Source organism: Aythya fuligula, chromosome 25 (genome assembly GCF_009819795.1).
Source record: "Aythya fuligula isolate bAytFul2 chromosome 25, bAytFul2.pri, whole genome shotgun sequence".
Taxonomy (NCBI): Eukaryota; Metazoa; Chordata; class Aves; order Anseriformes; family Anatidae; genus Aythya; species Aythya fuligula.
The window spans coordinates 3,697,304-3,763,198 of NC_045583.1; the positions used below are offsets into that span (position 1 = coordinate 3,697,304).

The following is a 65,895-nucleotide window of genomic DNA, read 5'->3' on the forward strand; positions in this document are numbered from 1 at the left end:
CATGCAATCAGTCACTGGAGCCCAGGCATAACCCAGGAATTCAGCAGCCACCAGGTTATGTGTAAGGAGATCTGTGACTGCCCTTCCACGCTAAGGGTGGTTTGAGTTTGTTTGCTTATCTGCTAAAGCTGACTGGTTTTCCAACTCTCTCTCTTCTTTTCCGTGTGTTTCTATAAAATATCTCAAGACCAATGAAGGTGAGAAGAAATAGCTGTGAAGGGCTGTGGCTTTTCTTTCAAAACTGTGGCTCTGACCCCTTTATGTCTGCTATTCTTACCTGTGGCTCTGGGAAGAAATGCTGTTCTCTTACTCCCATCATAAAGCATATCCTGCTCTGTCATTTGCTTTCAAGGAGTAAGCAAGGTTTTTAAAATGTTTTTTTAAAGAACATTTTCAGCAGGGGAAGCACAGAAGTTCTTGATCAGCAGAACTCAAATCTCTTCTCTAAAAAGATGGCAATTTATATGAAACTTTTATTGAGAAGAAGAATCATTTTGTGATTCAGGCCTTAAGCTGCTGCAATGGGCATGAAGTTCCTTGTGCCTCTGACCATACAGTGCACTTTTGGGGCTCAAGGACACATCAGGACTCTGTGGGAGCTGCTACGTGCCCATTCCTGCAGCAGGAGGGGAATTGCTGCAGCCGTCTCAAGGCCAGAGCAATAGGGCTGGGGGACCTCTGAAGGCCGGCTCCTTTGCAGGGTGACTTTTCCAGGAGGAGAATGCTTTTTCCTAGACAGCAGCAAAGGCTTTGCACAAGGGCTCTTGGTGAGGCAGGCTCCTGGCTGTGTTACTGCCACTTTTCTTTGGGTGCTCCCTCGTGGCACAGCCTGTCCTGCCCTGCCCTCTCTTTCTGCTTTCTTCCCCTCTGACTGACTGCCCCACTGGGGAGGCAAGAAAGCCCTGGGAAATGCCTGCCTAGGGCTCTTCAAATGGTGCTTGGGGATTCAGGCCCTTCCCTGATCATGGATTTATGTATCGGGAGACAGTCAGGGAGCATCAAAATATGAAGAGCAAAATGAGTCAGTACAACATAGATGGTTTCTTTTGCAGAACATTTTATTTAATCATTGTTATTCCACAGAACTAGACCCAAGGGGTCTGTTTGCTGTGATCGACCTGGAGTCTTCATGCCCAGTTGCAGCAGGAGCAGCTGGGATCAAAGACCAGCCCGGCCTGGCAGCTCTGCTCGTAGGTTTCACCGTTGTTGCAGTTGTAGAACTTGCTCTTGTTGGTCGGATCTGCATAGATGCCGTTGGCCTTGCCAGCACAGAATCCGCTCCCACCAGTGCCACCAGTATTGCCACCCGAGCTCCCGCTGCCGCTGCCACTTCCACTTCCAGTGTTAGGAGCTGAAGTGATGGGAGGATTGGGCTGAGCTGGGGGCACACAGCCTGAAATAAAAGCAGGACAGGGCTTATCTTTATGTTGCGTGTCTCTCAGCACTGCCCTTCCACCACAGTCCCTTTCGGGGTGGTATCAGCAGAAAAACAATTAACCTTTTTTCCCCCCAGTTCCCTGGAAATAAAGGTTCTCGGGCCACTAAAGACCTGCACCAGCTGTGAGCTAATGGAGACCCCTTCCAGAAGGCCACACTTCCCTAGTTACTCACTGCTGCCCTGCTGACCAAGAGCGTTCTTCAGGGTGGTGATCAGGGGATATTTGCCCTGCTTGCAGAATGTGCCGGTGAAGTCATCCATATCAAGAGACCAAACCATAGCACCTCCAAAGTTGTTCTTCTTCAGCCAGTCAATCTGTGTAGTGCATGGACAGAAATCCCAGTTAGTCCAAGAGCTGCTGTTGCAGAAGGGCTCCTGGAGTTTGATTAGTACAGCCACATCCCCACTGTACCTTGATGTTGAAGCTCTTGATGTTGTCGTAGCCAACCCATTCGTTGCCCTTGTAGGCATAGGGCACGTCCTGGGGGGCATCCCAAGCCTGGGTGGCTCCAGAGTCCAGGAACGTGCAGATCTAGGAAAAAAAGGGCAGAGAGTGGGAATGTATCGGATGTCCTACAAAAAATGGCAGTTGAAATATTCCATGGATCCACAGGATATAATTCCTTGCCAGGTAGTTTGAAGGGTGTTTGTGTTCTGGTCTGCCTAGGTGTGAGGGAACACACATACCTCGTAGTAAGCCAAGAACCCAGCCTGCCTTGTGTACGGTCCAGCAGGCCCAGGTCCCGATGCTGGTGCCCCAACAGCAGTGTCAGATGGGTTCTGCAGGACGAAGTTATGTCCGTAGGTGGGGAATCCAACAAGGAGCTTCTCAGCAGGGGCACCGTTGCTCTTCCAGTAGTTCATAGCGTAATCCTATAAAAAAAGCATCAGAGTTCAAGCCTGTGCCAGGTTTTGTAGGTTGGAGGGTCGATTCTTAAAATTCTTATCAGTGATCTGTGGGAAAGGGTCACAAAGAGTACTTACAACGTTGAAGTAGATGAGGTCACCAGTGTCAACAGGGCTTTTGTACAGCGGGCTGTTCTCCCCAGTCTTTCCATCCCAGGAACCGTGGAAGTCATAAGTCATCACATGGAAGTAGTCCAAGTACCTGACAGTTAATGACAAAGTTTCCCTTAATCGCTGGAAGGAACAGCACTTAAGTCACAGAAGGTGGACCTGGGGGCTTGCTACTCACTTGCCGAGCTCAGCGATCTCGTAGCCAGACTGGATGTTGGAAAGTCCTGCAGCAACAGCAGCCGTGATCATCAGACGGGGCTTGCCAACCTGCTTGGCTTCCTGCTTGAAGGCAGCCAGCATTTCCTGGGGGATGCCAAGGAACAGGGCTCAGCGTGGGCTCTTGGAGCCCCCCAGGGCTCCTCTGGACCAAGCTGTGTGGAGCACTGAGGAGTTTGCTCTTGAGTTTTCTCAAGAGCCTTGAGCAGCCCCTTTGTGTCCCCCTACCTTCACCAGGACGGTGAAGAGACCCTTGTCCTGAGCCGGGCTGCCCCTGGAGCCAGGGTACTCCCAGTCGAGGTCCAGCCCATCAAACTGGTACTGGCGCAGGAATTTGATGACAGAATTGATGAAGGTCTGGCGGTTCTGCGGAGTGGAAACCATTGTGGAGAACCTAGGGAGCAGAGGAGGGCAGGGTTAGGGATGGTCGGGGCCTCTTTCCCCTTCTCCCTCACTTTACAGTTTGCCATTGTGGGATGGAGGTGGTTTGAACTTACTTGGCTGTCCCAAAATTCCATCCTCCAATTGCCAGGAGGGTCTTCAGATTTTCATTCCTGCAAAGATAAGGACACAAACATGTTTTGGTACAAAACAACCTTGTTGAATTGCTATTTCTGACTCTGCCTCTTCACGTCGGCACCCTTCACCCCGCAGGTTGCACTTCCATCACAGAGGGATTGTCACGTACTGGTTTTTCAGGCCATTGAAGGATTTGTAGAGGGTCTCATCGTTCCATTCATAGGTTGTGATCTCATTGTTGGACATCCCAGCGAAGGCATAGATCAGATGGTCACACAGGCATGGGTCGATGTTGTCTGGCATATACTTTCCCAGGCCGGGCCTGTACTGGGCCCAGTTGGTGAAGTAGCATGACAGCACATAGGCAGTGCCTGCAGACACAGAGGAGATGGGGCAGGGATCGAGGAGAGCAGAGGGAACGTGTGTGGGCAATGCAGGTGGCCTCCTGTGCCTGCTGGCCAGGTAGCTAGCTGCACGAGGCTGCATTATCCCCTGTAACCATCCCTCAGTGCACACTTTAAAGACAACAGTTCCCTGGGCTGCTCTTAGGTGTAAATTACGACCTAAGAACCACTGCGTGCTGGCCAGCTGCTGCCTCCTTCTTCCCTCTTGTAGAAGAGTTGGCTGGTAAGCCTGCTCCACGCACCCATACATGCACATGGTGGAAAGGGTTTGGTAGGGTTGTTTTGGGGTAGGGAGCACATACCTATCTGGGCGTTCAGCAGGAGGGCCAGACCTTGGAAGAAAGAAGTGTGGGATTAGTCTTTGAGAAGCAAGGTAATGCCAAGCTCTTGATCAGGTCTGCGCTGAACTTTATGTAATTTGTACCCCAGATTGTAATCATTGTGTTTCTTTAGGCACATTTATCTGAGTGTTCATATGGAAGTGGATGCAATTTGGGAACAATTTCAGGTAGAAGCATCAAAAACAACCTGAAGAAGTCAGAGTGCAGAGTTTTGATCACTTGTACTTTTTTGTTTTGTTTTGTTTAAAAAATGTTTTTCATTTTCAAACAACAACGAAATACATTCATTTCTAATGCATAAATTGTCCTCCCAAACAGTACTGAAAAATATAACAATCCCTTCTGAAAGTTGCTGCTATGTCTTTTTCTTTGAAAGGAGAGTAAAGAGACTGGAATTCCAAAGAACTTCTCAAACTCCCCAGTGTAACAGCGAGAGCCACAAATACTTGTCACGAAGGTAAAGAAGTAAGCTGGGAAGCAGGACTTACCGGTAAGCAGAGTGAGCTTGGCCATCTTTGACCAGAACTGATCTGGGGCAGGCTGCTTCCCTCTTTTATACCCTTCTTTATTTTTCGTGCTAGTCTTCTGTCAACAAAGATGCCCAACCATTACCCGAGTAGATAAAAATATCACAAAAATGATACCAACATGATAAACCTTAAGGGTCCATCAGGAGGCACAAGGATTATCAGGGAGGATTATCAGGCTGTGCCATTTTGTGGTGCTGCCAAAGCAGTTGAAGAACAAGATTAGATGGCTTTTCTTCTTCAAAATCGTGTTTGCAACGAGAGGCTTTGAGTCAATATTGGCGACTAGGCAGGAATAGATGTCTGAAGTGTTCAACCTTGCGTTGTCATTGGTGGCAGGCGGTGCCAAACCAAAGGGTTTGCAAGGGTTTTGTCTCCTTGGCTGGGGAGGCAGGCAGAGCAGGGCTTGAGCTCACAGCCGTGGGCTTTTTGGGGAACACAGGGACGGGGCTCACTTGGCGGAGCAAGGTGTTGGTTGGGATGCCAGGGGCTTTGTGGTCTGTGTTGTCTCTTGCCCATGCCACTTAAACTTGCTGTCAATGCAGGGAAGTGGGGTGGGCTTCGTGGTGTCCCAGCAGTAAGGCAAACCAAGTCAGCCTCTGCTGAGCACTTCTCCCACTTGCTGCTGGGCGTGTTGGTGTGGGCAGGTGAGTAAGGGCAGGTGAGAAGCCTTGCCTTGGCTTTCTGTGGAGCTCCTTAAGGTGAAATTGCCAGAATCTCTTACATTCTGCATGAGCTTGTCAGCAGTCATTGGCTGTTTGCTCTGCCCCGAGACATTCCATAATTCCCGTTAAGATGATGTGAAGGTGAATTTCCAGGCAGTCGTCCAGACTTGGTGGAACGGGAGCCTGGAAAACACCCACAGGCTTGTCCTTATCACATGCTGGTGCTGAAGCCACTGAGCTGCCCTTTTATTCATTCGACTTCAGATTTTGTGTATGCAGGCATGAGATGAGAGGTGGTGGATTATTCAAAGGGTTTGTTAGGGTCAGGGGCAGTGCTTACAGAGTCTTGTGCCCCTCTCAGCAAACTCTCTAACGCCTGCTGTATCCCAGGAAGATCTTAACCATCCTGGCCTTCTGCACATGAGGCACTGCTTTAGAGATCTGGATTTGTTCTACCTGCCCTTGCCAGGGAGATTAGGCAGGTCAGTGGGGAAGGCTTAAGTGGGGAGAGAAAAGTAAAGGTCAGTGGAATGGCACCGTGGATTTAGAGAAATATGCCCTGTCCTAACTCTTATCTGGATCCACATGCACTGGCCACAGAGACAACCTGTTGCCAGTGTGGTCCTCCTTAGTGTGTGGTGATTTTCTCAGAAAGTCCTTGGGAACTTTCTGATGGGAATTTACCCTGAATATGTCTATGTATCCATCAGCAAAAGCTCTGCAGCTTATGTCTATGCTGCCAGAGCTCATGCAATCAGTCATTGGAGTCCAGGCATAGCCCAGGAATTCAGCAGCCACTAGGTTATGTGTAAGGAGATCTGTGACTGCCCTTCCACACTAAGGGTGGTTTGAGTTTGTTTGCTTATCTGCTAAAGCTGACTGGTTTTCCATCTCTCTCTCTTCTTTTCCGTGTGTTTCTATAAAATATCTCAAGACCAATGAAGGTGAGAAGAAATAGCTGTGAAGGGCTGTGGCTTTTCTTTCAAAACTGTGGCTCTGACCCCTTTATGTCTGCTATTCTTACCTGTGGCTCTGGGAAGAAATGCTGTTCTCTTACTCCCATCATAAAGCATATCCTGCTCTGTCATTTGCTTTCAAGGAGTAAGCAAGGTTTTTAAAATGTTTGTTAAAGAACATTTTCAGCAGGGGAAGCACAGAAGTTCTTGATCAGCAGAACTCAAATCTCTTCTCTAAAAAGATGGCAATTTATATGAAACTTTTATTGAGAAGAAGAATCATTTTGTGATTCAGGCCTTAAGCTGCTGCAATGGGCATGAAGCTCCTTGTGCCTCTGACCATACAGTGCGCTTTTGGGGCTCAAGGACACATCAGGACTCTGTGGGAGCTGCTACGTGCCCATTCCTGCAGTAGGAGGGGAATTGCTGCAGCCGTCTCAAGGCCAGAGCAATAGGGCTGGGGGACCTCTGAAGGCCGGCTCCTTTGCAGGGTGACTTTTCCAGGAGGAGAATGCTTTTTCCTAGACAGCAGCAAAGGCTTTGCACAAGGGCTCTTGGTGAGGCAGGCTCCTGGCTGTGTTACTGCCACTTTTCTTTGGGTGCTCCCTCGTGGCACAGCCTGTCCTGCCCTGCCCTCTCTTTCTGCTTGCTTCCCCTCTGACTGACTGCCCCACTGGGGAGGCAAGAAAGCCCTGGGAAATGCCTGCCTAGGGCTCTTCAAATGGTGCTTGGGGATTCAGGCCCTTCCCTGATCATGGATTTATGTATCGGGAGACAGTCAGGGAGCATCAAAATATGAAGAGCAAAATGAGTCAGTACAACATAGATGGTTTCTTTTGCAGAACATTTTATTTAATCATTGTTATTCCACAGAACTAGACCCAAGGGGTCTGTTTGCTGTGATCGACCTGGAGTCTTCATGCCCAGTTGCAGCAGGAGCAGCTGGGATCAAAGACCAGCCCGGCCTGGCAGCTCTGCTCGTAGGTTTCACCGTTGTTGCAGTTGTAGAACTTGCTCTTGTTGGTCGGATCTGCATAGATGCCGTTGGCCTTGCCAGCACAGAATCCGCTCCCACCAGTGCCACCAGTATTGCCACCCGAGCTCCCGCTGCCGCTGCCACTTCCACTTCCAGTGTTAGGAGCTGAAGTGATGGGAGGATTGGGCTGAGCTGGGGGCACGCAGCCTGAAATAAAAGCAGGACAGGGCTTATCTTTGTGTTGTGGGTCTCTCAGCACTCCCCTTCCACCACAGTCCCTTTCGGGGTGGTATCAGCAGAACAACAATTAACCTTTTTTCCCCCCAATTCCCTGGAAATAAAGGTTCTTGGGCTGCTAAAGACCTGCACCAGCTGTGAGCTAATGGAGACCCCTTCCAGAAGGCCACACTTCTCCAGTTACTCACTGCTGCCCTGCTGACCAAGAGCGTTCTTCAGGGTGGTGATCAGGGGATATTTGCCCTGCTTGCAGAATGTGCCAGTGAAGTCATCCATATCAAGAGACCAAACCATAGCACCTCCAAAGTTGTTCTTCTTCAGCCAGTCAATCTGTGTAGTGCATGGACAGAAATCCCAGTTAGTCCAAGAGCTGCTGTTGCAGAAGGGCTCCTGGAGTGTGATTAGTACAGCCACATCCCCACCGTACCTTGATGTTGAAGCTCTTGATGTTGTCGTAGCCAACCCATTCGTTGCCCTTGTAGGCATAGGGCACGTCCTGGGGGGCATCCCAAGCCTGGGTGGCTCCAGAGTCCAGGAACGTGCAGATCTAGGAAAAAAAGGGCAGAGAGTGGGAATGTATCGGATGTCCTACAAAAAGTGGCAGTTGAAATATTCCATGGATCCACAGGATAGAATTCCCTGCCAGGTAGTTTGAAGGGTGTTTGTGTTCTGGTCTGCCTAGGTGTGAGGGAGCACACATACCTCGTAGTAAGCCAAGAACCCAGCCTGCCTTGTGTACGGTCCAGCAGGCCCAGGTCCCGATGCTGGTGCCCCAACAGCAGTGTCAGATGGGTTCTGCAGGACGAAGTTATGTCCGTAGGTGGGGAATCCAACAAGGAGCTTCTCAGCTGGGGCACCGTTGCTCTTCCAGTAGTTCATAGCGTAATCCTATAAAAAAAGCATCACAGTTCAAGCCTGTGCCAGGTTTTGTAGGTTGGAGGGTCGATTCTTAAAATTCTTATCAGTGATCTGTGGGAAAGGGTAACAAAGAGTACTTACAACGTTGAAGTAGATGAGGTCACCAGTGTCAACAGGGCTTTTGTACAGCGGGCTGTTCTCCCCAGTCTTTCCATCCCAGGAACCGTGGAAGTCATAAGTCATCACATGGAAGTAGTCCAAGTACCTGACAGTTAATGACACAGTTTCCCTTAATCGCTGGAAGGAACAGCACTTAAGTCACAGAAGGTGGACCTGGGGGCTTGCCACTCACTTGCCGAGCTCAGCGATCTCGTAGCCAGACTGGATGTTGGAAAGTCCTGCAGCAACAGCAGCCGTGATCATCAGACGGGGCTTGCCAACCTGCTTGGCTTCCTGCTCGAAGGCAGCCAGCATTTCCTGGGGGATGCCAAGGAACAGGGCTCAGCGTGGGCTCTTGGAGCCCCCCAGGGCTCCTCTGGACCAAGCTGTGTGGAGCACTGAGGAGTTTGCTCTTGAGTTTGCTCAAGAGCCTTGAGCAGCCCCTTTGTGTCCCCCTACCTTCACCAGGACGGTGAAGAGACCCTTGTCCTGAGCCGGGCTGCCCCTGGAGCCAGGGTACTCCCAGTCGAGGTCCAGCCCATCAAACTGGTACTGGCGCAGGAATTTGATGACGGAATTGATGAAAGTCTGGCGGTTCTCCGGAGTGGAAACCATTGTGGAGAACCTAGGGAGCAGAGGAGGGCAGGGTTGGGGATGGTCGGGGCCTCTTTCCCCTTCTCCCTCACTTTACAGTTTGCCATAGTGGGATGGTGGTGGTTTGAACTTACTTGGCTGTCCCAAAATTCCATCCTCCAATTGCCAGGAGGGTCTTCAGATTTTCATTCCTGCAAAGATAAGGACACAAACATGTTTTGGTACAAAACAACCTTGTTGAATTGCTATTTCTGACTCTGCCTCTTCACGTCGGCACCCTTCACCCCGCAGGTTGCACTTCCATCACAGAGGGAACGTCACGTACTGGTTTTTCAGGCCATTGAAGGATTTGTAGAGGGTCTCATCGTTCCATTCATAGGTTGTGATCTCATTGTTGGACATCCCAGCGAAGGCATAGATCAGATGGTCACACAGGCATGGGTCGATGTTGTCTGGCATATACTTTCCCAGGCCGGGCCTGTACTGGGCCCAGTTGGTGAAGTAGCATGACAGCACATAGGCAGTGCCTGCAGACACAGAGGAGATGGGGCAGGGATCGAGGAGAGCAGAGGGAACGTGTGTGGGCAATGCAGGTGGCCTCCTGTGCCTGCTGGCCAGGTAGCTAGCTGCACGAGGCTGCATTATCCCCTGTAACCATCCCTCAGTGCACACTTTAAAGACAACAGTTCCCTGGGCTGCTCTTAGGTGTAAATTACGACCTAAGAACCACTGCGTGCTGGCCAGCTGCTGCCTCCTTCTTCCCTCTTGTAGAAGAGTTGGCTGGTAAGCCTGCTCCACGCACCCATACATGCACATGGTGGAAAGGGTTTGGTAGGGTTGTTTTGGGGTAGGGAGCACATACCTATCTGGGCGTTCAGCAGGAGGGCCAGACCTTGGAAGAAAGAAGTGTGGGATTAGTCTTTGAGAAGCAAGGTAATGCCAAGCTCTTGATCAGGTCTGCGCTGAACTTTATGTAATTTGTACCCCAGATTGTAATCATTGTGTTTCTTTAGGCACATTTATCTGAGTGTTCATATGGAAGTGGATGCAATTTGGGAACAATTTCAGGTAGAAGCATCAAAAACAACCTGAAGAAGTCAGAGTGCAGAGTTTTGATCACTTGTACTTTTTTGTTTTGTTTTGTTTAAAAAATGTTTTTCATTTTCAAACAACAACGAAATACATTCATTTCTAATGCATAAATTGTCCTCCCAAACAGTACTGAAAAATATAACAATCCCTTCTGAAAGTTGCTGCTACGTCTTTTTCTTTGAAAGGAGAGTAAAGAGACTGGAATTCCAAAGAACTTCTCAAACTCCCCAGTGTAACAGCGAGAGCCACAAATACTTGTCACGAAGGTAAAGAAGTAAGCTGGGAAGCAGGACTTACCGGTAAGCAGAGTGAGCTTGGCCATCTTTGACCAGAACTGATCTGGGGCAGGCTGCTTCCCTCTTTTATACCCTTCTTTATTTTTCGTGCTAGTCTTCTGTCAACAAAGATGCCCAACCATTACCCGAGTAGATAAAAATATCACAAAAATGATACCAACATGATAAACCTTAAGGGTCCATCAGGAGGCACAAGGATTATCAGGGAGGATTATCAGGCTGTGCCATTTTGTGGTGCTGCCAAAGCAGTTGAAGAACAAGATTAGATGGCTTTTCTTCTTCAAAATCGTGTTTGCAACGAGAGGCTTTGAGTCAATATTGGCGACTAGGCAGGAATAGATGTCTGAAGTGTTCAACCTTGCGTTGTCATTGGTGGCAGGCGGTGCCAAACCAAAGGGTTTGCAAGGGTTTTGTCTCCTTGGCTGGGGAGGCAGGCAGAGCAGGGCTTGAGCTCACAGCCGTGGGCTTTTTGGGGAACACAGGGACGGGGCTCACTTGGCGGAGCAAGGTGTTGGTTGGGATGCCAGGGGCTTTGTGGTCTGTGTTGTCTCTTGCCCATGCCACTTAAACTTGCTGTCAATGCAGGGAAGTGGGGTGGGCTTCGTGGTGTCCCAGCAGTAAGGCAAACCAAGTCAGCCTCTGCTGAGCACTTCTCCCACTTGCTGCTGGGCGTGTTGGTGTGGGCAGGTGAGCAAGGGCAGGTGAGAAGCCTTGCCTTGGCTTTCTGTGGAGCTCCTTAAGGTGAAATTGCCAGAATCTCTTACATTCTGCATGAGCTTGTCAGCAGTCATTGGCTGTTTGCTCTGCCCCGAGACATTCCATAATTCCCGTTAAGATGATGTGAAGGTGAATTTCCAGGCAGTCGTCCAGACTTGGTGGAACGGGAGCCTGGAAAACACCCACAGGCTTGTCCTTATCACATGCTGGTGCTGAAGCCACTGAGCTGCCCTTTTATTCATTCGACTTCAGATTTTGTGTATGCAGGCATGAGATGAGAGGTGGTGGATTATTCAAAGGGTTTGTTAGGGTCAGGGGCAGTGCTTACAGAGTCTTGTGCCCCTCTCAGCAAACTCTCTAACGCCTGCTGTATCCCAGGAAGATCTTAACCATCCTGGCCTTCTGCACATGAGGCACTGCTTTAGAGATCTGGATTTGTTCTACCTGCCCTTGCCAGGGAGATTAGGCAGGTCAGTGGGGAAGGCTTAAGTGGGGAGAGAAAAGTAAAGGTCAGTGGAATGGCACCGTGGATTTAGAGAAATATGCCCTGTCCTAACTCTTATCTGGATCCACATGCACTGGCCACAGAGACAACCTGTTGCCAGTGTGGTCCTCCTTAGTGTGTGGTGGTTTTCTTAGAAACTCCTTGGGAACTTTCTGATGGGAATTTACCCTGAATATGTCTATGTATCCATCAGCAAAAGCTCTGCAGCTTATGTCTATGCTGCCAGAGCTCATGCAATCAGTCATTGGAGTCCAGGCATAGCCCAGGAATTCAGCAGCCACTAGGTTATGTGTAAGGAGATCTGTGACTGCCCTTCCACACTAAGGGTGGTTTGAGTTTGTTTGCTTATCTGCTAAAGCTGACTGGTTTTCCATCTCTCTCTCTTCTTTTCCGTGTGTTTCTATAAAATATCTCAAGACCAATGAAGGTGAGAAGAAATAGCTGTGAAGGGCTGTGGCTTTTCTTTCAAAACTGTGGCTCTGACCCCTTTATGTCTGCTATTCTTACCTGTGGCTCTGGGAAGAAATGCTGTTCTCTTACTCCCATCATAAAGCATATCCTGCTCTGTCATTTGCTTTCAAGGAGTAAGCAAGGTTTTTAAAATGTTTGTTAAAGAACATTTTCAGCAGGGGAAGCACAGAAGTTCTTGATCAGCAGAACTCAAATCTCTTCTCTAAAAAGATGGCAATTTATATGAAACTTTTATTGAGAAGAAGAATCATTTTGTGATTCGGGCCTTAAGCTGCTGCAATGGGCATGAAGCTCCTTGTGCCTCTGACCATACAGTGCGCTTTTGGGGCTCAAGGACACATCAGGACTCTGTGGGAGCTGCTACGTGCCCGTTCCTGCAGTAGGAGGGGAATTGCTGCAGCCGTCTCAAGGCCAGAGCAATAGGGCTGGGGGACCTCTGAAGGCCGGCTCCTTTGCAGGGTGACTTTTCCAGGAGGAGAATGCTTTTTCCTAGACAGCAGCAAAGGCTTTGCACAAGGGCTCTTGGTGAGGCAGGCTCCTGGCTGTGTTACTGCCACTTTTCTTTGGGTGCTCCCTCGTGGCACAGCCTGTCCTGCCCTGCCCTCTCTTTCTGCTTTCTTCCCCTCTGACTGACTGCCCCACTGGGGAGGCAAGAAAGCCCTGGGAAATGCCTGCCTAGGGCTCTTCAAATGGTGCTTGGGGATTCAGGCCCTTCCCTGATCATGGATTTATGTATCGGGAGACAGTCAGGGAGCATCAAAATATGAAGAGCAAAATGAGTCAGTACAACATAGATGGTTTCTTTTGCAGAACATTTTATTTAATCATTGTTATTCCACAGAACTAGACCCAAGGGGTCTGTTTGCTGTGATCGACCTGGAGTCTTCATGCCCAGTTGCAGCAGGAGCAGCTGGGATCAAAGACCAGCCCGGCCTGGCAGCTCTGCTCGTAGGTTTCACCGTTGTTGCAGTTGTAGAACTTGCTCTTGTTGGTCGGATCTGCATAGATGCCGTTGGCCTTGCCAGCACAGAATCCGCTCCCACCAGTGCCACCAGTATTGCCACCCGAGCTCCCGCTGCCGCTGCCACTTCCACTTCCAGTGTTAGGAGCTGAAGTGATGGGAGGATTGGGCTGAGCTGGGGGCACACAGCCTGAAATAAAAGCAGGACAGGGCTTATCTTTATGTTGCGTGTCTCTCAGCACTGCCCTTCCACCACAGTCCCTTTCGGGGTGGTATCAGCAGAAAAACAATTAACCTTTTTTCCCCCCAGTTCCCTGGAAATAAAGGTTCTCGGGCCACTAAAGACCTGCACCAGCTGTGAGCTAATGGAGACCCCTTCCAGAAGGCCACACTTCCCTAGTTACTCACTGCTGCCCTGCTGACCAAGAGCGTTCTTCAGGGTGGTGATCAGGGGATATTTGCCCTGCTTGCAGAATGTGCCAGTGAAGTCATCCATATCAAGAGACCAAACCATAGCACCTCCAAAGTTGTTCTTCTTCAGCCAGTCAATCTGTGTAGCGCATGGACAGAAATCCCAGTTAGTCCAAGAGCTGCTGTTGCAGAAGGGCTCCTGGAGTGTGATTAGTACAGCCACATCCCCACCGTACCTTGATGTTGAAGCTCTTGATGTTGTCGTAGCCAACCCATTCGTTGCCCTTGTAGGCATAGGGCACGTCCTGGGGGGCATCCCAAGCCTGGGTGGCTCCAGAGTCCAGGAACGTGCAGATCTAGGAAAAAAAGGGCAGAGAGTGGGAATGTATCGGATGTCCTACAAAAAGTGGCAGTTGAAATATTCCATGGATCCACAGGATAGAATTCCCTGCCAGGTAGTTTGAAGGGTGTTTGTGTTCTGGTCTGCCTAGGTGTGAGGGAGCACACATACCTCGTAGTAAGCCAAGAACCCAGCCTGCCTTGTGTACGGTCCAGCAGGCCCAGGTCCCGATGCTGGTGCCCCAACAGCAGTGTCAGATGGGTTCTGCAGGACGAAGTTATGTCCGTAGGTGGGGAATCCAACAAGGAGCTTCTCAGCTGGGGCACCGTTGCTCTTCCAGTAGTTCATAGCGTAATCCTATAAAAAAAGCATCACAGTTCAAGCCTGTGCCAGGTTTTGTAGGTTGGAGGGTCGATTCTTAAAATTCTTATCAGTGATCTGTGGGAAAGGGTAACAAAGAGTACTTACAACGTTGAAGTAGATGAGGTCACCAGTGTCAACAGGGCTTTTGTACAGCGGGCTGTTCTCCCCAGTCTTTCCATCCCAGGAACCGTGGAAGTCATAAGTCATCACATGGAAGTAGTCCAAGTACCTGACAGTTAATGACACAGTTTCCCTTAATCGCTGGAAGGAACAGCACTTAAGTCACAGAAGGTGGACCTGGGGGCTTGCCACTCACTTGCCGAGCTCAGCGATCTCGTAGCCAGACTGGATGTTGGAAAGTCCTGCAGCAACAGCAGCCGTGATCATCAGACGGGGCTTGCCAACCTGCTTGGCTTCCTGCTCGAAGGCAGCCAGCATTTCCTGGGGGATGCCAAGGAACAGGGCTCAGCGTGGGCTCTTGGAGCCCCCCAGGGCTCCTCTGGACCAAGCTGTGTGGAGCACTGAGGAGTTTGCTCTTGAGTTTGCTCAAGAGCCTTGAGCAGCCCCTTTGTGTCCCCCTACCTTCACCAGGACGGTGAAGAGACCCTTGTCCTGAGCCGGGCTGCCCCTGGAGCCAGGGTACTCCCAGTCGAGGTCCAGCCCATCAAACTGGTACTGGCGCAGGAATTTGATGACGGAATTGATGAAAGTCTGGCGGTTCTCCGGAGTGGAAACCATTGTGGAGAACCTAGGGAGCAGAGGAGGGCAGGGTTGGGGATGGTCGGGGCCTCTTTCCCCTTCTCCCTCACTTTACAGTTTGCCATAGTGGGATGGTGGTGGTTTGAACTTACTTGGCTGTCCCAAAATTCCATCCTCCAATTGCCAGGAGGGTCTTCAGATTTTCATTCCTGCAAAGATAAGGACACAAACATGTTTTGGTACAAAACAACCTTGTTGAATTGCTATTTCTGACTCTGCCTCTTCACGTCGGCACCCTTCACCCCGCAGGTTGCACTTCCATCACAGAGGGAACGTCACGTACTGGTTTTTCAGGCCATTGAAGGATTTGTAGAGGGTCTCATCGTTCCATTCATAGGTTGTGATCTCATTGTTGGACATCCCAGCGAAGGCATAGATCAGATGGTCACACAGGCATGGGTCGATGTTGTCTGGCATATACTTTCCCAGGCCGGGCCTGTACTGGGCCCAGTTGGTGAAGTAGCATGACAGCACATAGGCAGTGCCTGCAGACACAGAGGAGATGGGGCAGGGATCGAGGAGAGCAGAGGGAACGTGTGTGGGCAATGCAGGTGGCCTCCTGTGCCTGCTGGCCAGGTAGCTAGCTGCACGAGGCTGCATTATCCCCTGTAACCATCCCTCAGTGCACACTTTAAAGACAACAGTTCCCTGGGCTGCTCTTAGGTGTAAATTACGACCTAAGAACCACTGCGTGCTGGCCAGCTGCTGCCTCCTTCTTCCCTCTTGTAGAAGAGTTGGCTGGTAAGCCTGCTCCACGCACCCATACATGCACATGGTGGAAAGGGTTTGGTAGGGTTGTTTTGGGGTAGGGAGCACATACCTATCTGGGCGTTCAGCAGGAGGGCCAGACCTTGGAAGAAAGAAGTGTGGGATTAGTCTTTGAGAAGCAAGGTAATGCCAAGCTCTTGATCAGGTCTGCGCTGAACTTTATGTAATTTGTACCCCAGATTGTAATCATTGTGTTTCTTTAGGCACATTTATCTGAGTGTTCATATGGAAGTGGATGCAATTTGGGAACAATTTCAGGTAGAAGCATCAAAAACAACCTGAAGAAGTCAGAGTGCAGAGTTTTGATCACTTGTACTTTTTTGTTTTGTTTTGTTTAAAAAATGTTTTTCATTTTCAAACAACAACGAAATACATTCATTTCTAATGCATAAATTGTCCTCCCAAACAGTACTGAAAAATATAACAATCCCTTCTGAAAGTTGCTGCTACGTCTTTTTCTTTGAAAGGAGAGTAAAGAGACTGGAATTCCAAAGAACTTCTCAAACTCCCCAGTGTAACAGCGAGAGCCACAAATACTTGTCACGAAGGTAAAGAAGTAAGCTGGGAAGCAGGACTTACCGGTAAGCAGAGTGAGCTTGGCCATCTTTGACCAGAACTGATCTGGGGCAGGCTGCTTCCCTCTTTTATACCCTTCTTTATTTTTCGTGCTAGTCTTCTGTCAACAAAGATGCCCAACCATTACCCGAGTAGATAAAAATATCACAAAAATGATACCAACATGATAAACCTTAAGGGTCCATCAGGAGGCACAAGGATTATCAGGGAGGATTATCAGGCTGTGCCATTTTGTGGTGCTGCCAAAGCAGTTGAAGAACAAGATTAGATGGCTTTTCTTCTTCAAAATCGTGTTTGCAACGAGAGGCTTTGAGTCAATATTGGCGACTAGGCAGGAATAGATGTCTGAAGTGTTCAACCTTGCGTTGTCATTGGTGGCAGGCGGTGCCAAACCAAAGGGTTTGCAAGGGTTTTGTCTCCTTGGCTGGGGAGGCAGGCAGAGCAGGGCTTGAGCTCACAGCCGTGGGCTTTTTGGGGAACACAGGGACGGGGCTCACTTGGCGGAGCAAGGTGTTGGTTGGGATGCCAGGGGCTTTGTGGTCTGTGTTGTCTCTTGCCCATGCCACTTAAACTTGCTGTCAATGCAGGGAAGTGGGGTGGGCTTCGTGGTGTCCCAGCAGTAAGGCAAACCAAGTCAGCCTCTGCTGAGCACTTCTCCCACTTGCTGCTGGGCGTGTTGGTGTGGGCAGGTGAGCAAGGGCAGGTGAGAAGCCTTGCCTTGGCTTTCTGTGGAGCTCCTTAAGGTGAAATTGCCAGAATCTCTTACATTCTGCATGAGCTTGTCAGCAGTCATTGGCTGTTTGCTCTGCCCCGAGACATTCCATAATTCCCGTTAAGATGATGTGAAGGTGAATTTCCAGGCAGTCGTCCAGACTTGGTGGAACGGGAGCCTGGAAAACACCCACAGGCTTGTCCTTATCACATGCTGGTGCTGAAGCCACTGAGCTGCCCTTTTATTCATTCGACTTCAGATTTTGTGTATGCAGGCATGAGATGAGAGGTGGTGGATTATTCAAAGGGTTTGTTAGGGTCAGGGGCAGTGCTTACAGAGTCTTGTGCCCCTCTCAGCAAACTCTCTAACGCCTGCTGTATCCCAGGAAGATCTTAACCATCCTGGCCTTCTGCACATGAGGCACTGCTTTAGAGATCTGGATTTGTTCTACCTGCCCTTGCCAGGGAGATTAGGCAGGTCAGTGGGGAAGGCTTAAGTGGGGAGAGAAAAGTAAAGGTCAGTGGAATGGCACCGTGGATTTAGAGAAATATGCCCTGTCCTAACTCTTATCTGGATCCACATGCACTGGCCACAGAGACAACCTGTTGCCAGTGTGGTCCTCCTTAGTGTGTGGTGGTTTTCTTAGAAACTCCTTGGGAACTTTCTGATGGGAATTTACCCTGAATATGTCTATGTATCCATCAGCAAAAGCTCTGCAGCTTATGTCTATGCTGCCAGAGCTCATGCAATCAGTCATTGGAGTCCAGGCATAGCCCAGGAATTCAGCAGCCACTAGGTTATGTGTAAGGAGATCTGTGACTGCCCTTCCACACTAAGGGTGGTTTGAGTTTGTTTGCTTATCTGCTAAAGCTGACTGGTTTTCCATCTCTCTCTCTTCTTTTCCGTGTGTTTCTATAAAATATCTCAAGACCAATGAAGGTGAGAAGAAATAGCTGTGAAGGGCTGTGGCTTTTCTTTCAAAACTGTGGCTCTGACCCCTTTATGTCTGCTATTCTTACCTGTGGCTCTGGGAAGAAATGCTGTTCTCTTACTCCCATCATAAAGCATATCCTGCTCTGTCATTTGCTTTCAAGGAGTAAGCAAGGTTTTTAAAATGTTTGTTAAAGAACATTTTCAGCAGGGGAAGCACAGAAGTTCTTGATCAGCAGAACTCAAATCTCTTCTCTAAAAAGATGGCAATTTATATGAAACTTTTATTGAGAAGAAGAATCATTTTGTGATTCGGGCCTTAAGCTGCTGCAATGGGCATGAAGCTCCTTGTGCCTCTGACCATACAGTGCGCTTTTGGGGCTCAAGGACACATCAGGACTCTGTGGGAGCTGCTACGTGCCCGTTCCTGCAGTAGGAGGGGAATTGCTGCAGCCGTCTCAAGGCCAGAGCAATAGGGCTGGGGGACCTCTGAAGGCCGGCTCCTTTGCAGGGTGACTTTTCCAGGAGGAGAATGCTTTTTCCTAGACAGCAGCAAAGGCTTTGCACAAGGGCTCTTGGTGAGGCAGGCTCCTGGCTGTGTTACTGCCACTTTTCTTTGGGTGCTCCCTCGTGGCACAGCCTGTCCTGCCCTGCCCTCTCTTTCTGCTTTCTTCCCCTCTGACTGACTGCCCCACTGGGGAGGCAAGAAAGCCCTGGGAAATGCCTGCCTAGGGCTCTTCAAATGGTGCTTGGGGATTCAGGCCCTTCCCTGATCATGGATTTATGTATCGGGAGACAGTCAGGGAGCATCAAAATATGAAGAGCAAAATGAGTCAGTACAACATAGATGGTTTCTTTTGCAGAACATTTTATTTAATCATTGTTATTCCACAGAACTAGACCCAAGGGGTCTGTTTGCTGTGATCGACCTGGAGTCTTCATGCCCAGTTGCAGCAGGAGCAGCTGGGATCAAAGACCAGCCCGGCCTGGCAGCTCTGCTCGTAGGTTTCACCGTTGTTGCAGTTGTAGAACTTGCTCTTGTTGGTCGGATCTGCATAGATGCCGTTGGCCTTGCCAGCACAGAATCCGCTCCCACCAGTGCCACCAGTATTGCCACCCGAGCTCCCGCTGCCGCTGCCACTTCCACTTCCAGTGTTAGGAGCTGAAGTGATGGGAGGATTGGGCTGAGCTGGGGGCACACAGCCTGAAATAAAAGCAGGACAGGGCTTATCTTTATGTTGCGTGTCTCTCAGCACTGCCCTTCCACCACAGTCCCTTTCGGGGTGGTATCAGCAGAAAAACAATTAACCTTTTTTCCCCCCAGTTCCCTGGAAATAAAGGTTCTCGGGCCACTAAAGACCTGCACCAGCTGTGAGCTAATGGAGACCCCTTCCAGAAGGCCACACTTCCCTAGTTACTCACTGCTGCCCTGCTGACCAAGAGCGTTCTTCAGGGTGGTGATCAGGGGATATTTGCCCTGCTTGCAGAATGTGCCGGTGAAGTCATCCATATCAAGAGACCAAACCATAGCACCTCCAAAGTTGTTCTTCTTCAGCCAGTCAATCTGTGTAGTGCATGGACAGAAATCCCAGTTAGTCCAAGAGCTGCTGTTGCAGAAGGGCTCCTGGAGTGTGATTAGTACAGCCACATCCCCACCGTACCTTGATGTTGAAGCTCTTGATGTTGTCGTAGCCAACCCATTCGTTGCCCTTGTAGGCATAGGGCACGTCCTGGGGGGCATCCCAAGCCTGGGTGGCTCCAGAGTCCAGGAACGTGCAGATCTAGGAAAAAAAGGGCAGAGAGTGGGAATGTATCGGATGTCCTACAAAAAATGGCAGTTGAAATATTCCATGGATCCACAGGATATAATTCCTTGCCAGGTAGTTTGAAGGGTGTTTGTGTTCTGGTCTGCCTAGGTGTGAGGGAACACACATACCTCGTAGTAAGCCAAGAACCCAGCCTGCCTTGTGTACGGTCCAGCAGGCCCAGGTCCCGATGCTGGTGCCCCAACAGCAGTGTCAGATGGGTTCTGCAGGACGAAGTTATGTCCGTAGGTGGGGAATCCAACAAGGAGCTTCTCAGCAGGGGCACCGTTGCTCTTCCAGTAGTTCATAGCGTAATCCTATAAAAAAAGCATCAGAGTTCAAGCCTGTGCCAGGTTTTGTAGGTTGGAGGGTCGATTCTTAAAATTCTTATCAGTGATCTGTGGGAAAGGGTCACAAAGAGTACTTACAACGTTGAAGTAGATGAGGTCACCAGTGTCAACAGGGCTTTTGTACAGCGGGCTGTTCTCCCCAGTCTTTCCATCCCAGGAACCGTGGAAGTCATAAGTCATCACATGGAAGTAGTCCAAGTACCTGACAGTTAATGACACAGTTTCCCTTAATCGCTGGAAGGAACAGCACTTAAGTCACAGAAGGTGGACCTGGGGGCTTGCTACTCACTTGCTGAGCTCAGCGATCTCGTAGCCAGACTGGATGTTGGAAAGTCCTGCAGCAACAGCAGCCGTGATCATCAGACGGGGCTTGCCAACCTGCTTGGCTTCCTGCTCGAAGGCAGCCAGCATTTCCTGGGGGATGCCAAGGAACAGGGCTCAGCGTGGGCTCTTGGAGCCCCCCAGGGCTCCTCTGGACCAAGCTGTGTGGAGCACTGAGGAGTTTGCTCTTGAGTTTGCTCAAGAGCCTTGAGCAGCCCCTTTGTGTCCCCCTACCTTCACCAGGACGGTGAAGAGACCCTTGTCCTGAGCCGGGCTGCCCCTGGAGCCAGGGTACTCCCAGTCGAGGTCCAGCCCATCAAACTGGTACTGGCGCAGGAATTTGATGACGGAATTGATGAAAGTCTGGCGGTTCTCCGGAGTGGAAACCATTGCGGAGAACCTAGGGAGCAGAGGAGGGCAGGGTTGGGGATGGTCGGGGCCTCTTTCCCCTTCTCCCTCACTTTACAGTTTGCCATTGTGGGATGGAGGTGGTTTGAACTTACTTGGCTGTCCCAAAATTCCATCCTCCAATTGCCAGGAGGGTCTTCAGATTTTCATTCCTGCAAAGATAAGGACACAAACATGTTTTGGTACAAAACAACCTTGTTGAATTGCTATTTCTGACTCTGCCTCTTCACGTCGGCACCCTTCACCCCGCAGGTTGCACTTCCATCACAGAGGGATTGTCACGTACTGGTTTTTCAGGCCATTGAAGGATTTGTAGAGGGTCTCATCGTTCCATTCATAGGTTGTGATCTCATTGTTGGACATCCCAGCGAAGGCATAGATCAGATGGTCACACAGGCATGGGTCGATGTTGTCTGGCATATACTTTCCCAGGCCGGGCCTGTACTGGGCCCAGTTGGTGAAGTAGCATGACAGCACATAGGCAGTGCCTGCAGACACAGAGGAGATGGGGCAGGGATCGAGGAGAGCAGAGGGAACGTGTGTGGGCAATGCAGGTGGCCTCCTGTGCCTGCTGGCCAGGTAGCTAGCTGCACGAGGCTGCATTATCCCCTGTAACCATCCCTCAGTGCACACTTTAAAGACAACAGTTCCCTGGGCTGCTCTTAGGTGTAAATTACGACCTAAGAACCACTGCGTGCTGGCCAGCTGCTGCCTCCTTCTTCCCTCTTGTAGAAGAGTTGGCTGGTAAGCCTGCTCCACGCACCCATACATGCACATGGTGGAAAGGGTTTGGTAGGGTTGTTTTGGGGTAGGGAGCACATACCTATCTGGGCGTTCAGCAGGAGGGCCAGACCTTGGAAGAAAGAAGTGTGGGATTAGTCTTTGAGAAGCAAGGTAATGCCAAGCTCTTGATCAGGTCTGCGCTGAACTTTATGTAATTTGTACCCCAGATTGTAATCATTGTGTTTCTTTAGGCACATTTATCTGAGTGTTCATATGGAAGTGGATGCAATTTGGGAACAATTTCAGGTAGAAGCATCAAAAACAACCTGAAGAAGTCAGAGTGCAGAGTTTTGATCACTTGTACTTTTTTGTTTTGTTTTGTTTAAAAAATGTTTTTCATTTTCAAACAACAACGAAATACATTCATTTCTAATGCATAAATTGTCCTCCCAAACAGTACTGAAAAATATAACAATCCCTTCTGAAAGTTGCTGCTATGTCTTTTTCTTTGAAAGGAGAGTAAAGAGACTGGAATTCCAAAGAACTTCTCAAACTCCCCAGTGTAACAGCGAGAGCCACAAATACTTGTCACGAAGGTAAAGAAGTAAGCTGGGAAGCAGGACTTACCGGTAAGCAGAGTGAGCTTGGCCATCTTTGACCAGAACTGATCTGGGGCAGGCTGCTTCCCTCTTTTATACCCTTCTTTATTTTTCGTGCTAGTCTTCTGTCAACAAAGATGCCCAACCATTACCCGAGTAGATAAAAATATCACAAAAATGATACCAACATGATAAACCTTAAGGGTCCATCAGGAGGCACAAGGATTATCAGGGAGGATTATCAGGCTGTGCCATTTTGTGGTGCTGCCAAAGCAGTTGAAGAACAAGATTAGATGGCTTTTCTTCTTCAAAATCGTGTTTGCAACGAGAGGCTTTGAGTCAATATTGGCGACTAGGCAGGAATAGATGTCTGAAGTGTTCAACCTTGCGTTGTCATTGGTGGCAGGCGGTGCCAAACCAAAGGGTTTGCAAGGGTTTTGTCTCCTTGGCTGGGGAGGCAGGCAGAGCAGGGCTTGAGCTCACAGCCGTGGGCTTTTTGGGGAACACAGGGACGGGGCTCACTTGGCGGAGCAAGGTGTTGGTTGGGATGCCAGGGGCTTTGTGGTCTGTGTTGTCTCTTGCCCATGCCACTTAAACTTGCTGTCAATGCAGGGAAGTGGGGTGGGCTTCGTGGTGTCCCAGCAGTAAGGCAAACCAAGTCAGCCTCTGCTGAGCACTTCTCCCACTTGCTGCTGGGCGTGTTGGTGTGGGCAGGTGAGCAAGGGCAGGTGAGAAGCCTTGCCTTGGCTTTCTGTGGAGCTCCTTAAGGTGAAATTGCCAGAATCTCTTACATTCTGCATGAGCTTGTCAGCAGTCATTGGCTGTTTGCTCTGCCCCGAGACATTCCATAATTCCCGTTAAGATGATGTGAAGGTGAATTTCCAGGCAGTCGTCCAGACTTGGTGGAACGGGAGCCTGGAAAACACCCACAGGCTTGTCCTTATCACATGCTGGTGCTGAAGCCACTGAGCTGCCCTTTTATTCATTCGACTTCAGATTTTGTGTATGCAGGCATGAGATGAGAGGTGGTGGATTATTCAAAGGGTTTGTTAGGGTCAGGGGCAGTGCTTACAGAGTCTTGTGCCCCTCTCAGCAAACTCTCTAACGCCTGCTGTATCCCAGGAAGATCTTAACCATCCTGGCCTTCTGCACATGAGGCACTGCTTTAGAGATCTGGATTTGTTCTACCTGCCCTTGCCAGGGAGATTAGGCAGGTCAGTGGGGAAGGCTTAAGTGGGGAGAGAAAAGTAAAGGTCAGTGGAATGGCACCGTGGATTTAGAGAAATATGCCCTGTCCTAACTCTTATCTGGATCCACATGCACTGGCCACAGAGACAACCTGTTGCCAGTGTGGTCCTCCTTAGTGTGTGGTGATTTTCTCAGAAAGTCCTTGGGAACTTTCTGATGGGAATTTACCCTGAATATGTCTATGTATCCATCAGCAAAAGCTCTGCAGCTTATGTCTATGCTGCCAGAGCTCATGCAATCAGTCATTGGAGTCCAGGCATAGCCCAGGAATTCAGCAGCCACCAGGTTATGTGTAAGGAGATCTGTGACTGCCCTTCCACACTAAGGGTGGTTTGAGTTTGTTTGCTTATCTGCTAAAGCTGACTGGTTTTCCATCTCTCTCTCTTCTTTTCCGTGTGTTTCTATAAAATATCTCAAGACCAATGAAGGTGAGAAGAAATAGCTGTGAAGGGCTGTGGCTTTTCTTTCAAAACTGTGGCTCTGACCCCTTTATGTCTGCTATTCTTACCTGTGGCTCTGGGAAGAAATGCTGTTCTCTTACTCCCATCATAAAGCATATCCTGCTCTGTCATTTGCTTTCAAGGAGTAAGCAAGGTTTTTAAAATGTTTTTTAAAGAACATTTTCAGCAGGGGAAGCACAGAAGTTCTTGATCAGCAGAACTCAAATCTCTTCTCTAAAAAGATGGCAATTTATATGAAACTTTTATTGAGAAGAAGAATCATTTTGTGATTCGGGCCTTAAGCTGCTGCAATGGGCATGAAGCTCCTTGTGCCTCTGACCATACAGTGCGCTTTTGGGGCTCAAGGACACATCAGGACTCTGTGGGAGCTGCTACGTGCCCATTCCTGCAGTAGGAGGGGAATTGCTGCAGCCGTCTCAAGGCCAGAGCAATAGGGCTGGGGGACCTCTGAAGGCCGGCTCCTTTGCAGGGTGACTTTTCCAGGAGGAGAATGCTTTTTCCTAGACAGCAGCAAAGGCTTTGCACAAGGGCTCTTGGTGAGGCAGGCTCCTGGCTGTGTTACTGCCACTTTTCTTTGGGTGCTCCCTCGTGGCACAGCCTGTCCTGCCCTGCCCTCTCTTTCTGCTTTCTTCCCCTCTGACTGACTGCCCCACTGGGGAGGCAAGAAAGCCCTGGGAAATGCCTGCCTAGGGCTCTTCAAATGGTGCTTGGGGATTCAGGCCCTTCCCTGATCATGGATTTATGTATCGGGAGACAGTCAGGGAGCATCAAAATATGAAGAGCAAAATGAGTCAGTACAACATAGATGGTTTCTTTTGCAGAACATTTTATTTAATCATTGTTATTCCACAGAACTAGACCCAAGGGGTCTGTTTGCTGTGATCGACCTGGAGTCTTCATGCCCAGTTGCAGCAGGAGCAGCTGGGATCAAAGACCAGCCCGGCCTGGCAGCTCTGCTCGTAGGTTTCACCGTTGTTGCAGTTGTAGAACTTGCTCTTGTTGGTCGGATCTGCATAGATGCCGTTGGCCTTGCCAGCACAGAATCCGCTCCCACCAGTGCCACCAGTATTGCCACCCGAGCTCCCGCTGCCGCTGCCACTTCCACTTCCAGTGTTAGGAGCTGAAGTGATGGGAGGATTGGGCTGAGCTGGGGGCACACAGCCTGAAATAAAAGCAGGACAGGGCTTATCTTTATGTTGCGTGTCTCTCAGCACTGCCCTTCCACCACAGTCCCTTTCGGGGTGGTATCAGCAGAAAAACAATTAACCTTTTTTCCCCCCAGTTCCCTGGAAATAAAGGTTCTCGGGCCACTAAAGACCTGCACCAGCTGTGAGCTAATGGAGACCCCTTCCAGAAGGCCACACTTCCCTAGTTACTCACTGCTGCCCTGCTGACCAAGAGCGTTCTTCAGGGTGGTGATCAGGGGATATTTGCCCTGCTTGCAGAATGTGCCGGTGAAGTCATCCATATCAAGAGACCAAACCATAGCACCTCCAAAGTTGTTCTTCTTCAGCCAGTCAATCTGTGTAGTGCATGGACAGAAATCCCAGTTAGTCCAAGAGCTGCTGTTGCAGAAGGGCTCCTGGAGTTTGATTAGTACAGCCACATCCCCACTGTACCTTGATGTTGAAGCTCTTGATGTTGTCGTAGCCAACCCATTCGTTGCCCTTGTAGGCATAGGGCACGTCCTGGGGGGCATCCCAAGCCTGGGTGGCTCCAGAGTCCAGGAACGTGCAGATCTAGGAAAAAAAGGGCAGAGAGTGGGAATGTATCGGATGTCCTACAAAAAATGGCAGTTGAAATATTCCATGGATCCACAGGATATAATTCCTTGCCAGGTAGTTTGAAGGGTGTTTGTGTTCTGGTCTGCCTAGGTGTGAGGGAGCACACATACCTCGTAGTAAGCCAAGAACCCAGCCTGCCTTGTGTACGGTCCAGCAGGCCCAGGTCCCGATGCTGGTGCCCCAACAGCAGTGTCAGATGGGTTCTGCAGGACGAAGTTATGTCCGTAGGTGGGGAATCCAACAAGGAGCTTCTCAGCAGGGGCACCGTTGCTCTTCCAGTAGTTCATAGCGTAATCCTATAAAAAAAGCATCAGAGTTCAAGCCTGTGCCAGGTTTTGTAGGTTGGAGGGTCGATTCTTAAAATTCTTATCAGTGATCTGTGGGAAAGGGTCACAAAGAGTACTTACAACGTTGAAGTAGATGAGGTCACCAGTGTCAACAGGGCTTTTGTACAGCGGGCTGTTCTCCCCAGTCTTTCCATCCCAGGAACCGTGGAAGTCATAAGTCATCACATGGAAGTAGTCCAAGTACCTGACAGTTAATGACACAGTTTCCCTTAATCGCTGGAAGGAACAGCACTTAAGTCACAGAAGGTGGACCTGGGGGCTTGCTACTCACTTGCCGAGCTCAGCGATCTCGTAGCCAGACTGGATGTTGGAAAGTCCTGCAGCAACAGCAGCCGTGATCATCAGACGGGGCTTGCCAACCTGCTTGGCTTCCTGCTCGAAGGCAGCCAGCATTTCCTGGGGGATGCCAAGGAACAGGGCTCAGCGTGGGCTCTTGGAGCCCCCCAGGGCTCCTCTGGACCAAGCTGTGTGGAGCACTGAGGAGTTTGCTCTTGAGTTTGCTCAAGAGCCTTGAGCAGCCCCTTTGTGTCCCCCTACCTTCACCAGGACGGTGAAGAGACCCTTGTCCTGAGCCGGGCTGCCCCTGGAGCCAGGGTACTCCCAGTCGAGGTCCAGCCCATCAAACTGGTACTGGCGCAGGAATTTGATGACGGAATTGATGAAAGTCTGGCGGTTCTCCGGAGTGGAAACCATTGCGGAGAACCTAGGGAGCAGAGGAGGGCAGGGTTGGGGATGGTCGGGGCCTCTTTCCCCTTCTCCCTCACTTTACAGTTTGCCATTGTGGGATGGAGGTGGTTTGAACTTACTTGGCTGTCCCAAAATTCCATCCTCCAATTGCCAGGAGGGTCTTCAGATTTTCATTCCTGCAAAGATAAGGACACAAACATGTTTTGGTACAAAACAACCTTGTTGAATTGCTATTTCTGACTCTGCCTCTTCACGTCGGCACCCTTCACCCCGCAGGTTGCACTTCCATCACAGAGGGATTGTCACGTACTGGTTTTTCAGGCCATTGAAGGATTTGTAGAGGGTCTCATCGTTCCATTCATAGGTTGTGATCTCATTGTTGGACATCCCAGCGAAGGCATAGATCAGATGGTCACACAGGCATGGGTCGATGTTGTCTGGCATATACTTTCCCAGGCCGGGCCTGTACTGGGCCCAGTTGGTGAAGTAGCATGACAGCACATAGGCAGTGCCTGCAGACACAGAGGAGATGGGGCAGGGATCGAGGAGAGCAGAGGGAACGTGTGTGGGCAATGCAGGTGGCCTCCTGTGCCTGCTGGCCAGGTAGCTAGCTGCACGAGGCTGCATTATCCCCTGTAACCATCCCTCAGTGCACACTTTAAAGACAACAGTTCCCTGGGCTGCTCTTAGGTGTAAATTACGACCTAAGAACCACTGCGTGCTGGCCAGCTGCTGCCTCCTTCTTCCCTCTTGTAGAAGAGTTGGCTGGTAAGCCTGCTCCACGCACCCATACATGCACATGGTGGAAAGGGTTTGGTAGGGTTGTTTTGGGGTAGGGAGCACATACCTATCTGGGCGTTCAGCAGGAGGGCCAGACCTTGGAAGAAAGAAGTGTGGGATTAGTCTTTGAGAAGCAAGGTAATGCCAAGCTCTTGATCAGGTCTGCGCTGAACTTTATGTAATTTGTACCCCAGATTGTAATCATTGTGTTTCTTTAGGCACATTTATCTGAGTGTTCATATGGAAGTGGATGCAATTTGGGAACAATTTCAGGTAGAAGCATCAAAAACAACCTGAAGAAGTCAGAGTGCAGAGTTTTGATCACTTGTACTTTTTTGTTTTGTTTTGTTTAAAAAATGTTTTTCATTTTCAAACAACAACGAAATACATTCATTTCTAATGCATAAATTGTCCTCCCAAACAGTACTGAAAAATATAACAATCCCTTCTGAAAGTTGCTGCTACGTCTTTTTCTTTGAAAGGAGAGTAAAGAGACTGGAATTCCAAAGAACTTCTCAAACTCCCCAGTGTAACAGCGAGAGCCACAAATACTTGTCACGAAGGTAAAGAAGTAAGCTGGGAAGCAGGACTTACCGGTAAGCAGAGTGAGCTTGGCCATCTTTGACCAGAACTGATCTGGGGCAGGCTGCTTCCCTCTTTTATACCCTTCTTTATTTTTCGTGCTAGTCTTCTGTCAACAAAGATGCCCAACCATTACCCGAGTAGATAAAAATATCACAAAAATGATACCAACATGATAAACCTTAAGGGTCCATCAGGAGGCACAAGGATTATCAGGGAGGATTATCAGGCTGTGCCATTTTGTGGTGCTGCCAAAGCAGTTGAAGAACAAGATTAGATGGCTTTTCTTCTTCAAAATCGTGTTTGCAACGAGAGGCTTTGAGTCAATATTGGCGACTAGGCAGGAATAGATGTCTGAAGTGTTCAACCTTGCGTTGTCATTGGTGGCAGGCGGTGCCAAACCAAAGGGTTTGCAAGGGTTTTGTCTCCTTGGCTGGGGAGGCAGGCAGAGCAGGGCTTGAGCTCACAGCCGTGGGCTTTTTGGGGAACACAGGGACGGGGCTCACTTGGCGGAGCAAGGTGTTGGTTGGGATGCCAGGGGCTTTGTGGTCTGTGTTGTCTCTTGCCCATGCCACTTAAACTTGCTGTCAATGCAGGGAAGTGGGGTGGGCTTCGTGGTGTCCCAGCAGTAAGGCAAACCAAGTCAGCCTCTGCTGAGCACTTCTCCCACTTGCTGCTGGGCGTGTTGGTGTGGGCAGGTGAGCAAGGGCAGGTGAGAAGCCTTGCCTTGGCTTTCTGTGGAGCTCCTTAAGGTGAAATTGCCAGAATCTCTTACATTCTGCATGAGCTTGTCAGCAGTCATTGGCTGTTTGCTCTGCCCCGAGACATTCCATAATTCCCGTTAAGATGATGTGAAGGTGAATTTCCAGGCAGTCGTCCAGACTTGGTGGAACGGGAGCCTGGAAAACACCCACAGGCTTGTCCTTATCACATGCTGGTGCTGAAGCCACTGAGCTGCCCTTTTATTCATTCGACTTCAGATTTTGTGTATGCAGGCATGAGATGAGAGGTGGTGGATTATTCAAAGGGTTTGTTAGGGTCAGGGGCAGTGCTTACAGAGTCTTGTGCCCCTCTCAGCAAACTCTCTAACGCCTGCTGTATCCCAGGAAGATCTTAACCATCCTGGCCTTCTGCACATGAGGCACTGCTTTAGAGATCTGGATTTGTTCTACCTGCCCTTGCCAGGGAGATTAGGCAGGTCAGTGGGGAAGGCTTAAGTGGGGAGAGAAAAGTAAAGGTCAGTGGAATGGCACCGTGGATTTAGAGAAATATGCCCTGTCCTAACTCTTATCTGGATCCACATGCACTGGCCACAGAGACAACCTGTTGCCAGTGTGGTCCTCCTTAGTGTGTGGTGATTTTCTCAGAAAGTCCTTGGGAACTTTCTGATGGGAATTTACCCTGAATATGTCTATGTATCCATCAGCAAAAGCTCTGCAGCTTATGTCTATGCTGCCAGAGCTCATGCAATCAGTCATTGGAGTCCAGGCATAGCCCAGGAATTCAGCAGCCACTAGGTTATGTGTAAGGAGATCTGTGACTGCCCTTCCACACTAAGGGTGGTTTGAGTTTGTTTGCTTATCTGCTAAAGCTGACTGGTTTTCCATCTCTCTCTCTTCTTTTCCGTGTGTTTCTATAAAATATCTCAAGACCAATGAAGGTGAGAAGAAATAGCTGTGAAGGGCTGTGGCTTTTCTTTCAAAACTGTGGCTCTGACCCCTTTATGTCTGCTATTCTTACCTGTGGCTCTGGGAAGAAATGCTGTTCTCTTACTCCCATCATAAAGCATATCCTGCTCTGTCATTTGCTTTCAAGGAGTAAGCAAGGTTTTTAAAATGTTTTTTAAAGAACATTTTCAGCAGGGGAAGCACAGAAGTTCTTGATCAGCAGAACTCAAATCTCTTCTCTAAAAAGATGGCAATTTATATGAAACTTTTATTGAGAAGAAGAATCATTTTGTGATTCAGGCCTTAAGCTGCTGCAATGGGCATGAAGCTCCTTGTGCCTCTGACCATACAGTGCGCTTTTGGGGCTCAAGGACACATCAGGACTCTGTGGGAGCTGCTACGTGCCCGTTCCTGCAGTAGGAGGGGAATTGCTGCAGCCGTCTCAAGGCCAGAGCAATAGGGCTGGGGGACCTCTGAAGGCCGGCTCCTTTGCAGGGTGACTTTTCCAGGAGGAGAATGCTTTTTCCTAGACAGCAGCAAAGGCTTTGCACAAGGGCTCTTGGTGAGGCAGGCTCCTGGCTGTGTTACTGCCACTTTTCTTTGGGTGCTCCCTCGTGGCACAGCCTGTCCTGCCCTGCCCTCTCTTTCTGCTTTCTTCCCCTCTGACTGACTGCCCCACTGGGGAGGCAAGAAAGCCCTGGGAAATGCCTGCCTAGGGCTCTTCAAATGGTGCTTGGGGATTCAGGCCCTTCCCTGATCATGGATTTATGTATCGGGAGACAGTCAGGGAGCATCAAAATATGAAGAGCAAAATGAGTCAGTACAACATAGATGGTTTCTTTTGCAGAACATTTTATTTAATCATTGTTATTCCACAGAACTAGACCCAAGGGGTCTGTTTGCTGTGATCGACCTGGAGTCTTCATGCCCAGTTGCAGCAGGAGCAGCTGGGATCAAAGACCAGCCCGGCCTGGCAGCTCTGCTCGTAGGTTTCACCGTTGTTGCAGTTGTAGAACTTGCTCTTGTTGGTCGGATCTGCATAGATGCCGTTGGCCTTGCCAGCACAGAATCCGCTCCCACCAGTGCCACCAGTATTGCCACCCGAGCTCCCGCTGCCGCTGCCACTTCCACTTCCAGTGTTAGGAGCTGAAGTGATGGGAGGATTGGGCTGAGCTGGGGGCACACAGCCTGAAATAAAAGCAGGACAGGGCTTATCTTTATGTTGCGTGTCTCTCAGCACTGCCCTTCCACCACAGTCCCTTTCGGGGTGGTATCAGCAGAAAAACAATTAACCTTTTTTCCCCCCAGTTCCCTGGAAATAAAGGTTCTCGGGCCACTAAAGACCTGCACCAGCTGTGAGCTAATGGAGACCCCTTCCAGAAGGCCACACTTCCCTAGTTACTCACTGCTGCCCTGCTGACCAAGAGCGTTCTTCAGGGTGGTGATCAGGGGATATTTGCCCTGCTTGCAGAATGTGCCGGTGAAGTCATCCATATCAAGAGACCAAACCATAGCACCTCCAAAGTTGTTCTTCTTCAGCCAGTCAATCTGTGTAGTGCATGGACAGAAATCCCAGTTAGTCCAAGAGCTGCTGTTGCAGAAGGGCTCCTGGAGTTTGATTAGTACAGCCACATCCCCACTGTACCTTGATGTTGAAGCTCTTGATGTTGTCGTAGCCAACCCATTCGTTGCCCTTGTAGGCATAGGGCACGTCCTGGGGGGCATCCCAAGCCTGGGTGGCTCCAGAGTCCAGGAACGTGCAGATCTAGGAAAAAAAGGGCAGAGAGTGGGAATGTATCGGATGTCCTACAAAAAATGGCAGTTGAAATATTCCATGGATCCACAGGATATAATTCCTTGCCAGGTAGTTTGAAGGGTGTTTGTGTTCTGGTCTGCCTAGGTGTGAGGGAACACACATACCTCGTAGTAAGCCAAGAACCCAGCCTGCCTTGTGTACGGTCCAGCAGGCCCAGGTCCCGATGCTGGTGCCCCAACAGCAGTGTCAGATGGGTTCTGCAGGACGAAGTTATGTCCGTAGGTGGGGAATCCAACAAGGAGCTTCTCAGCAGGGGCACCGTTGCTCTTCCAGTAGTTCATAGCGTAATCCTATAAAAAAAGCATCAGAGTTCAAGCCTGTGCCAGGTTTTGTAGGTTGGAGGGTCGATTCTTAAAATTCTTATCAGTGATCTGTGGGAAAGGGTCACAAAGAGTACTTACAACGTTGAAGTAGATGAGGTCACCAGTGTCAACAGGGCTTTTGTACAGCGGGCTGTTCTCCCCAGTCTTTCCATCCCAGGAACCGTGGAAGTCATAAGTCATCACATGGAAGTAGTCCAAGTACCTGACAGTTAATGACACAGTTTCCCTTAATCGCTGGAAGGAACAGCACTTAAGTCACAGAAGGTGGACCTGGGGGCTTGCTACTCACTTGCCGAGCTCAGCGATCTCGTAGCCAGACTGGATGTTGGAAAGTCCTGCAGCAACAGCAGCCGTGATCATCAGACGGGGCTTGCCAACCTGCTTGGCTTCCTGCTCGAAGGCAGCCAGCATTTCCTGGGGGATGCCAAGGAACAGGGCTCAGCGTGGGCTCTTGGAGCCCCCCAGGGCTCCTCTGGACCAAACTGTGTGGAGCACTGAGGAGTTTGCTCTTGAGTTTGCTCAAGAGCCTTGAGCAGCCCCTTTGTGTCCCCCTACCTTCACCAGGACGGTGAAGAGACCCTTGTCCTGAGCCGGGCTGCCCCTGGAGCCAGGGTACTCCCAGTCGAGGTCCAGCCCATCAAACTGGTACTGGCGCAGGAATTTGATGACGGAATTGATGAAAGTCTGGCGGTTCTCCGGAGTGGAAACCATTGCGGAGAACCTAGGGAGCAGAGGAGGGCAGGGTTGGGGATGGTCGGGGCCTCTTTCCCCTTCTCCCTCACTTTACAGTTTGCCATTGTGGGATGGAGGTGGTTTGAACTTACTTGGCTGTCCCAAAATTCCATCCTCCGATTGCCAGGAGGGTCTTCAGATTTTCATTCCTGCAAAGATAAGGACACAAACATGTTTTGGTACAAAACAACCTTGTTGAATTGCTATTTTTGACTCTGCCTCTTCATGTTGGCACCCTTCACCCCGCAGGTTGCACTTCCATCACAGAGGGAACGTCACGTACTGGTTTTTCAGGCCATTGAAGGATTTGTAGAGGGTCTCATCGTTCCATTCATAGGTTGTGATCTCATTGTTGGACATCCCAGCGAAGGCATAGATCAGATGGTCACACAGGCATGGGTCGATGTTGTCTGGCATATACTTTCCCAGGCCGGGCCTGTACTGGGCCCAGTTGGTGAAGTAGCATGACAGCACATAGGCAGTGCCTGCAGACACAGAGGAGATGGGGCAGGGATCGAGGAGAGCAGAGGAAACACATGTGGGCAATGCAGGTGGCCTCCTGTGCCTGCTGGCCAGGTAGCTAGCTGCACGAGGCTGCATTATCCCCTGTAACCATCCCTCAGTGCACACTTTAAAGACAACAGTGCCCTGGGGCTGCTCTTATGTGCAAATTATGACTTAAGTGAAATGTGATCAAAAAAGATTGGGCAATGCTCCCTTGTAGGTTGAAGAGTTGAGGGAAGTAGGACGGGGAAGTGGGCCTGGTTGTTTGTTTGGAAACTGGCTCTCCATGGATTGTCATGCGTTTCTTTCCTTCCTCCTTTGTTCCAGTATATGAGCCCTCCTTGGAGCCTCTTGCACCCTGAACCTGATGAACTGGGGTGGTTGTGGCTGCCAAGTCTCCTCCCCAAACTGGATTTTTCCCCTTTAATGCCAGTAAGGCACAGCAGAAGCAGAAGTGGATTCTGGTGAAGTGCCCGGAGGGAGGAAGCCTCGTTGTGTGCCTGCTGCTGCCTGCTCGACCTGCCTCTGAAAACTTCTGTCCAGCCCAAGCTGGTGGCTGTGCCCACGCTTCATTCAACCTGAGCAGGATGGGGCTGCTAAGGGGAAACCTGCATGAAATCAAGCGGCATATTTGCCCTTTAGGCTGAGCGTGCCATGCTTCATTAAGCTTTTGTCCTCAAAGACACCCTCACTGTGTGCTGCCAGCTTCTGCTTCCTCCCCCCCTCTTGTAGAAGAGTTAGCTGGTGAGCCTGCTCCTGGGACACGCACATGCCGATGGTGCAAAGGGTTTGGAAGGATTTTTTTGGGGTAGGGAGTACATACCTATCTGGGCGTTCAGCAGGAGGGCCAGACCTTGGAAGAAAGAAGTGTGAGATTAGTCTTTGAGAAGCAAGGTAATGCCTCACTAGCAGAAACCCTTTGGTAGATAGATACACGGCAATGCAGACATTAAAACTGCTTCTAACTCTGGCCAATTTTTGTTTCTTTTCATAAGGATCTTTGTGAGCCCAACATTTCCTCTGCCACAGGTCGAAATTCATTCTGAGGGAAGCAAACACACTGAAAAGCTTATGATCATTAATGGCTCAGTATGCTGCTGCTTTGATCAGCTGTGATTAGGCAACAGGTGATATAAGGAGTTGTGGTGCCCCTGAGCATGGCTGAAACAGCAGAAACCAACAGGCATACACAGACAGTAATAGCGCGTCTCTTAGCATGACAGAAGATGACAGCAGGGCACTTTTGTTTCTCATACATTTTTTTGGTCCAAAACCATGTTTCAATTAAATAAAGCAATTAAATTTTTAAAAAACGCGTATCTAAGAAAGGAGAAGATATCAAGTTGAAAGTCACGAAGCATTTAAAAATCCCCAAAATATGGTATTGATTTTTCTTTGAGAGAAAAAAAAAAAAAAAAGAATGCAACATCTTTAACTCTAAAGGACCCCTTTTCTAACCCCCACTATAACAGCGAGAGCCACAAATACTTGTCACGAAGGTAAAGAAGTAAGCTAGGAAGCAGGACTTACCGGTAAGCAGAGTGAGCTTGGCCATCTTGGACCAGAACTGATCCAGGGCAGGCTGCTTCCCACTTTTATACACTTCTCTAATTTCGTATGAGTCTTCTGTCAACAATGATGCCCAACCATTACACAAGCTGATAAAGTTAAAAAAGTATCACAGAAAATGATACCAATACAATGGCCTTAACACTCCAGCAGAAAATATCAAGATTGTCAGGCTGTGCCATTTTGTGGTGCTGCCAGAGGAGTTGAAGAACAAGATTAGATGGCTTTTCTTCTTCGAAATCGTGTTTGCAACGAGAGGCTTTGAGTCAATATTGGCGACTAGGCAGGAATAGATGTCTGAAGTGTTCAACCTTGCGTTGTCATTGGTGGCAGGCGGTGCCAAACCAAAGGGTTTGCAAGGGTTTTGTCTCCTTGGCTGCGGCACTCAGCGAGGTGGGGCTGAGCAGGGCTTGGGCTCACAGCCGTGGGCTTTTTGGGGGCACAGGGATGGGGCTCACTTGGTGTAGCAAGCTATCAGTCGGATGCAGCAGGCCTTGTGGTCTGTGTTGTCTCTTGCCCACACCACTTAAGCTTGCTGTCAGTGCAGGGAAGTGTGGTGGGCTTCGTGGTGTCCCAGCAATAAAGCAAACCAAGTCAGCCTCTGCTGAGCACTTCTCCCACTTGCTGCTGGGCGTGTTGGTGTGGGCAGGTGAGCAAGGGCAGGTGAGAAGCCTTGCCTTGGCTTTCTGTGGAGCTCCTTAAGGTGAAATTGCCAGAATCTCTTACATTCTGCATGAGCTTGTCAGCAGTCATTGGCTGTTTTCTCTGCCCCGAGGCATTACATAATTCCCGTTAAGATGATGTGAAGGTGAATTTCCAGGCAGTCGTCCAGACTTGGTGGAACGGGAGCCTGGAAAACACCCACAGGCTTGTCCTTATCACAATGCTGGTGCTGAAGCCACTGACCTGCAGATTAACATGCATTAGAGCAACCCGCCAGTTTTTTTGCTTGCACTGGATGAGATATGGTGGATAATTAAAAAGACGATGATCCTCAAGGATTATTTTTCCAGTTTGTTTCTGAGCCGATAAGGTAGCACAGTACAAACTCAATAGGAATAGAGTTGTAATATTGCACCCTCAGTGACCTTTGGAGCCTTGCAGGTGAAGGTCTCTTATCTGCACAAGTGTGTTCCAGTGTGAAGAGGAAAGCACCTGCCGGTGGATCAAAGAAGGTAATTTGTCTGCATATGGTGGTAACAAACGTCAGGTGGGCAAATCCTGGAATTTTTCTTTAGGAACTTTTCTGCCTTTTCTCCATCATAAGAAATGTAACATGCCAGTGGTTCCCGGTAGCAGGCCTTGAGGAAGGGCAGAATTGGTCCTTGCCAGAGGCACTTTGCAGTCACAGTAAAAGTGTAGAGTATTCAGACAGAGATTTTGCATATTATTCCTGTAGCTGAAGTGTAGGGTTCCAGAAAGATCCAGAAATCTGGATTGTTTCTGCTTTATTTTCAGTTCATACACTAATGACAATTCTCATTATGGTCATTCTGTGACCATGCTAGGATTAAGTTTGTCTGCCCTTCAACTGCCTGGACTCTTTGCTGTTGAATGATGGAAAAGAGAAGGATTTTCATGCTTTCTCCACCTGAACGATGTCCAGGTGTCCCCATCCTGCTCTTCAGCTCCAGGTTCTTTACTCTTTCTTCCCTTTTCAGGCCCAGAGGTTTGCAGGGTTGGGCAAGGCACTTGCAGTCTTGCATCCATCTGCTGTGAGATGCATCTGATAAATGACTCTCAACAAACTCTGTAAAGGCTGCTGTATTCTGGGAAGATCTTATCCATCCTGGCAGTGCCAACCTCAGTGCACATGAGGCACTGCCTTGGAGATGTTGTTTTGTTCCACCTGCCCTTGCCAGGGAGATTAGGCAGGTCAGTGGGGAAGGCTTAAGTGGGGAGAGAAAAGTAAAGGTCAGTGGAATGGCACCGTGGATTTAGAGAAATATGCCCTGTCCTAACCCTTATCTGGACACAGAGGTGTGGGTATCAACCCCCTGATATGGGGAGGTTGGAGCTGACAGCCCATACAGGCATTTGTGCCCATGGAAATGTTTTGCTGGGCACGTGTGGTGTCAGCCTGTGTGGCTTTCCATGCAAACTGGGGGTGCTTTAGGGCACCTTTGCTAGGCAAAGATGCTGTTGAGCTAGTAAAAATGCATTCTGGACTTATTTTTTGGAAGTGGGAGGCTACATGATATTGCCAATGAAGACTTGGGCAGAGTTCTGCCTGCTTTCAGCTACTGCTCTGTATTTCCTCCCTGCAGGCAGACAGCTCAGTTTTTCAGCGGGTTTTCCATCTCTCTCTCTGCTTCTCAGAGTCTGCTTTTAAAAAATACCTCATGACCACTGAAGGTGAGGGCGAAAAGCTGGTGTAGCCGATGTGCACAGGACATGGAAGGGTTTTGAGGTACTTTTCTGCATGTCTGCACATTGGAGGGAGCTGTAATGAAAGCCAAACGTGCCGAAGTGCAGCGGGGGCTGATGTACCCTCGGGCAGAAGGTCCCACAGGGCTGCTGCAGCGTTTCAGTTCTGCTTCTCACAGGGAGCTGAAGTGATGTGGGCAGCTGAAGTGCCATGCACGAGTGAACTGCAACCCTGGCACATGTGAACGAGAGGGGTCTGTGGTGTGAACAGCCTATGAACGCTTGCAGGGCTCTGGCTCTGCTATTTTGAAGCATGTTCTCCTGACCAGTGACCCAGTATGAAACAGCAGGCTGCTCTTGCTTCTGTTGCATAGCCTTTTTTGCTCTTTGGTGTGTTTTCAGGAGTATCTGAGGCTCCTTCCCTGCATCTAAGAGCAGAAACATCTTACTGACATTTTAAAGACACTATTTGCATTGTGGAAGGGCAGTAAGTTCCTCAGCAACAGAAGAGGTTGGTTTTGGGGCATGAAGCTCCTTGTGCCTCTGACCATACAGTGCACTTTCGGGGCTCAAGGACACATCAGGACTCTGTGGGAGCTGCTACGTGCCCATTCCTGCAGTAGGAGGGGAATTGCTGCAGCCATCTCAAGGCCAGAGCAATAGGACTGGGGGACCTCTGAAGGCCGGCTCCTTTGCAGGGTGACTTTTCCAGGAGGAGAAAGCTTTTATCCTAGACAGCAGCAAAGGCTTTGCACAAGGGCTCTTGGAGAGGTGGGCTCCTGGCTGTGTTACTGCCCTCTCTTTCTGTAGGTGCTCCCTCGTGGCACAGCCTGCCCTGCCCTGCCCTCTCTTTCTGCTTGCTTCCCCTCTGACTGACTGCCCTGCTGGGAAGGCAAGAAAGCCCTGGGAAATGCCTGCCTAGGGCTCTTCAAATGGTGCTTGGGGATTCAGGCCCTTCCCTGATCATGGATTTATGTATGGGGAGAGAGTCAGAGAGCATCAAAATATGAAGAGCAAAATGAGTCAATACAGCGTGGATTGTTGCTTTTGCAGAATTCTTTATTTAATCATTGTTATTCCACAGAATTAGATCAGAGGGGTCTGTCTGCTGTGCTGGACCTGGAGTCTCCATGCCCAGTTGCAGCAGGAACAGATGGTACAAGGTCACAAGGTCTGCCCAGAAATTTTGCAAATAACTTTTTTGGTGTTCAAACACTGGTACAAGCTGCTCTTCTTGGGTAAGTCTGGATGGCTTTACTGGCAGAAAAGCCACTCACACCACAGCCACTGGAATTGCTACTGCAGCTGATACTCACACACCTGTTTCAACTTCTAGTGTTAGGAGCTGCAGGGATTGAGGACTGGACTTTTAATAAGCTGTGCAGCCTGAAATGAAAGCAAGAAGGAGGTTTCCTTTTCGAATGGACTATATTTCTATTGGTATTCTCTCCCTTCCTTCCTTTCATTGTCCCACAGTGCTCTGAGCACACCAGCTTTTTGTTGCTTAAAAAATTTCCACAAACCCCACAGTACCCAAGTTACTCACTGCTGCTTTGCAGGCCAAGAGCGTTCTTCAGGGTGGTGATCAGGGGATATTTGCCCTGCTTGCAGAAAGAGCCAGTGAAGTCATCCAGATCAATGGTCCAAACCATAGCACCTGCATAGTTGTTCTTCTTCAGCCAGTCAGCCTGTGTAGTGCCGGGGGAGAAATCCCAGTTAGTCCAAGAGCTGCTGTTGCAGAAGGGCTCCTGGAGTGTGATTAGTACAGCCACATCCCCACCGTACCTTGATGTTGAAGCTCTTGATGTTGTCGTAGCCAACCCATTCGTTGCCCTTGTAGGCATAGGGCACGTCCTGGGGGGCATCCCAAGCCTGGGTGGCTCCAGAGTCCAGGAACGTGCAGATCTAGGAAAAAAGGGCAGAGAGTGGGAATTTATCGGGTGTCCTACAAAAAAGGGCACTTGAAATATTCCATGGATCCACAGGATAATAATTCCCTGCCAGGTAGTTTGAAGGGTGTTTGTGTTCTGGTCTGCCTAGGTGTGAGGGAACACACGTACCTCGTAGTAAGCCAGCAGCCCAGCCTCCTTTGTGTAAGGTCCCGCGGGCCCAGGTCCTGATGTTGGTGCCCCAAGAGCTGTGTTAGATGGGTTCTGCAGGTTGAAGCTATGTCCATAGGTGGGGAATCCAACAAGGAGCTTCTCAGCAGGGGCACCATTGCTCTTCCAGTAGTTCATAGCGTAATCCTATACAAGAATATAACAGTTCAAGCCTGTGCCAGGTTTTGTAGGCAGGACGATGAGTTCTTAAAGTTCTCATCAGTGGTGTGATCACAGTGATCTGTGGGACACACTCCCAAACTGTACTTACAACACTGAGGTAGGCATTGCCATCACTGTACAGCGGGCTGTTCTCCCCAGTCTTTCCATCCCAGGAGCTATAGAAGTCATAAGTCATCACATGGAAGTAGTCCAGGTACCTGTGGAGACCATTGCATGTGTCTGTGCCCTGGCCAGTTCACTTACCCAGACCTGGATGTTCCTTTAGTCCTGGTCACCGATCCCCCAACATCCCTGGCTGTGCCCCCCCTATCTGCAGATCAACATTTCTCCAAAGCCTCTTTGGGACAAGCCTTCTAAAGGTAGGGATGAGTCTCTCCTCCTGCATAAAGCGTGGGGGCTCTGCAGGCAGTGGGCTTGGTTTCTGCCAGCTAATGTCAGAGCATCCCATAACTGCTGGAAGGGAGAGCACTGGAAGCAATGGCCTGAAGGAGGTCACAGAAGGTGGACCTGGGGGCTTGCTACTCACTTGCCGAGCTCAGCGATCTCGTAGCCAGACTGGATGTTGGAAAGTCCTGCAGCAACAGCAGCCGTGATCATCAGACGGGGCTTGCCAACCTGCCTGGCTTCCTGCTCGAAGGCGGCCAGCATTTCCTGGGGGATGCCAAGGAACAGGGCTCAGTGTGGGCTCTCGGAGCCACCCAGGGCTCCTCTGAACCGAGCTGTGCAGAGCAGAGGCCTTGAGCAGCCCCTTTGTGTCCCCCTACCTTCACCAGGACGGTGAAGAGACCCTTGTCCTGAGCCGGGCTGCCCCTGGAGCCAGGGTACTCCCAGTCGAGGTCCAGCCCATCAAACTGGTACTGGCGCAGGAATTTGATGACGGACTTGATGAAGGTCTGGCGGTTCTGTGGAGTGGAAACCATTGTGGAGAACCTAGGGAGCAGAGGAGGGCAGAGTTGGGGCTTGGTCAGGGCCTCTTTCTGCCTTTGCTTTCCAGTTTGCCTTTGTAGGACAGAGGTGGTTTGAACTTACTTGGCTGTTCCAAAATTCCATCCTCCGATTGCCAGGAGGGTCTTCAGATTTCCATTCCTGCAAAGATAATGACACAAACACGTTTTGCTTCAAAACAACACTGTTGAATTGCTCTTTCCGACTCTCTGCCTCTTCTTGGCACTCCTTGCCCCGCAGGTTGCACTGCTATAGCCCAGGGAACGTCACGTACTGGTTTTTCAGCCCGTTGAAGGATCTGTAGAGGGTCTCATCATTCCATTCAATGGTCGTGATCTCATTGTTGGACATCCCAGCGAAGGCGTAGATCAGATGGTCACACAGGCATGGGTCAATGTTGTCAACCGTGAAGCGCCCCGGGCCGGGCCTGTACTGGGCCCAGTTGGTGAAGTAGCACGACAGCACATAGGCAGTGCCTGCAGAGACACGGAGGAGATGGGGCAGGTCTGGGCTGCACTGCAGAAAAACTAGGAACTTAAAACAGATTATTGTAACCAGATTTCGTCAGAAATGGTTGGGCAATGCTTCCTTGCCAGGGTGAGGAGTTTGGAGAAAGTGAGGTAGGGTTGATTATCATTCTGGGAGCTGCCTCCTTAATAATAATTTTTTTTTTTCTTCCTCACTTGTACCCTGAAACTCATGAATCAGGGTGGTTGTAGCCACTGACTCTCTTCCCCAAACTGTGTCTTTCTTCTTTGCTACCAGGTAAGGAAGAGCAGAAGCAGAAGGGATGCTGCCAGAAGGAAGAAAGCTGTTGGCGTTTCTGCTGTGCTGTCTGCTTGACTTCCCTGTGTATGCCCATGCTGAAATGAATTTGGTGAGTTGTTTTGGGGGAAAAAAGCACATACCTATCTGGGCATTCAGCAGCAGGGCCAGACCTTTGAGGAAGAGAAGAAAGAAAAAAAGTGATTAGTGTTTGTTTTCAGAAATACAAAGCTCTTGAGCAGGACTGGACTGTCCTGCAGGTTGCTGCTATGTCTTTTTCTTTGAAAGGAGTGGTCAGAGACTTGAATTCCAAAGAACTTCTTTTCTAACCCCCAGTACACCAAGACAGCCACAAATACTTGTCACGAAGGTAAAGAAGTGAGCTGGGAAGCAGGACTTACCGGTAAGCAGAGTGAGCTTGGCCATCTTGGACCAGAACTGATCTGGGGCTGGCTCCTTCCCTCTTTTATACCCTTCTCTAATTTCGTACAAGTCTTGTGTCAACAAAAATGCCCAACCATTACACAAGCTGATAAAAGTATCACAAAAATGATAGCAATACCTTAAGGCTCCATTAGGAGCCATGTGGATTATCAGGCTGTGCCATTTTGTGGTGCTGCCAGAGGAGTTGAAGAACAAGATTAGATGGCTTTTCTTCTTCGAAATCGTGTTTGCAACGAGAGGCTTTGAGTCAATATTGGCAACTAGGCAGGAATAGATGTCTGAAGTGTTCAACCTTGCGTTGTCATTGGTGGCAGGCGGTGCCAAACCAAAGGGTTTGCAAGGGTTTTGTCTCCTTGGCTGGGGCACTCAGAGAGGTGGGGCTGAGCAGGGCTTGGGCTCACAGCCGTGGGCTTTTTGGGGGCACAGGGATGGGGCTCACTTGGTGTAGCAAGCTATCAGTCGGATGCAGCAGGCTTTGTGGTCTATGTTGTCTCTTGCCCATGCCACTTAAGCTTGCTGTCAGTGCAGGGAAGTGGGGTGGGCTTCGTGGTGTCCCAGCAGTAAAGCAAACCAAGTCAGCCTCTGCTGAGCACTTCTCCCACTTGCTGCTGGGCCCATTGGTGTGGACAAGTGAGCAAGGGGAGGCATGAAGAGTGCTTTAACAAAGTGCCTCCATGTTTTGTGTACTGCTGGCCTGAAAGAGAATGTTTAGCAGTGTGATGGGTAAACATGGCAGTGTCTTGCCAAGATGATTTTCTCCAGGGCAAAGAGCTATTTCTTGGAGGTCAAGCACTAGGAGAGACAGCCCAGGGACAGAACATTTTTCAGGGCATATTAACACAACTTCAGTTGTATCATAGAGGACTTCAGATTAGCATAGAAGCAAGTATAGGCATTGCTAACTTCTGTGTTCAGACTTTTTTCTCTTTCACTCTGGTTAGGTTCCTAGCAGTGGAGTATTTTCTCTCTCATCTCATTTTATAGTTTTTTAATATGAATAATAGGAAGCTTTTCAGAATCACAAATAGCCACTTGAAGCTAGTTTGCTGAAAGTGTCTGATGAAGAAAAGGCCAATGTGAGGAGGGAAGACAGAGCTTAGCTCTTTCAGCCTGCTTGCCATTTTTTTCCCGCATTTCTTAGGAAAGTCATTTAATCCTATTCATAAATTCTCTTTAATGGGCTGGAAACAAAAAAAAAAGGTAGTGTATGAAGGAAATAGTGATGATTAGTTTTTAGTGTGAAGCACTTTGAGGGTGTTAGAAACGATCTGCTGGTATGGTAAAATATAATAAATGTTTTCTTTGAAACCTGTGCTCTCTGCTTGGCTGGTTAGTACTTTCTGATATGCTCTGCAAGGTCTGTATGGGAACCTCATTTCCTTATGAACTAGAAGCTTTGACTCTCCTGAGAAATCATCCCACTCTCCCACTTAGCATATCGCACACTCTTCTCTGATAACAGCAGCGTTACTTATCAGCTCTTTCATTTTTATCAGCTAGCTTCATGAAAAGCTCTCACCGCCAAAGGATCACCTAATTCCATGAACTAAACAAAGGAAGAAATTGAGCTAAAGGAAGAGGTTTCCCTTCATATGCAGATGCTCAGTTTGCAATTAAGTGCACCTTGAAAGCACTGAAGGAGCAATAAAAGCATAAAAGCAAACTAAAAGTATCATCATGTAGTTTTAACTAAGGAGAGCATCTTCTCCTGGAAGAAATCGTAGACAAGAATCGAGTCAATGGTTTGGTACTATCAGCAATTAAAATATCCAACAGTAGGTGTCAATGTTGCTCGCTTTTCCCAGTCAAGTAGATGGAGTGCTTTTCTAGCAGTCTTCTGATAACATTTCAAGAAGAAATGTGCTTGCGGCCAAAAGGTTAGTTGCTGCTCCTCTTTGTTTCATCACGAATAGAGATCTGAAATCAACAATAGAGGTCTGAGATGAACATAAAATTGGAGTGCTTCCTTCTCTGTATAGAAAAGTAACAAGGATAAAGGCAAGTTTTTGTTCAGTTCACTTCTCCAGAACTGTATAACCCGCGTAAGACATGACTGTCTTTTGTGAAAGAGTGAAATATGAACTATTAAACACACCTATCCAAAAACTAGCCTAAGCTTGAGATGTGTCAGGATGCCATTTAAGACATCAGTCATTGTGTTGATATGTCCAGTAATCGTGTCCCCATGGCCTCAGCAGGTTACTGATAAATCTATATTTTTGGCTATCTCACCTGTTTAAATCACCTGCTTATATCTCTAACAAATAATTTAGGCTCATTTTCTGTCTCTTCTGCCTTTCCCCACCAACACAGTAAATATTTACTGCGGGGGAAACTGGGCCTGACCGGTCAGATTAAAGACTGAAATTCTGTTCCCTGATTCCATGTGATGTGTGTGCAGTCTTTACAACATGTCTAGATTTATTCAAGTGGCTTTGGGTGAAACCGGTCTAAATTGCGTGTGGCCTTGGCACATGTCCCTTATTAACTGCTACAATAAGAAGATTTCAAACCATCTTTGATGTGTTTATGGTTCCCAAGCCTTTCCTTTCTATTGGACACTTTTTTTTTTTTTTTTTTTGCTGTGGAGCAACCCCTGGTTTTCACACTGGCAAAACATGAGACAAAGCAGTCGCACTGGATTATTCACTTCGGTGATAAATATTACATCCTGACAGCAGTTCAGCAGGTTCTCCTAACAACCGCCTGGTTTTGCTCAAAGCTCTATAGACTTGATAAGCATTCTATCATGAAGATCAGAGCAATCTTATCTACTTCTTCCTGGCAGACTACATCTAAGTACAGCCATCTCCTTCCTGGACACAGTAAGCAGCTTCAGGCTTCTGCCCGATGCTTGATCCATTTGGTGTTCGTCTCGTGCTTCGGGGCCTGTAAGGAGGAATGTGCTTCCTGATGCCAGCACATGTCAATGGCCTAAACCGTGGCCCTGCCTAAACTGCTCTGTGTCAGATACCAAACCTCTGGGAGCGGCAAAAAGCAAGCAGAATAAAATCAACAACCCTTATGTGCATAAACGTCTGCGGTAAGACGTAACCCTTTGTTTTCATTTTGTTAAATGGTAAGAGAGGCTTTGTGCCACGATCAGGACAGCTTGACCCAATGCAGGTTTTATTTCTTACAGGGTCTTAGCTTTTACCTCGCCATCATGGCAAGAGTCTGTCTCCCTGCTTGATTTGGCTTAAAGTCTCAGGGAGGGGAATGTCAGTGAATCACTGACTACAGCTTTGAGTTGGGTTGCTTCCAATGCCCAGTCCAGGAGGAGTTAGGAGATTCCTGTTCTCCTTCTCTTCCTTTGGTTTCTGCTTTAGATGGAGGAATGGTGGAGTTTCCTCCTTGCAAAAGCAGGGTGAAAAGTATCAGGAGCCTGATCATCTTGGGCCCTAGTCTTACCTCAACTTCTGCACATCCTGAGGTTGGCATAGTGCTGGAGGTAGGGGAAAAGACAGACTCTGCATGCTGAAACACAAATCGAGGTGCATGGACAGTGTTTAAAGAGACCTGTCTATCTTCTCTCAACAGCTTTAGTGATACTTCGTGTCTCTCAATGGCTTAACAGCTTTTTATAGCCGAGCTCTTCTTGCAGGGCACTGACCTCCTTAGAAAAACTATCCCTGTCTCTTCAGGAGTCTGACAGAGAATTAAGAAAATACAGCCGCAATATCAGTGACCAACCGTGTGAAATCTGGCCCCACGTTCAGATAAGTATGCTTACACTTGCTTAAGTTACTGCCACTATAATCCCATGCCTGTAAACGGAGTCACGGAAAGGATCTCTCCTGCCTCCAAGTCACGTAACCCTTGGATGTGTCCTTCACTGTGCAGCCCAGTGAGCTGCTGGTGGCTGGTGCAATGAGATCGCTGGAGCGCCTGTGGCTCTAGAATCTGCTGTTTTGAAAGTGATTTGGGAGCTGCCTTGATCCAAACCTCTTTCTGTTCTTCTAACGAGATTATTTGGTGTAGCTGAAGGACTGATGTTGCTGGTGCCATAGGAATTATTCCGTGGGAAGCCCAGAATGAAGAGCCAGCAACGCTACCTGCAGTGTGACGTGGTCTGTCCAGGAGCACAGGATGCACAAGAAATGTCTGACAGCTGTTCTTCTTCAGATTCACGGCAAGAAATTAGGAGCTTTTATTTCTGAAGATCTTTAGATCCTCAAATTCCCTTCTCCAAAAGATAATCACAGCATGTAGGCCTTGGGCAGAGACTTTGCACAGGCTGGATTTCGGGGCATTTTGCCTATATAGGGCAGCCAGGAGAGTGTCAGAGCTCTTTGATACTTAAGACACCAGTTCATTTGTTTAAAGATCTCTATTTTTAAGCCTGGTTTCCCCAGTACTAACTCCTTGATACGAGGGCTGAGTCTGTTCTGTTTCATGCCATCTTTCTCTGGCGTTTGATTTCCCTTCTCTCTTCAGCTCATTGACTGGAACTAAAGAACTGCTGATTTTCAGATACCAACCATTCCCTGCCTCCCGGGGGAAATTCTTGCCTTCTGCATGTACGTTCCCAGAAATACACCTCTGACTCAGTCTGATTACGAAATGCTGCAGCCATTTCCCCAGCTACTTCTACATAGTGTCATCATTTATTCACATTCAGTCCCCACGTAAATTTTATTAGGACCTTGAGAGGTCCTTTTCATGAGGAATTTGGTGCAGTATTGCAATCGTGCACAGCATATTCTTTCCTTACAGCACATCTTTCATCTTTCCTGATTCTCTGTTGGCACTAAACTGCTATAATTAGGCGCTGTAAACAAATCCTCAGCTTCTCTGATGTTGTGAAACACTCAGACTTGATTTCTGACTATCCTGTTCCTCAAATAAACCTTGGCTCTCTACTAAAGGCATCTCACTAACGTTCTCGGGTGATCAGGACTGAGGCAAGGAGTTCACCAGCTCTCGGTGGGGGCGGTTAACCCCAGCAAACAGGGAGCTGGACCCTGCCACTCACCCTTGTATCCAAGCGTTAGTCCCAACAACAATTTCCTGGTCTGCCAGCAAGTAAGAACAGGCCTTCAAAAGTGGGCATATCTGCATGTGATACAGGTTCACAAATTGCTCACTTGCACATAAATATCTGTGCCCGAATGCAGGTGTGTGCAGGTGAGCAAAACGTTTTGCAAAAAATTATATATCTGCATGAATGAATATGCACATGAGTGTTACTTTAGCTCAGGGAACAGCGCATGAGAATGCTTTGTTGCAGCTACTCTGGATTTTTCTTTCTCTGTTTTTATGCAATTTATGTTACATGCATTTTTTTTAGTGTGATCTTTTAAAACTTGGATTTACTACAGTGTATAATCTTGAAAAATCCACTTAAGTTAGACAATACATATTAGAGTCTAAACTATTGCTGTTTATTATTGTAAAAAGAAAAATAAAAATCACCAGGCTTGCAGATCTTGAACTTCTTATGGTCAGGATTCAATGAGGAAGGTTTAATCAGTAACGTGACCTCTTTTCCCCATCCATCTCACCCAGTCAGTCCCCATTATCAGCAGGGGAAGAGCAGATGCCCTGGACTGTGAGCTGAGACTAGCTGAGAGTACTGGGTGCTAATCCCCCGCCGAACGCTGCAGCCATCATCAAGCAGAGCTCTGAAGTGTGGGCATCATCTTGCATTTGCATCCCGTGTTCACGAGGTCTAGTCCTTACAGGTAATTAATAGGAAGGTTTGAGGAAGATCCTTTGGGGCTCGTCCTTTTTGCTCTGAATCCTTCAGAGGTGGCTTCGCCCCCTCACCAGCATCCCGGCTCATCTAATTACTTACATATTAAGCTCTTTTTCTGGTTAGCTGACATCTGCCCATTTCCAATTAATCCTTGCACACAAGCTCAATAACCTGAGCCATCTGTATAGGTAAGAGAGATAAGCTTCCCATTAAACATTTACAGGACATAACAACAGAGCATTGAAGCAACTGTTGCTGAGACAACCCAGGCAGGCAGGAGGGTGTCTGCGTGCAGGGGAGTAGCTGACCCCGCGCCTCTGACTGCCACGCTGCAGCCAAACAAGAAAAATGTGTGCACGTCTGAGCACAGGGTACGTGTGCTCCATGCACCACCAGCACCCAGGGGTTTGCTCCTCTCCCCTTCCTGGGTGTCCTTGCTCCATTAGCATGACAAAGGCTTTTAAAACAATGCAACAGCATTCGGGGCCCTAGAAATTCTAGCAAGCAAACAGCCTTTAAATAAAACATCCACTACTTACGCAGCAGCTCTAAATGACCTTTAACCTGAAACGCTTAAAATAGCGCAGAAGTCAGTCTGACCCCTTTGTTCAGCTTTCCTGAACAGGGTGAAACGTGTCCTTAATTCTAGACAGTGGCATTATCTTCGTCCCTGCACTTCATCAGATACTGGCCTTGTTTTGAAAGAACAGTTCTGTTTCAAAATACTGCCGGGATGGGGTTTTATCTTGCTCTGAGTCTTCGTTCTTTTTCCCATTCAAGGTTTCCATCTCCGGGGCAGCACAGAGGACATCTTTTGCTGGTATATCTCATTCCCTGAACAGTGAGTAATGCCAAGGGAGGGTAAAGTTTTGCCTAAAAACCTTCATGACCTAAGGGGTCATGAAAGTAAGGGGCTTACCACCATCCCGCCCATTTTCTCAGGAATGAAGCCAAGGTGTTTACAACTTTTTAAGAAATCTCAAGATGTGAGATCTCAAGGGTTGGCAGCTAATTGCTTTTAAGGGTGTGAAGAGTACAAGGGGCCACGAACGGGGAGGCAGTCCCTCCTCTGCTCCCTCAGAGCCAAAACAAAGTACAAGCAACCAAAGCAGAGAGTTTCTGAGCTGTGAGCGAACTTGGCCGGGACATCAGAGCCCCAGACAGGCACGGTGACACGAGTACAGCGTTCAGCAGTTCCCAAGCACACGGACACGCACTCAGCTCCACCAAATGGAAGCGAGCCAAAGGCAGACACAGCCCTGGCGGCGTCTTTACCTCCAGCATGGGAGACAATCCAGAGACCGCCCGAGGTCAGCTCAGAATTTTGTCCTCATAATGTGTTTGGTGCAAGGCGTTACAGGGAGAGGCCGTGCAGCCCCTGACCCCAATCAGACCCATGCTGGAGACGGCTCCAGCTGCTCCCCAGGAGAATGGGCAGGAACAACCCCAGGTATCTTCCCCAAGCAGTGGCCCTGCACCCAGCTGGGTTTGCAGAGCTGAGGCCGAGGGGTGGATACCTGGGTGCTGTGCCATGGGGAGATGCCACAGGGCCTGCCGCAGGTTGTGACGCACCCTGGGGGCACGGGCAGCAGCCAGCATGGCCCTGGGCCGAGCCAAGCTGCAATCGGATCCGCGCTTTGCAAGCTGATCCTTGCTGCCAGCTGGCCTGACGCAAAATCGAGGGCACACAGCACAGCGGGGGCACACAGCGCATCGAGGGCATGCGGCACATCGAGGGCATGTGGCACATCGAGGGCATGTGGCACATCGAGGGCATGTGGCACATCGAGGGCAGGCAGCAGCCAGGACATCGAGGACACACAGTGCCCAGCACTCTGGGGGCATGCACGGCGTGGGTTCAAGCCTGGGTCTGTACTGGTGCCTGCGTGCTGCTGGCTGGCGAGTTGCTGCTTGCATAAAGTTGGTTTGGAGCTAGCTCTGGAGAGAAGGCTGATGATCAGCTCTCTCTGCCTCCTCCGCACAGAGTCCGAGCTGCTGGCGTGCTAAACCCACAGGCACCTCTGCAAGATCACTCATTTCTGATCGCTAATTGCTACGGGAGGCTTCTGCACTGCAGAACCAGTGCAGACCAGTCCAGATCTCTTCCAGCACACATTTGCATCAGTAGCTTTTTCCCACTGATGCTGCAGACTTGTCAGCATGATTATCTCAGCTGCTCTAAGCTGGGGTTTCCACTGCAAGGGAATGTGGCTGAGCTACCAGCCCTGCTGTGCAAAGCTTCCTGCTCTGTGGCTGTGCTGCTGCTCTGCACTTTGGACCGTGGTGCTACGAAGCAGAGGGCTGGCACGGCTCGTGGTGCTGCTGGGTCACTGTCAGCACTTTGTGGGAGAATCCGTGTGGCCTGGGGACAGGAGACTGGGTGCTTCATCATGGTAGGAACCAAAACACCCAGTGCAGCCAGCTGGCTGCCCGATTATATCTAAAGACAGCTTGCATTCACAAGCCCCAGTCTGTGCTAACCAGCGTCACCCTGAGTGTATTCAGCAAATAATTGTGAATATTGCAGACAGGAGAGAAAAACCAGGCAGGCTGAGGACTGTGGCTAACTTGAAAGCAGTAAAAGTGAAATTCATCAAAGAGACTACCAATTACTGACGTTACTCAGGGCCATGCTGCAGGGAAGGAAGCACCAGGTCCCTAGCGTGTGAACACATTTCTGCTCCACGCCTGCATGCTGGCCGGCCTCTGCAGCGGGGCGTGGGAGTGGAAAAAGCTGGGGTAGGGAGGGCACTGGCCTGGGTTTAATCTCCTGTTCCTGCCTTCCAGTACGGGGGCTCTCCTGTGGCTGCTCCACTGCAGAGGGAGCCTTGAAAGGCTGCCAGGATTTTCAGGGGGTGGAGGAGGAAGTGGAAGTCGAAGCATCTGTCTTAAAATACTCTTCAAACAGCAGCCGTTCCTGCTCGCTGATCAAACAGAGGGGTGTGTGGAGGGGCTTCCTTCTCATTTGCTGACCCTTTGTTTTCCCCGCAGGGAAACGAACACACCCTTGTCCCACCCGAAGCAGGGACGCAAGACCCCAGCTGCTTCCTGTGCTGCTTTTTCCCTTCCTTCCTAACCCACGGGCTGGAGGCAGTCACCCCTTCGGGTACCCAGGCACCCTGACCAGGCTTCTCACAGGTACCCCTTTGTTCTCGTGCCCATCTCTAGCAAATCTTCACCACCTGCCAGCACCACCACAGCACCACGAGCCCTGGCAGCGACACGGCCGGCTCGGCAGGCTGCTGCTGTGCCTTTGCTGCCACGGGAAGAGGCGTGCAGGCTCTCCTTCTTTGGAAGCAAGGCTCTGCTCCACATCCCCGCGCTGCTCTGCCCTCCGTGTGGAGGGTTGAAGCGAGCTGCGTGGCCGTGTCCTACGTCACTTGTTTTTAAGAAGCTCTTGCCAGCTTCCTGCTGGGGAGCCGATCCTGCTGACGTGTGCGGCCAGGCCACGTCAGGCGCAGCCGGGAAGGGAAATACAGTCCTTTTTTGGGCTCAGGCTAGAGCGAAATCTATTGGCCCGAGCAGAGAGGAGGGCTGAGATTCGGGAACAGCTGGGCTCTGTCACTAATTTAGCACTAAGAGCTTAAACAATGCCCAGAATAAACACACGCCAGGACTGGCAGATCTCCCTCTTTTTTCTCATCTCGGCACAATATTTTCCTTTCTCTTTTAAAAATGTTATTTCACTGCTGATAATTAATTCGAGTGGAATGCTCTTCCAGGGTTATATTTAGATTTTCTTCCCTGATGGCACTCCCCCGTTCCAGCTTGTGTGATGCAGCTGTATCGCTGTGGGTTTTGAAATGGAAACAATCAGTCCACTTCTACAAAACTTAGCAGTTTCATGTCCCGAGGCAGCACCTGAACTGCAGCACTTTTGGGGATTCAAAAAGGCTGCACATTGCGGGGGAGAACTAGCACAGCAGAACCCAAACACTTATACCTGCAGATTGGTCCGGGGGCTTTCAGGTGCCTGAAAAAGGGGCAAGAAAGCAGCCCTGGATCAGAGCACACTGAAAGCGGTGTGTTATTTGGTGTGGGTTATACATATGTATGCACATTTGGAAATCTGGGCACTTTACAGCAAGTCTGAGGTAGTTTTATGTCAATTCTCTGCCTGACAGCTCCTCGGCTTCGGGGAAAACCCCAAGCCAGGCTCAGAATCCCTAGCAAGGCCCCCAGAAAATGCGTCCTACCTGCCTGGCAAGGCTTTGTTCCAGCTCTGACTGGCACAGCTTTGCTCTCTGCCCTCCCTCCAGCTCTGACACAGCTGTAGGCTGCGTAGTTCCTCCTTTCACGTGGGTGGCTGCGCGATAAAACAGCTCTGCTCCGTGCCTACGTGGTGTAGGTGAAAAAAACATAAATAAATCAGGCTACCAAGGTTACAGAGCTGTGAGGAGGAGAGAGTTAATCTGCAAAAAGCTTTCTACCCCTGCATGAACAGCCCCAAATGAAGGACAATTACAGTGCTGCTGTTGTGGGATCCAGGCTCAGCTGGAAAGTCCCTTTCCAACCCCAGCCTGAGCCCAGGGCCTCCCAGCAGCTCCTGCCCTGCTGCCATAAGGGACGGTCACACCCCGGGCCCTAATCTTATCACAGCCCGGTGGAAACTTGTTCAGCAGGGCCATGGAGCGAGATGCAAAGTGGGTCCGTGAGGAATCCTCCTGCTTTTCTCATGTTGGTCAAGGCTTGGTCAGAATCTTTTCTCTCCCATGTGCGATTCCTTTCTTTGCTTAGTTCAAGCTGCATCGAGTGTAATTAGGCAGCCCCATATAATTAAGACAATTATGTAAGGTAAGCACCCCACAGAGTAATTGTGGGCAATTTTTAGCATACCCAGGGGCGGTTGTAGGGCCCAAGGTGGCCCTTCAAATGATTTACCTGCTCACATGTCTCTAAAGCACTCATCCTAGGTGTGTCCTAGGTGGCCTCTTTGAAGTGGACGTTATTGTTCTGCTCCTGCTGAGAAACAGCTGGCTGGAGAAGTGCTCTTTTTTTTTTTTTTTTTTTTCTTCTGTCTTACAAAAAGGGAGTTTCATATCGTGTTTCTATTCTGACGGACTGAAACTGAGACCCGAGTTGCGAGTGACCCAGATTCAGATGTGACCTGCCAGAAGCAGGGCTTGGAGAGCTCTCCCTCCACAGGTGGAGCGTGGGTTGCTCTAGGCGCAGGCTTGCTTGCTCATTGTTCTCCTTTCTCTTTTTGATGAGAAATTCCACCCAGGGTCTGGAAATCTTCCCAAGAAAATGGTGCTGACACGAACAGACTTCCTTGAAGTGTTTTGTTTGTAGTGGAAGGCACGTCAGTTCTGCTGCAAACACCACGAGGCTCCCCCTTTAGGTCCTGTACTTCTGAGAATAAAGGCAGCCCTCTGCTCCCTGCTAGCCCTCTGCCGTGTTCCTTGAAGCCATTTTATCCCTTCCCTACCTGAAGATTGACCTCTGCTCAATCAGCAAAATGCCTGAGGCACGCCAGATCCTAATCTGCATCTCAGCTCTGAATCTGGAGTCACTCTGTTCTCATCCAGGGAAATGTGAGCCCGGACCTGGCTGTGAACTGAACACCAGCACCAGTCCTGGTACAGCCCAGCTAAGAAGGACGGCATTACAATTCAGGGGCTCTAGGAAGTGGTGGGTTGGAAAAAATTGCCTCATTTCCCACCCCCACTTTGCAGGCAGAGCCCTTCTGTGGCTGCACAGCCACCTCTGCCTGTGCTTTGAGGAGGGGGCGTCATGAGCACGAAGGATTTTTGTCCCCAAGGCAGCAGAGATGCCCACAGAGCACGGGTTTGCTCTTGGGCTTGTCCAGATCCTCCTCTAACTTGCCAGCAGTGTGTACCTGTACATCTGGGGTGCTTTCCAATGCATGTGTTCCAATCTACACAGAGCTGAGACCTTCCCTTTGTGAAAGGAAAGCTGAGAGGGCTCTGAGCTCGTTCTGGGACAGTGCAGGCTGTGGGGGAAGGCTGAGGTACCAGCGTGTGGTGTTACGATGTCTGCTCGCTAGGCCTGGTTTTCTGCAATGCATCTGTCCAAGGGAGCTCCAGGGATGCCAGTGAATGTAATAATTTTGGTTGTTTCCAAGGGGTTTAGGATCACACTGGGTTGTCTCCCCTCTCCCCTCCCCAAGACGCACATCGGCCTCCAGAACTGACGTCTGATTTTATGCTGTATTCTTTTTTCTCTGCCTGTTTTAGCTGACTCCTATGGCTCAGCCCTTACCATGGATGCACCGAGCTAGCTCGTGTTTTCAGTTTTCCTCTTAGCAACAACCTTTTTTTAATTAAAAGCTCACCCCTCGCAGGAGGGGCAGAAAAGCATCCAACCCGAGGAGACTTGTGATGAGATCTCAAGCACTGGCAATTCTGAGCTGGAATTTCTGATGGTGGAATGGAACAGTTTGGGCACAATGTGGCCTTGCTAAAAAGAGGGAAAACAACCATTTATGGCAGACAAATGGGTGCAATCGCCAAGCAAGGGCTCTCCTGGGCTCTGGAGCAGGCAGGGTGAAGGGCGCATGGGTTATTATTAGCTGCTTTGTATCGTAAAGAGGGCCTTCGGTTGCCTGGTCTTTGCGAAAGCTGCTGCACTCAGGAGTACTCTTGAGAAGGAGGGAGTGGAAAGCAGGAATTTCAGCCCCTTTTAAGGTCTGTTTACTCTTCCAGCCTCCGCAGATTTCAAGGGCATTGTATACGAAGCAAATCCGACATGGTTATCGTGGTGAGAGCTGGAGGTGCAGGAGGGACTGGTGATCCCTGGGGCCCTGTCAGCCAGGAGTTATGGGCTACGTGGAGATGTTTTCCTGCTCCACGGGGCCATTTCTGTACCGAGTGGCCATGGCCTGGGTTGAGAACGGCTCCTGGCTCCACAGGGACCATAAAAAAACAGCCCTGTGCCTTGTGCTCAAAGGGCTTGTTGGTGCCAGCAGACTGGAAGGTGACTTTCCCCTCTCTTCCCTCCTGCACAGTGTTTTCTGTGAGGACACCACAGCACTGATCCTCTATAAAAGGTGATGGTCTCGTCGCTGCATTCCCAGCTCCTGCACTAGAGGTACAGCTTTTCAGGCACAGAAGTCTCCAGGTGCTTTCATAACCAGAGGCGAGCCTCCACGTGCATCAGGAAACTGAGGCACCTCGTGAGCAGAGAGTTGCTTTTGCAAACACCCAGCAGGTGGGTGCCAGCAGCAGGACCAGCCCCGCTGTGCTTGTTCAGCTGCTTCTCAGGCCAGCTGGGAGGCACGCCATCCCAAACACACACTGCAGAGCTGGGCAGTAAGGGATCGCAGCCCCACTTCGCTCCTTACAGTGGGTACCAGGGATGTAGTTAGCTCTTGAACTCTGGGAGCCTCCAACAAATGCCTTGGTAGATGTCCAGGGTCCAGCACTGGAGGTGGCAGAAGTGTGAGCTGCAGCTATGAGTGGCCGTCACCTTGTGTGGTGGGACAGGCCATTCCCCCATTTCTGCTGGGGGGCAGAAATGACTTTGTGAGCTGCAACTCCCGTTTTACACTGCCACGACATCCCCAGTGCTGAGATCCAGGTTCCCCAAATGCTGGTGATCAGTTTTGGGGCAGCTCTTACAGCACAAGCATTACATTTCAAATCGTGGGTTACCAAACAAGACTTCACAACCAGACTTGAGTACAGTCAGGGAGAGCAGACGGCTGGAATGGCAGGCAAAAGATCTGAGCTGCAGATGTGCTGTGCCTCCACGAGGCCCTCACATCACACACTGGGCTCATCTTGTCCCAGAGCTGCTGGGGACAGAAAGGGGATGACGGGGGGGCAAAGAACCTGAGCTGTGGGGGGACGTCCCAGCTGAGCTCCTGGCTCCATCACAAACCACTGGCTAGCCCCAAGCGTGACATTTTGCTTCCCCGTGACTCAGTTTACCTTCTGGGAAATAGAGGGGAAGGGAAGAAATAACACCTTACCTTGTCAACTAATTTTGCGGGATACTCTATTAAAGTCACTTTAATGGGGCAGTTGAGGACCCTGTTATAATGAAAATTAATAAATCTGCTGAACTCTGACTGCAGTTCCCAGGTCTGGGCCCCAGCCAGCTGCAGTTCCTCTCCCAGTTTAACGTAGCCAGGTTTTGCTGCACTGATGGTGAGGCTGGGAGTGCATGTGCCTCGCTGCAAGTCCTGGCAGACCTGGCCCTCCTGTCTTGCAGTCCTTGGGGTACCCCGGGAAGGTGGGCACAGTGCTGAGATGAGGGGGTTGCCCAGGCTATGAAGAGAAGCAGCGGGATGCATCCTGCTCTATCAGAGGGGCTCCGATCTCTGCCTGGCCCCTCTGTCCCCCATCCCTGGCCCGTGCTGATGTCTTGGCTGCTGGCAGATTGGATTGCACGTTCCCAGCTGGGAGGGAGGTTTCCTGACAGAGCTCCATGTATAATTCACTCAGCATGGCCTCAGCCAAGACTCGGGACAGGGAGGGGAAAATGGCTTATTGTTTTTCCAAACCTCCTTTTGTTTCCTAAGGAATGTGGCTGCAAAGCCCTGCTGCTGCCAGAGCCTCTCTCGAGAGCCCTGCTCCAAAGGTAGGTCTTCCGTGGGACTGCTGTGCCCAGCGGGGGATGCCAGCAAGTGAACTTGTTGTTTCTTTTGCAACCCAGCAGCTGTTCCCCCCCTAACACAGCTCGCCCCACTCTCCATCCTCCCAGGCACCGTGGCGCTCGGCGTTCCCTCTGCACAGCCTTTTCCTCTGTCACCTCATGGGGACCGGTGGCCATGTGCTGCATTTCCAGCCCTTCTTCTTGGCTTGTCTTAGCCACCTCGTTTGCTTTTTAGTGCCTGCTCAGATTCCAGAGGTGCTGAGAGATCCCGGACAGCTTCGCTGACCTCCCTGTGGGAGACGGGAACATAGCTGCCGAGGGTGGGAGTGGGACCGTCCCTGCCATTACTGCTGGGTGGGGTGGGGCAGGGCTGCGGGGTAACTGGGCTCCCAAAGCATTAATTAGAGTCTGAGCTGGTGATGAGCATGCGGAGGACAATCGTTTCAAGGAGCTCTGGGGAATGCTGGTCAGCACAGGCAGGACTGAAGTGGCCTGGTCCCAGCTCTGGCAGAGTCCCCCAGGCCAGCTCTGTGACCATCACAGCCCTGCCATGCCTCAGGGGCAGCCTCCTGGAGGCCATTTCCAGGACGTCGATGTTATGTTTAGCTTAAGCGGGTTAAAATGTACCAGTTTCATTCCAAACCCAGCTCCTACGTGAAGCTCCCGGGTTTTTGTAAAGGGAGACCGAAGTCCTGTGCGGGAATTGAGCAATAGGGCAAGGCCTTGGACAGGCACCAAGGTCTGACCTGAAAATGGCTCAGGAATCCAGACCCCACCTCCTCTCCTCAAATGTACACAGATAAAATCACGACTGCTTTAATTCCTTTAAATACAAGTGGAAAAATGCCCCCAGAGACTCTGCTGAAGCCTCAGTTCTTGCTGAAATGCAGAAAGGCGAAGAGAGCGCTTATGTGCTGCCTCTGTGAGTAATAGATGTGGCTCTAACCTGAAACCTGGGATCCAAACCCAGATGAACTCTGTGTGCAATCCACAGCCATGCCTAAACCCAGATTTTTGAGTAAATGACCCCTACTTTACTAACTAGCCACCTCCCTCACTGCACACACCCTGGCAGCTCAGGGCGAGTTCCAGCTCCCAGGCCAGCCATCTGGTCGAGCCCAGCCTCTCTGACCTTCCTTGAACAACAAAACTTTCTGTGTGACTTCTGCAGCAGGTCGAATGAAGAAAACCACATCAGCTTCCCCCCTGAAGCCCACGAGGCAGCAGTAAAAGACGTCAGCAAGCCGAAACGAGGGGGGCGTTTACTCCAGTCCGTAGGATTTGGGCTAGGGGGGAGGTTTGGGAAGCACCCGTGGGTGGCTGCATGCGGTACACCCAGCGCAGGTGCAGCACCCACCAAAAAAACAATTAGCTGGCTTTGCTGGGGAGGGCTGGGAATCCTTGGGAAGAGCCTAGAGCAGTCCTGCAGAGTCCACCTGCTGCTCGGGAGGTCTCTCTCCGCGCAGGGATCAGCCTGCCTCTTGGGAAAGGGCACCACCCAGATCTAAGCCCTGCTAGGGTGTTGCCCTGCTTTATCTGGGCCGTCTTTGTGTGCTAATTGATGTTTGCAGGGCTGGGGAGGTTTGCTGGGCTCTGGGAAGCACGGGCTTCTTTCATATTTGTGGGTGTAGCCTGAGAAGAACCCCAAGGACCTTCTCCCAGTGTCCCTTCTCTCCCACGCTGGAGCCTGGACCATCTGTGTGCTTCAGCTCCCGATGGCCGTGAGACAACAGGTCCTTGGGGATTTGCTGTCTGGGCACATAAAGGCCACAGGGAGATGGATGGATTGGGCAGAGCTTTGTCAGCGGAGCAGCTAGAGATAAAACCTGACATAATCCATGTCTTGGAGTCGAGCTGGGAACCAAGACAAGGACTGGTGGGGAGGGAGAGAAGGGCAGCCAGACCCAGAGCTTGTGATGGCTGGGAGATTCTGGAGTTAGCCACGGCCAGGTCAGGTTGCCATAAATGAATTGACTGTGGTCATAACAGTGCTGGTGTAGGCCAAAATCTGGAAGTTTTGGAGCTGCTTGGCTTCTCCTGTTAGCAGCACCAGCCACGCTAACGCTTTGAAGTCTGCATGGGACAGGCTTGAACTCTTCAGCCTTGTGGGAAAACACAGCTCTTCCCCGAAAGATCCCATTTCTTTCTGACACCGTATGTCCTACGGAACCCTTCAGCAAAGGACCGAGTGGGGGTAGCTCAGGTCCCCGATGCTGCAACAGAAATCACTTGAATCCCTAACCATCTCCTCCTCCTCTCTTCTCAAGTGTGGGTAAACCAGCTGCTCTTCGTGGGCTGTCAGAAAACAGCCCCAAGCCCCGCAGAGACTCCCGGCTCCGAGCAGGGGCGGTGAATTCACTCAGCGGCTGCTACAGCAACGCTGCCGCCAGTGCTCCTGCCCTTGTTTTGCTGCCGACGACTGGGGTTGCCATGGTGCCGTGAGGCACGTTACCCCGCATTAATGCTTTATAAGCAATAAACGCCGATTTCGGCAACGTGCTGCTCGGGCAGCTCGTCACAGCGTAGCTCCCTGGCCGAGCCAGAGTTTGGCAGGCGAGCCGCCCTCTCACCACTTGAAAAATCCCGTCTCGTGGTTTCAGCCAGAGGGTTTTTCTGAACTTCTCATTTCTAAGAAAAGAAAAATCCCTTTTTCGTAGCACGGCTACGTTGGAGTGAAGTGTGAAAGCCCTATATATAGCCCTCTGGCCTGCCCGAGAAGGAGGGGTGTGAGGTAGGCCCCAGCAGGGAGCTTTGCCTGGAAAGCTCTGGGGAATGCAGGCGCTGCGGCACCGGGGCCTGCAGCTCGCAGGAGGGGCCCAGTGCCTCGCTTTTGTGGCTTTGAGCAAGGCCCAGCATCTCCTAGGGCTCCATTTCCAACCCTCATGGCTGCCTGCTCCCCCGTAGATCCTAAATCCCAGTTCACATGGTCGTGCTGAGGAGGATTCGGCTCCTGCATCCCGTGGCGTTAGTGGGTTCGCCACCAGTTGATGATGTATTTACCTATGCCCAGCTACGAGGAGGGAAATCATGTTTTGACTGGAGCTGTGTGTGTGTTTGGGGACTTTCTGGGGCACACACACTCCAGGGTGCTGCAATAGGGGCACCGTGCACACCCCTGTGTCTCACACGAGCTGTTCACCTTGGGCACTGCGGGGCTGCTGGGGGGCAGAGGGGTGGAGTGGACGCTGCTGTCCTCCCAGAGCCCCGCTGATCCTCGCTCCATTTCTGAGTGCACGCCAGGGCTCTGAACTCCTTTTTATCTCGGGGACTAACAAGCCCGTTCCAGGCTTTACAGCTGGAGACTTTCTCTGGACCTGCCCGTGCAAAGTCCTCCATCCCCACCCTGCTCTGGGCCTGCCGCCGTGCTGAGCGCCCTGCTGGACCCCTTCCCTCGCCCCCTTCAACCTCCTCCGGCTTTGTTTGACAGGAACAGGGGTAGGCGGAGGCAGTGGCATCCTGCAAAGAGGATGTGGAAAAAAACAATAACCAAATGCAGAGAACAGGAAACCATCTGTGAAATCAGCGTGAGGTCAGCGACGTACCTTCCCCGACATGGCAGCTCCAAGAGGAACTATTGTCTGAGGCTTCTCCTCCGGCCACTAAAGTCGGGCGTTGAGCAAATGTCCCCTTACACAAGGCTCTGTCAATATGGGTTCAGCGAGAAGGTAATGAGGCCAAGGAGAAAGCCTCCAGAGTGCACTTAAGGCAGCCGGAGCCAGCGAGTGCTCAGCACCGTTGGAAAACTAGGCCCAAAGTCCTCAGAAATTCGAAGAAAAAGCAATTACAGTGGTTGCAGCTCCCTCGAGTGCGGCAATGTTTGCTTCCTAAAATACTCCCGAACAGATGTGACATTCGCAGCAGGTCAGATATGTTGTTTGCCATGAGGAAACAACGGCCTGCAATATAGAAGGAGGCTCGGAGGGAGGTTGTTCTGAGGAGGGCGTCTCCTGGGTCGCTGTGGGCAGTGGCAGAAGCCCCGGGCTCGTGCTGCAAAAGCTGCTGTGCTCAAATGCTGGAGGGCATCCAGCCCTCAGCCCGTGTACCCTCTTCAAATGAGGCAGAGGGGAATATTTAGCATCCCGAGAGGCTGCAAACGGAGCTGCCCCAACATGCCTGAAGCGTGCCTCTGCATGTCCCATCCACGCTGCAGATGCTGGTGGAGGGAGGGCGGCTGGTTACAGGCAGCACAGGCAGGCCCAGCACAGGACCCAGCTGCCAAAACGCATTCAGGCCCCAAAATAGGGGGCAGGGGGCACGGCACAGCACATGCTGTGGGGGCACGAGGGCTGGTGAGCATCCAGGAGCTCAGCCTGGTGAGAAGATGCTCAGCGCTTCTCCTGGCTGGGCACCCGTGCGTGCTGCAAAACCAAGGGCTAGTCGAGGGAGCTAACAGGTTAAAGAGGCTTCGTTGTCTGTCCCCATCTCCTTCCCCCTCTCCGATGTGTTTCACACGGTTCGCTCAGTCTTATTTCACAACCTCGTGTTTTGAAAGGACTTATTAGCTCTAAGTGTAGGCTGGGCATCAGACTCTTGCTTTATTGTTTACCCTGCCTGCTAGGCCTGTTTCTGGGGTCAGACCCGGGTTACCAATTACAGCCTTGATTAAACACACCAGCCCTGCTTACCCCTGGGCTTTTTTTCCCCTTAAATTCCCAGTGACTGCGCTTACCCGGTGCTAGCACCCAGGTGGCTGCTGGCAGCACGATCCCGATGTCTGCGCCTTCCCCGGCAGAGCCAGATAATGAGATTTGAACGGGGCCAGTACATTTATTATTTTTACAGTTCAGAACAAGAGATTTATTTTTTTTTTCCCCTTAACATAAAGCCAGCCAGCCCTCGCCTTCCCAAATCCACCCAGCTAACCTTAAAATCCTTCCCAAGCGCTAGGGTAATTGGGAGGGACCCAACCAGGAGAAGTGACGGCTAATTTAGCAAGCCGTGGGACACGTCTAATCGGGAGGATTTCAAACATTAATTCTGCATGTAACTAGTTTGCTGCTGATAACGGGGGGCATGGATTTGTGGCTGTTGGACTGGTGGCTGACCCGAAGGATATTCCCGAGCCGGGTTTTGTGCCTCAGGAACTTCAGCCCACCGTGGTGAGAAAGGTGCCCCCTCCAAAATTACCAGCTCAGAGCCGAGCGTGGGAACAGCTTTCTTTTAGGTGTACGCAAACACCCCGAGCTGCTGACTCCTGCAAAGCCCCAGTCCCTGTGAGCAGCACCGAGTTTTAACCCTTGACTACAAGCCAAACGCTCCCCTTTTATTGTAAAGCTTCCAGCTCGACTGGTTTCCAACCTCCTTTGGATAAGCGGAGGGTTTGGAAGCCTATCTGAACGCCTCCTTCCTGCCCAACCAGTCCCCAGGCTGGTCTGGCCGATCGCTATGGTGAGGTTTATTGTTTTGGTGTGCTTTTTTTTTTTTTTTTTTAAATTGAAATCTAAATGCTCTCAGCCATTTCCAGCTAAACACAGGGCGGAAACTAATCTAGCCAGAATGACATTAAAGCCGCTCTGCCTTCGCTTTTTAAAATGAATTTTATTTTCTAATTGTTTGTTTACTCCCCGGCTCCTCAAAGCGGTCGGAAGGCGTGCATTAAGCCTCCTGCCCCGTCTTTAAGCCTGCCCGTCTCGTTGTAACAGGGCCAGAAGTTATGGGCGCATAACCCGCTTAGAGGCCCTTGAGCTCCACAGGAAATCTCTTATTGGGAGGGCTTAACGAAGCCAATCTGATTTGGGGGAGCCGGGCCTGTGTCAGCCCTCTGCCCGGAGAGCCCCGGTGATTAGGAACAAACGGAGGACCTGAATTGGGAGGATGGTGCCGCGCTTACTTCATCCACTTGCGGAGCAGGGGGGACCAGGGGAACCTGCTGGCCAAGGCCACATCAGCAGCAGCGCTGCTGCTCCTGGCAGCACACCGCGCCTGCTCCCCGTGCTATTCTTGGCAGGACAGAGTACAGGACACCTCTTGCTGCCATTGTCATCCAGTGACTCAAGGCTGGGCGATGCCATCCAAGTGCTTTTGAACGTGATCCTTCTGCTGGCCGGGGGCACAGCCCCTGCTCCCTGCTCCTTGCCTGCTCAGTCGGGTTGCCAGCTCCGCTCAGGCCTCCTGGGCTTCGCCACGGCAGAAAAGTTGGTCTCACTTTGCCTTTTCCCGGTGCATTTACACGGAGGTGTCTTCTGCGCTGATGGCTTTGTTTGCTTCCTAATTTTCCACCGGTGATGACCGTGCCCACAGGCTCCGAGGGCGTTTGCTGGCTGGCAGCACAGGTGTGTTTGAAGCAATCAAGCTCTGTGTGGACGGGCTCGTGCTGGGTGTTTATGCAGCCTCTTCCAGGGGCCCCCCGGCTGCTGCTGCAGCACAGATCTCCTCCCCCCGCATTGTGCCGTGCTCGCATGGACCCATGTGCTCTTTCATGTGTGTTGCTGACTTAAAAAAAAAAAAAAAAAAAAAAGTCCTTAGACTTTAATCCTCGGGTTTATTTCAAAGCTTACAAAGACAAATCTGGTTTATAGCAAGAGATTTGCCTGGTTCCTTGTGCTTTGCGGATGAATGGAGTGGCAGATGGAGTGGGGAGGGAGGACCCGGGGACCCCTTGGCTCTATCTTCTTGCTGGCTTGACCCTACTTGTGCGCTGCTGCCTTTCTTCTGAGCTGTGCAGAACAAGAAACGGGGTCAGTACAGACCTCTGCTCGGGCACTACCTTTTCTATCGACGTCTTCTATGATTTCCAAAGCTATTTTCCTACTCTTTTATCCCGTTTGTGGGCTACGCACTGCTACGTAGCCACCCCCTTGTGCTTCAAGTGCAAAGTCCCAAGCACAGCACCTGCACGAAGGAACGACAGAGGTGTGAATAAAATGAACTGCAGACCCTGGAAGCAAAAAAGCCTCAAAAAATCCAGCTTGGAGTCACGGAAAATGATCGGAGCCTGGAGACCTGCTGTGCTAAGAGCTGCCCCACAAACTCCCCTCTGCTGAGTGCTCTCGGACGGCTCTTGCCAAAAGCGGGGTGCCCAGGTGGGCCAGGACCCCGAGGGGTCCCACGGCAGCCACGATGGGGTGGGGGCAAGCAGCATGCCTGGGGCTGCACGCTCCTCCTGCACCTTCTGGGGAGCGAATGCAATGCTGGGATGGGAGCAGCATTTGGGAACCACTGTTCCTGGGCTCGCAGGGCATCAGCTCCTCGGGCAGAGGCAGTGGCAGTCTCCAACTGCACTTGCTGCCAGGTGAGGTCCTGGCCATCGAACCCCTTCCCACTGGGGACCGCACCAGATCTGCGCCCTCAGATCCTCCCCCAGAGCACCGGGAGAGGTGTGGGGCTGCCAGACAATGGCTCACAACAACCCCACTTCTCTGCCAGGGGATGTTCATTCAGAAAACCCATCCTGTTTTGACATTAACTCTCCCAGGGCTGATCAAAGCGCAGGCAAGAACAGAGCCTGGCCTCCTACAGCTGCTGCTGTAGCTTCGGGCCAGTTTCAAGCAGAGGCTGCCTCCATCCCAGGCAGCGGGGCCGGCAGCGGGGCCAGCCGCTGCAGCTCCCCGTTTTGTGGTGATTTTCGGCTTTTGCTCGCGTCCTGCTCAGCACCGGGGCCATGCTCTGCTCCCAGCGCTTCTCCTCTGCTGCTGGGCTGGATGCAGGCACCCGAGGACGCTTCCTTCGTCTCGCTGCCTGCCTCGGCTTGCTCGCCCCGCTCCGTGACGGGACACGTCCTGGCGCTGCAGCCACCTCCTCCTGCTCTCCTGGGGCTCTTGCTCCTCGCCTCGAATGCTCCCTGGGCAGGAGGACAAAGGCGGGTGCTGCAGTGTCCCCCTCGCCCCCTGGGGTGCTGCTGAGCTCTCCCTGATATTTTGGGGATCTCCAGAAAGGCTTTGGCCTTGCCCAGAGCCCGGTGATGGGAGCACAAGGACCTGCGATGTGTCTCGGGGGATTTTTGGGGATGGAAACCTGCCCGTGCACCCCTGGGGAGGTGCGGTGCCCCGTGCGGGGTGGCAGCACCCAGCTGTGCTGGAGGCAAGGGGGCAGAGGGGACAGAGATGGGGACGGTCACAGGTGGCTGAGCCGTGGTGTCCCAGCCCAGAAGTGGCACTGAGAGCTCCGGTGCTGAGCCGGTGTCCTGGGGACCACCAGGACCCCTCGTGCCAGCCCTGTCCCGCAGTGCCACAGGGCTCTGGGGATCCCTTTGTGGGGGTGACCTGTGCCTGGGGGTCTGTGTCCGTGTCCATGCAGGCACCCAACAGTGGGCAGGGGAAGGAAGCCTGGCACTGGTGGTCCCAAATCCCCCCGGCTGTGGGGTTGGGGTCCCGCACAGCACCCACCACCCCACTCCACAGGGTGCACAGCACCCAAGGGTGCCCGGCACCCAAGGGTGACCTGGCACCACCTCCCCCAACACCACAAAGGACCCGGGGACCCGGGGTGCCCCACAGCACTCGGGACACCCCGGGGGGACCCTGCCCGACCCCTTTCTCCCATGGGACCCCCAAAAACCCTCATGGGGCCCTGGGGCTGGGGGGTGGGGCGGCGAGGGCCGATCCGGGTCCTGATCTTGATCCCGATCCGGATCCGGATTCTGGTCCTGATCCCGATCCGGATTCTGATCCTGATCCTGGTGTCGATCCGGATTCTGATCCCAATCCCGATCCCGATCCCTTCCCCCCCCCCCTTTTTCCTCCCCCTCCCCCGCCCCCCTCCGCCTGCTCCCCCCGCCCCCCCCGGTGCTGACGTCACTCCTTCCATGGCGCTGAGCTCAGGCGCTATTTGCATACCGCCGCCCGCCTGAGCCAATGGGAGGCGCCGCTCCGATGACGCCGCCCCCCGGCGCTCTATATAAGGGCGGCCCCGAACCCGCGGCCCCCGTGAACCGAGCCGGGAGCAGCGGGGCCGCCACGGGCCGGGAGCAGCCGGGACCTCCCCCCCCGGGCCGAGCCGGGACCCTCCGAGCCGAGCAGAACCGAGCCGGGACCCCCCGAACCGGGCCCATCCGAGCCGAACCGGGCTGATCTGAGCCCAACCGGGTCCCCCCGGGTTGATCTGAGCCCAACCGAGCCGTACCGGGACCCCGGACCCCCCCCCACCCCCCTATTTTAACCGCACAGCCATGAGCCCCCGGCGCGGCCCCCCCCGGCCCGAGATGCTGCCCGAGATCGCCGCCGCCGTCGGTTTCGTCTCCGGTCTCCTGCGGACCCGGGGCTGTGTCAGCGAGCAGCAGCTGCAGGTCTTCGGCGGGGCGCTGCGGGAGGCGCTGGCAGGTGAGGACCCTCCCCCAGGGGCCATCCGAGACCCCCCCCCCGGGGCTTTTCTCCTCGGCAGGACCCGGAGCTCCCTCGGGGGTTTTGCCCCGTGGCCGTCCCGACCCGGTGTCCCCTCCCTGGGTGCCCCCATAGTGCTGGGTGCCTGGTTGTGCCCCCCCCCCCCGTGGCCCACAAGGGGGCTGGTACCCATCCGTGTACCTCCCCCCCTTCCCCAGCACCCACCCGTGTTCCCTTGGGTGCTGGGTGTCCGCCTGTGCCTTGCTTGGGTGCCCACCCGTGTCCCTCTGGGGTCCTGGGTGAGCAGCTCCTGCCTCCCCCAAAGGTGAGGAGCTGGACCCCAGCTGGGGGGGGTTTGTGTCTCGGCACCCCAGAGCCGGGGTGGCCCCCAGCTGCTCTCTGTGCCCTGTGTCTGTGGGGTTTCGGTGCCCCCCACGCACCCATCCGGTGCCCAGCACCCGCTGGGTGGTGCGGGCGTCCCCTCCCAGCCGAAAGCAGCCTTTGTGTTATCAGCCCCGAGACGGGGTGGGTTGCTCGGTGCTGCCCCGAGATAAGGGGCAGCGACCTGCCCCTGGAGGCAGGCTGACCCGGAGGCTGCCCCCCGTCTGCGCTGGGGTGGTGCTGCTGATATTGTATCCCAAGTGGCCGGGGGGAGGTTTTGGGGTCCTGTCTGCAACCCCCCGCTGTCCTGCCTGGGGTTTTAGGACCCGAAGAGCGACACCCCTGTGCCTGGGAGCAAGCGGCAGCCAAACAGCCCAGCTCTCTGCCCTGGTGTCCCCGATGGAGGCAGCCGAAGGAGGACTCGGTGCCCTCTGCCTTTGTGGGATCCCCTGGGGACTGCAGCAGGACACGGACCTCGCGGCGGCTGCTCACCGCTCCCCCCCCCTCTCGCTTCCCTTTGCAGAGCACTACAAACACCACTGGTTTCCCGAGAAACCCTTCAAAGGCTCCGGCTACCGCTGCATCCGCATCAACCACAAAATGGACCCCATTATCAGCAAGGCAGCGAGCCAGATCGGACTCAGCCTCCCGCAGCTCTACCAGCTCCTGCCCAGCGAGCTCAC

The 65,895-nt window shown here is 51.1% G+C and overlaps 8 protein-coding genes across 8 annotated transcripts in view; 1 reads left to right on the forward strand and 7 right to left on the reverse strand.

Moving 5' to 3' along the window:
* Window positions 1-1,127: 1,127 nt before the first annotated feature.
* On the reverse strand, window positions 1,128-4,448 carry LOC116498867 (acidic mammalian chitinase-like). Its single transcript, XM_032203332.1, has 11 exons — window positions 4,424-4,448; window positions 3,897-3,926; window positions 3,360-3,561; window positions 3,169-3,225; window positions 2,900-3,065; window positions 2,634-2,758; window positions 2,423-2,546; window positions 2,126-2,311; window positions 1,851-1,970; window positions 1,612-1,753; window positions 1,128-1,393 (listed from the first exon to the last, which is right to left on the reverse strand). The coding sequence occupies exons 1-11, from the start codon at window positions 4,446-4,448 to the stop codon at window positions 1,128-1,130; spliced, it is 1,443 nt and encodes a 480-aa protein (XP_032059223.1).
* A 2,552-nt stretch (window positions 4,449-7,000) lies between these two features.
* Window positions 7,001-10,321, reverse strand: LOC116498864 (acidic mammalian chitinase-like). Its single transcript, XM_032203328.1, has 11 exons — window positions 10,297-10,321; window positions 9,770-9,799; window positions 9,233-9,434; window positions 9,042-9,098; window positions 8,773-8,938; window positions 8,507-8,631; window positions 8,296-8,419; window positions 7,999-8,184; window positions 7,724-7,843; window positions 7,485-7,626; window positions 7,001-7,266 (listed from the first exon to the last, which is right to left on the reverse strand). Exons 1-11 carry the CDS (start codon window positions 10,319-10,321, stop codon window positions 7,001-7,003), a joined length of 1,443 nt encoding a protein of 480 aa, XP_032059219.1.
* A 2,552-nt stretch (window positions 10,322-12,873) lies between these two features.
* On the reverse strand, window positions 12,874-16,194 carry LOC116498865 (acidic mammalian chitinase-like). The gene is made up of 11 exons (XM_032203330.1): window positions 16,170-16,194; window positions 15,643-15,672; window positions 15,106-15,307; window positions 14,915-14,971; window positions 14,646-14,811; window positions 14,380-14,504; window positions 14,169-14,292; window positions 13,872-14,057; window positions 13,597-13,716; window positions 13,358-13,499; window positions 12,874-13,139 (listed from the first exon to the last, which is right to left on the reverse strand). Exons 1-11 carry the CDS (start codon window positions 16,192-16,194, stop codon window positions 12,874-12,876), a joined length of 1,443 nt encoding a protein of 480 aa, XP_032059221.1.
* A 2,552-nt stretch (window positions 16,195-18,746) lies between these two features.
* On the reverse strand, window positions 18,747-22,067 carry LOC116498866 (acidic mammalian chitinase-like). Its single transcript, XM_032203331.1, has 11 exons — window positions 22,043-22,067; window positions 21,516-21,545; window positions 20,979-21,180; window positions 20,788-20,844; window positions 20,519-20,684; window positions 20,253-20,377; window positions 20,042-20,165; window positions 19,745-19,930; window positions 19,470-19,589; window positions 19,231-19,372; window positions 18,747-19,012 (listed from the first exon to the last, which is right to left on the reverse strand). The coding sequence occupies exons 1-11, from the start codon at window positions 22,065-22,067 to the stop codon at window positions 18,747-18,749; spliced, it is 1,443 nt and encodes a 480-aa protein (XP_032059222.1).
* Window positions 22,068-24,619: 2,552 nt separating this feature from the next.
* Window positions 24,620-27,940, reverse strand: LOC116498862 (acidic mammalian chitinase-like). The gene is made up of 11 exons (XM_032203326.1): window positions 27,916-27,940; window positions 27,389-27,418; window positions 26,852-27,053; window positions 26,661-26,717; window positions 26,392-26,557; window positions 26,126-26,250; window positions 25,915-26,038; window positions 25,618-25,803; window positions 25,343-25,462; window positions 25,104-25,245; window positions 24,620-24,885 (listed from the first exon to the last, which is right to left on the reverse strand). The coding sequence occupies exons 1-11, from the start codon at window positions 27,938-27,940 to the stop codon at window positions 24,620-24,622; spliced, it is 1,443 nt and encodes a 480-aa protein (XP_032059217.1).
* A 2,552-nt stretch (window positions 27,941-30,492) lies between these two features.
* LOC116498861 (acidic mammalian chitinase-like) lies at window positions 30,493-34,500 on the reverse strand. Its single transcript, XM_032203325.1, has 11 exons — window positions 34,476-34,500; window positions 33,769-33,798; window positions 32,725-32,926; window positions 32,534-32,590; window positions 32,265-32,430; window positions 31,999-32,123; window positions 31,788-31,911; window positions 31,491-31,676; window positions 31,216-31,335; window positions 30,977-31,118; window positions 30,493-30,758 (listed from the first exon to the last, which is right to left on the reverse strand). Exons 1-11 carry the CDS (start codon window positions 34,498-34,500, stop codon window positions 30,493-30,495), a joined length of 1,443 nt encoding a protein of 480 aa, XP_032059216.1.
* Window positions 34,501-38,419: 3,919 nt separating this feature from the next.
* Window positions 38,420-41,299, reverse strand: LOC116498677 (acidic mammalian chitinase-like). The gene is made up of 10 exons (XM_032203015.1): window positions 41,275-41,299; window positions 41,017-41,046; window positions 40,383-40,584; window positions 40,193-40,249; window positions 39,928-40,093; window positions 39,690-39,814; window positions 39,252-39,360; window positions 38,942-39,127; window positions 38,667-38,786; window positions 38,420-38,569 (listed from the first exon to the last, which is right to left on the reverse strand). Exons 1-10 carry the CDS (start codon window positions 41,297-41,299, stop codon window positions 38,420-38,422), a joined length of 1,170 nt encoding a protein of 389 aa, XP_032058906.1.
* A 23,172-nt stretch (window positions 41,300-64,471) lies between these two features.
* The window catches only part of BTG2 (BTG anti-proliferation factor 2), a 1,779-nt gene continuing 355 nt past the window's right edge, over window positions 64,472-65,895 (forward strand). The window contains exons 1-2 of the mRNA XM_032203459.1: window positions 64,472-64,831; window positions 65,736-65,895. The exon at window positions 65,736-65,895 is cut by the window's right edge and continues 355 nt beyond it. Of these exons, the coding sequence (XP_032059350.1) occupies window positions 64,681-64,831; window positions 65,736-65,895 (311 nt within the window). The 5' untranslated portion in view covers window positions 64,472-64,680. The remainder of the gene's footprint in view (window positions 64,832-65,735) is intronic.

Bases quoted from the DNA above. Each gene is read 5' to 3' on its own strand.
- LOC116498867 (XM_032203332.1), bottom strand. From the start codon at position 4,448: ATGGCCAAGCTCACTCTGCTTACCG. The intron at 1,754-1,850 runs GTACAGTGGGGA...TGCACTACACAG, and splicing joins TCAAGAGCTTCAACATCAAG to ATTGACTGGCTGAAGAAGAA. The intron at 1,394-1,611 runs GTGAGTAACTAG...CTTTTATTTCAG, and splicing joins TCTTGGTCAGCAGGGCAGCA to GCTGTGTGCCCCCAGCTCAG.
- LOC116498864 (XM_032203328.1), bottom strand. From the start codon at position 10,321: ATGGCCAAGCTCACTCTGCTTACCG. The intron at 9,099-9,232 runs GTACGTGACGTT...TTATCTTTGCAG, and splicing joins TTCAATGGCCTGAAAAACCA to GAATGAAAATCTGAAGACCC. The intron at 8,939-9,041 runs GTAAGTTCAAAC...TCTGCTCCCTAG, and splicing joins TGGAATTTTGGGACAGCCAA to GTTCTCCACAATGGTTTCCA.
- LOC116498865 (XM_032203330.1), bottom strand. From the start codon at position 16,194: ATGGCCAAGCTCACTCTGCTTACCG. The intron at 15,308-15,642 runs GTATGTGCTCCC...CTGTGTCTGCAG, and splicing joins CCTGCTGAACGCCCAGATAG to GCACTGCCTATGTGCTGTCA. The intron at 14,058-14,168 runs GTAAGTACTCTT...CTTTTTTTATAG, and splicing joins ACCTCATCTACTTCAACGTT to GATTACGCTATGAACTACTG.
- LOC116498861 (XM_032203325.1), bottom strand. From the start codon at position 34,500: ATGGCCAAGCTCACTCTGCTTACCG. The intron at 31,912-31,998 runs GTGAGTAGCAAG...ATTAACTGTCAG, and splicing joins GAGATCGCTGAGCTCGGCAA to GTACTTGGACTACTTCCATG. The intron at 31,119-31,215 runs GTACAGTGGGGA...TGCACTACACAG, and splicing joins TCAAGAGCTTCAACATCAAG to ATTGACTGGCTGAAGAAGAA.
- LOC116498677 (XM_032203015.1), bottom strand. From the start codon at position 41,299: ATGGCCAAGCTCACTCTGCTTACCG. The intron at 40,250-40,382 runs GTACGTGACGTT...TTATCTTTGCAG, and splicing joins TTCAACGGGCTGAAAAACCA to GAATGGAAATCTGAAGACCC. The intron at 39,361-39,689 runs GTGAGTAGCAAG...TGGTCTCCACAG, and splicing joins GAGATCGCTGAGCTCGGCAA to GTACCTGGACTACTTCCATG.
- LOC116498862 (XM_032203326.1), bottom strand. From the start codon at position 27,940: ATGGCCAAGCTCACTCTGCTTACCG. The intron at 26,718-26,851 runs GTACGTGACAAT...TTATCTTTGCAG, and splicing joins TTCAATGGCCTGAAAAACCA to GAATGAAAATCTGAAGACCC. The intron at 24,886-25,103 runs GTGAGTAACTAG...CTTTTATTTCAG, and splicing joins TCTTGGTCAGCAGGGCAGCA to GCTGTGTGCCCCCAGCTCAG.
- LOC116498866 (XM_032203331.1), bottom strand. From the start codon at position 22,067: ATGGCCAAGCTCACTCTGCTTACCG. The intron at 20,845-20,978 runs GTACGTGACAAT...TTATCTTTGCAG, and splicing joins TTCAATGGCCTGAAAAACCA to GAATGAAAATCTGAAGACCC. The intron at 19,590-19,744 runs GTATGTGTGTTC...TTTTTTTCCTAG, and splicing joins GGTTCTTGGCTTACTACGAG to ATCTGCACGTTCCTGGACTC.